This window comes from Podarcis erhardii (assembly GCF_964252035.2).
Source record: "Podarcis erhardii genome assembly, chromosome: 2".
NCBI lineage: Eukaryota > Metazoa > Chordata > Lepidosauria > Squamata > Lacertidae > Podarcis > Podarcis erhardii.
Genome location: NC_138498.1, coordinates 11,880,580 through 11,952,668, shown reverse-complemented (window position 1 = coordinate 11,952,668; position 72,089 = coordinate 11,880,580). Strand labels below are relative to the sequence as shown.

Here is a 72,089-nt window from a genome sequence, read left to right as displayed (position 1 = left end):
GGGCCAGTCACACTTTTCTGACGTCTCTCAGCCCCACTCACTTCACAGAGTGTTTGTTGTGGGGGAGGAAGGGAAAGGAGAATGTTAGCCGCTTTGAGACTCCTTCGGGTAGTGATAAAGCGGGATATCAATTCCAAATTCCTCCTCCTCTTCTTCTTCTTCCTCCTCCTCCTCCATATGTATCAATGGTTCTGTGAATATATGCTCATTTTTAATACAGAAGCAGATCACAACAGGATGCCTTGGTGTATACAAGTCACACGTGTACCCAAAAAAGGGGGGGGTAGTGCCCTTTAACAATCTCCGACATAGTGGGGAATGACATGCTGAGACAGCTCCGTCCTCAGAAAGCTGGCCAACTGAGGTCAACTGTGCAGCTATTTTGACTGCCTTGAACAACAGAAAACTTCATCCAGCTTCTGAATTGTCATTGGACACCTTTAAGGAAGACATGGGCAGAGTTGCACCAGGCACTGAGCCCTTAACATGTGAAATGTTCATGTAGATATTGCCCTGCTTGATATATTTTTCTCCACTATGGACCCCCTCCCCCTTTTTAAAGTGTATTCTTCAAGTCCTTATGGTCACTAGGAGACTTATATTTCAAGGCTGGAAGGATAAACACCCGCCATCTATTACGCAATGGTCTGAGGCCCTCACCACCTTTACTACATTTGAACACATTTCCTACAAACATCAATCTCATGTGGGTACCTGTTTGACATCTGGATGGCTTATATCGACTTGCATGTTTAATTTAAGATGCATGTACTGATATTTCTTGTATCCTTAATGTGAGCTGATAGTGTTATTACCCCCTCCCTTTTCATTCACTTTGTGTTTTTTTTTACTTTGTTTTTCTTTTCCTTTGCTAATTGTTTCTTTTAAAGTACTTTATTCCTCATTGGACAGCACAAATCTTAGTGGTCCCTTGGAAATTTCAATATGGCTTTAGCCCATCCTGGAAACAACTGTTGAAATGGTGCCAAGAATTCCACTTCTCCCACATTATTCAGAATTCCAGCAGGCACAGGAATGATTTCAGATAATAAAAGCAAGCAAACAATCAGAAGCCCAACAGAACATCTCCCTTTTTAAGGGAGATGTTTTGGGACAACTAAATGCTATTAGATTAACAGCCATGCTCAAAGGAGAGAGGTTTAGAGATGTTATTAATGAGTGGAATCTGGTAACACAATACATAAAGGGACAGTTGGGAATTTCAGGACAGGGAAAAGATTCTGTGTATTTATAAAGTTAAACCCTCTCTTTCCCACTTTTTAATAGATAAATGGAATGAGTTTTCATTAAGAAGAAGAAGAAGAGTTAGACACAATTTGGGTTATCCATTCTTTTATTAACTGTTGATATATATTCACCTTTTTTGTAAATAGTAGGATTATATTACAACCTTAGGGGATTCTCTAGTACTGAATTTTTATATGCATGTTATATTTAGTATTAATTGCATAGAATAATAACAACGCTGCTGCTTTAAATAAATGGTTACCCGCCCCCAGTAGTGACACCCAGGGTGGCCCGCCCCGTCATCTTGTCCAAACCCTTGCTGATATCTGAATCTACACATTTGCCTTTAAATATACATTAAAAGGGATGCAGGAGGCACTGTGGGTTAAACCACAGAGCCTAGGGCTTGCCGATCAGAAGATCGGTGGTTCGAATCCCCGCGATGGGGTGAGCTCCCGTTGCTCGGTACCTGCTCCTGCCAACCTAGCAGTTCGAAAGCACGTCAAAGTGCAAGTAGATAAATAGGTACCACTCCAGCGGGAAGGTAAACGGCGTTTCCGTGTGCTGCTCTAGTTCTCCAGAAGCGGCTTAGTCATGCTGGCCACATGCCGGCTCCCTCGGCCAATAAAGCGAGATGAGTGCCGCAACCCCAGAGTCATCCGCAACTGGACCTAATTGTCAGGGGTCCCTTTACCTTTACCTTTATACATTAAAAATGACATTTGGAGGGAGCCTTAGGAAGATAGCAAAAGGATCACAGGATTCTGATTTCTTTTCCTCTTTCCTCTTTCTTTTCTTTTGATTGGCAGTCATGAGAGTGAAGTTTTATAGTACAAGGGGATATCTTTCAGTGAAGTGTACAATAATATTTCTCTCTCTCTCTTTATATGTGTGTGTGTTGTGCTCATCCTGGAAAGTAATAAACAAGAAACATTCTTTGCTAAACTTGGAAAACATCCCTCATAATACAGCCTGGGGTCACTGTCTGGGCTTGTTCTATCAGTGACTTCATGACAAGCTGCCCAGATCTAAAATAAACAGAAAACATTTTCCAGAGTACATAGGAAATACACAGTTTAATGCTGGTTTCCACAGCCAATCTTTCTAAGTTGTAAAAGAAAACATTCTTTTCTAGCTCTGAAACAAAGAGAGCTTTCCCTTATATGTGCTGATCGGCACTTTATCTTGGTGGAAGACAAATTCAAATCCACACCTTCTCGGAACATTGAAATACTTACTTGACCTAGGTTAAATTGGTTTCCTTTCACTTTCCCTGTTTTTTTCCATTGTACTCCTTCTGTTCAATACTATACATCTGGTTTCTAGCTTTAACACCAGTGTTATGTACTGAGTTGAATAGGAATCTTTCAACCAGGCTGGTTTTAATTGTGTGGCAGCATTCATTCATTCCGTGATCAAATGCACTTGCGTTCTACACAGTTGTGCATGAAGTGTTGTGTGAATGGACAGTATTCCCGGTGCCTCGCTTTTACCAACCAGCTGGCTGAGATGTGTCATAAAAATGTATATTTTGATTTATATGTGAAGATGCAAATTTAGGCAGACTTTCAGAAGTTCTTGCTGCCGGGGCTTACTCTTGCCAAAAAGGATTTATTAGGCCCATGACACTGTATGTGGATCTGGACCGTTGCCTCACCTGCAATCGGCTGACAAAATCTGCTACTTATGTACAAATATAAGCTAAGGGAAGTACCTCTGGGCCAATGAACATGGTGAGTGGGTGGGTTCTCAGCAGCACTGCATATTGTGGTGCACCAGTTGCAATGTAAGCAAGGGGGGGCAATTTTAAGTGATAAAGGGAGCGTGAGCATGATCCAGGGCCAGGCTGGAGGGGTTGAGCTGGCAATGCCAGTAATAATAATAATAATAATAATAATAATAATAATAATAATAATAATTTATTATACCCCGCCCATCTGGCTGAGTTTCCCCAGCCACTCTGGGCGGCTCCCAATCAAGTGTTAAAAACAATACAGTTTTAAATATTAAAAACTTTCCTAAACAGGGCTGCCTTCAGATGTCTTTTAAAAATAGGATAGCTGCTTATTTCGTTCACATCTGAAGGGAGGGTGCCACTACCGAGAAGGCCCTCTGTCTGGTTCCCTGTAACCTCACTTCTCGCAATGAGGCAACCGGCAGAATGCCCTTGGCGCTGGATCTCAGTGGGGGTGAACGATGGGGGTGGAGACGCTCCTTCAGGTATACTGGGCCGAGGCCATTTAGGGCTTTAAAGGTCAGCACCAACACTTTAAATTGTGCTCGGAAACGTACTGGGAGCCAATGCAGATCTCTCAGGACCAGTGTTATGTGGTCCCGGCGGCCGCCCCCAGTCACCAGTCTAGCTGCCACATTCTGGATTAATTGCAGTTTCAGGGTCACCTTCAAAGGTAGCCCCACACAGGGCGCATTGCAGTAGTCCAAGTGGGAGATAACTAGAGCATGCACCACTCTGGCAAGACAGTCTGCAGGCAGGTAGGGTCTCAGCCTGCGTACCAGGTGGAGCTGGTAGACAGCCGCCCTGGACACAGAATTAACCTGCGCCTCCATGAACAGCTGTGAGTCCAAAATGACTCCCAGGCTGCGCACCTGGTCCTTCAGGGGCACAGTTACCCCATTCAGGACCAGGGAGTCCCTCACACCCGCCCGCCTCCTGTCCCCCCAAAACAGTACTTCTGTCTTGTCAGGATTCAACCTCAATCTGTTATCCACCATCCATCCTCCAACTGCCTCCAGACACTCACACAGGACCGTCACCGCCTTCACTGGTTCTGATTTAAAAGAGAGGTAGAGCTAAAACTGAAAGATATTCCCAGGATGGTCACAATGGGGCTGCATTGTTTTGCATGACCTGTGAGTTTATCTTGCCAGATTTACCCGCATAAGAGAAGATATTCAGTGCCTGGTTCCAGTTATTACTGTTTTTGTTTTGCCTTTCCCCTTTCCCCTAGACATCCTGGAGGGACTTCAGAGGAGAGGAACCAAAATGATGGAAGGTTTGCAAAACAGGACCTAGGAGAGAGAGGGCGAGAGAGCCAAGCATGTTCAGACTGGAGCAATGATGACATGCGGGAGACATGATTGCAGGCTGCAAATATGTAAAGGGATGCTGTAAAAAGAAGGGACTACGACCAATTACTCTCATTAGTAAATGAGAGGAGAGTGCGGTGCAGGCTTATGCTGCAGCAGGGAAACATTAAAGGGAACATTAGGAGAAACTTTATCACTCTAAGAACAGTTTGGACAATGGAGCAGGCTGCCAACAGAGGTAGGGTGGCTCCCTTGAATGGAGACACTCAAGGCTAGAGACCCATCTGTCAAGGATGGTTTGGTAATAATGAAGTTACACTTGCCATCATCTGAGTCCTGTATAGCAATTCCAGGCAGGTCACTAAGGGGCTGTTGAGCATTCATATTCTCCTCTCTCTCTCTCTCTCTCTCTCTCTCTCTCTCTCACACACACACACACACACACACACCATGGTTCTGTGATTTGTTGTGTTCATGATGGGCAAGGAACAGCTAGCCTGAATGAAAGCCAGAATATCTTCATTTCTTTGCATTCAAAGGAAAAAAGGGAGCGGAGGTCTTTAAGATGCCACAAGCCCAACAGGCTAACATAATCAAAACAAAACAAATTCCTTCCAGTAGCACCTTAAAGACCAACTAAGTCAGTTCTTGGTATGAGCTTTCGTGTGCATGCACACTTCTTCAGATACCACTAAAGATGGTATCCACTAAAGATCACAGTATAACATAATGACCTCTTTAGAAGAGCTTTTTCTTAAAAAACAACAACCACAACCAATATTCTTACAGCTCAATTGCATTCCTTTTACTGCAAAGCAGGAATGAGAGGGCCTCTGGCCTTCTAGATTAGTAATCTTCACCTTTTCTAACCTGGAATCCAACTTTATCCCAAAGAATGCACTTGGGAGACCAATTCCTTATTTTTAAAAACATATATTGGCATGCACATAGGCGCTCTGGCTTGCCCCTGCGATTGAGGGGCACCCCACATGTCATGCACATGTCATGCAGCTTGCACACATGATGCAAGCATGACCTGAGGCATGCATGAGTGATGTCAGCACGCCCCACGGCATGTGTGCACAGCCACCACAGAATTTTTAGGGGGCCCAGGCCTCTCCTTGAAATTTTTTGGAGGGTGCTTGGCCCCCCGGTGCCCCCTAGTTGGCACCCCTCAATGTAGTGCTGCAGTTGTTACCTGCCTTGGATTAGGAGGTAGTGGATTCTAATCCACCAGTTGAAGATTAATGTTCTAGATGTTGCCAGGGCTAAAACTCCCATAATCCCTGACTACTGACCATGCTGGCTTGTACTGCTGGGATTTGGGGTCCAAAAAGATCTGGAGGGCCACAGCTTTCTCCTTACCGCATTACAGAACTGACCAGGTGCGGATTTAGGTTTGATGAGGCCCTAAACTGCTGAAGGTAATGGGGTCCTTTATATAATTGTCACTTTTTGTGTGTTGAATATATGCTATATGGTAATTTATGGACCTAATAGGTATCTAAAGCCATTTGCACATGCAGAATGTAGGCACCCTATATACAGTGGTACCTCGGGTTAAGAACTTAATTCGTTCTGGAGGTCCGTTCTTAATCTGAAACTGTTCTTAACCTGAGGTACCACTTTAGCTAATGGGGCCTCCCGCCACTGCCACGTGATTTCCATTCTTATCCTGAAGCAAAGTTCTTAAGCTGAGGTACTATTTCTGGGTTAGCGGAGTCTGTAACCTGAAGCATCTGTAACCAGAGGTACCACTGTATAGAAATTAGCAAACCAGTGATATTTTAGGGTGCAGGTTAGCAGGCAGGGGCCATTACTTACACGATAGGAGCCTACACAACACAAAACACTGTTGCTGTATGTAGGTTTTATTTTATTTGTTTTTTATCTTATATTTTGGAAATGTACATGCAGTGTTTTTTTCCCTTTAAATATTTTTTGGGGCCCCAGGAGAATGCGGCCTTAAGCTATAGCTTGTTTGGCTTATACGTAAATCCGGCACTGGAACTGACCACCCTTGGAGGAATATAATTACTCACAGAAATACCCTTCTAGCTTCCCCACAACATACAACTTTCTGGAGAACAGAGCAGCCCACATAAATGATGGACCATGCTTTAAGCAGATGTACATGGTCTGAAGCTCAACATCAAAAAAACTAAGATCATGGCCACTGGTCCCATCACCTCCTGGCAAACAGAAGGGGAAGAAATGGAGGCAGTGAGAGATTTTACTTTCTTGGGCTTCATGATCACTGCAGATGGTGATAGCAGCCACGAAATTAAAAAATGCCTGCTTCTTGGGAGAAAAGCAATGACAAACCTAGACAGCATCTTAAAAAGCAGAGACATCACCTTGCCAACAAAGGTCCGTATAGTTAAAGCTATGGTTTTCCCAGTAGTGATGTATGGAAGTGAGAGCTGGACCATAAAGAAGGCTGATCGCCAAAGAATGGATGCTTTTGAATTATGGCGCTGGAGGAGACTCTTGAGAGTCCCATGGACTGCAAGAAGATCAAACCTATCATATTCTGAAGGAAATCAGCCCTGAGTGCTCACTGGAAGGAAAGATCGTGAAGCTGAGGCGCCAATATTTTGGCCACCTCATGAGAAGAGAACACTCCCTGGAAAAGACCCTGATGTTGGGAAAGATTGAGGGCACAAGGAGAAGCGGACGACACAGGATGAGATGGTTGGACAGTGTTTTCAAAGCTACCAGCATGAGTTTGACTAAACTGCGGGAGGCAGTAGAAGACAGGAGTGCCTGGCATGCTCTGGTCCATGGGGTCACGAAGAGTCGGATACGACCAAACGACTAAATGACAACAACACATGGTACATAAGCACTCCAAAAGCACAGATTTCTGTGCTACAAAAAGAAACATGGTGTAGTGATTGGAGGACAAGGGAGACCTGAGTACAACTCCCCACTCAGGTATGACATTCACCGTGTGACCTTGGGCATGTCTCTCTCTCTGACCCTAATTGCTACCTCACAGAGCTACTATTGTGAAGACATAAGTGGCAGGGGAGCTATCTTGGGAAAAGTGGAATATAAGTGACATAAACATCCAAAGGTGGGTTGAAATATTGCTGTTAAAGTGCTCTTGAAACCAAAGCTACCGTAATTCGCTCTACCTCATTTAATCTTGAATATATACAAAGAAATCCTTTGTATATAAACCTTTCCTGTGAATACATGAGTGTATTTGAAATTGTCTTCCTGCCTGTTGAGGGGATTTATCTAGTTTGTTGGACAAGCATCATGCAGGTGGTCACAACAGTGATTTCTAGCATTTCAAAATAAAACAAAACAAAACATGTATGACACCTCCAAAAAGTGCAGGGAGGGAGACGCTAGCTGGGCGAGAAGAAAATTCCCAGACACGTAGAATGTCGATGTGCATTTCAACCTGTTTTTAGCTGATTATTGATTTTATTTTTTGAATGTTTTAATGTGTTCTTTTCTACTGATAATTTTATTGTTTTGTTCTCTTTGTAGCGTGCCAATTTCATTTTCTTTCAATTTCTCATTTTTCCAGTCTTAACATAGGTTCTCCACGTTTCCATATTAGTTTGAGAATTCTTTTGGAAAAGTCCAAAACATTTTTAATATGCACATTTTTATATAATAATAATAATAATAATAATAATAATAATAATAATAATAAAATAATTTATTATTTATACCTCGCCCATCTGGCTGAGTTTCCCCAGCCACTCTGGGCAGCTCCCAATCAAGTGTTAAAAGCAATACAGCATTAAATATTAAAAATTTCCCTGAACAGGGCTGCCTTCAGATGTCTTTTAAAGATATGATAGCTGCTTATTTCCTTCACATCTGAAGGGAGGGTGTTCCACAGGGTGGGCGCCACTACCGAGAAGGCCCTCTGTCTGGCCTTCTGTCTGTGTTGCCTAGTGCACACATTTTTTCCAAGCAATTTCCCCTAGTGTGATACATTGTTTTCTGTTATTTTTACTAATACATGTTCATGTCACCCTACACATTCCTCAAATGGAGGGTGGCATTGCAAAATTCAGAGAAGTGTGAATTTTGAAGGACAGCTGTGTTTGGGTTCTTGCGTCATTTCAAAAAGTGCAGGTTCAGTAAGTTTCTCTTTACCAAGCTGAATCAAATCTCTCTCCCAGCTCAACCATCAGCTGAGCAACATCATGGGATACAACCAATTGTATAAAGCAGTGTCTCCATGTGGGGAGTTATAAAAGCAGCCAATTCCATTTGAACAATCCTTGCAGTCCTTTCCCATAGCTACATAGTGGGAGCAATGTGTAGAGCTCCCATGTAATGGTGTCAGTTGCTTGCACATGAAATACTTCCCTGTAATTCCTAACATGCCCCATGTGCTCCAATAGGCATGACCACATGAGGGATGGCAGGTTAATATATGAACCAGGTACAGTGGTGCCTCACAAGACTAAAAGAATCCGTTCCGCGATTCCCTTCGTCTAGCGGTTTTTTCGTCTTGCGAAAAAAGCCCATTGACGGCTTAGCGGATTAGCGCTATTAGCGGCTTAGCGGCTTTTAGCGGCTTATCAGCTTAGCGGATCAGCTGATAAGCGGCTTAGCGGCTTAGAAAAAGGGGGGGAAGGGAAAAAAACCCGCAGGAACTCGCAAGACATTTTCGTCTTGCGAAGCAAGCCCATAGGGAAATTCGTTTTGCGAAGCGCCTCCAAAACGGAAAACCCTTTCGTCTAGCGGGTTTTCCGTCTTGCGAGGCGTTCGTCTTGCGGGGCACCACTGTATAGGTGACAGGAATCTGAAAGTGTAAAATGGATCCACTGAAAACACTCCATTTCAGAAGGTTACTCTGTAAGCTAGATTGGACAATACAGTGGTACCTCACAAGAGGAATGCCTCGCAAGACGAAAAACGCGCAAGACGAAAGAGTTTTCTGTTTTTTGAGTTGTTCCGCAAGACGAATTTCCCTATGGGCTTGCTTCGCAAGATGAAACGTCTTGCGAGTTCTTGCAATTTTTTTTCCTTTTTCTTAAAGCCGCTAAGCCGCTAATAGCCGCTAAGCAGCTAAGCCGCTAAGCCGTTAATAGCCACTAAGCCGCTAATAGCCGTGCTTCGCAAGACGGAAAAAATGCAAGACGAAGAGACTCGCGGAACGGATTAATTTCGTCTTGCGAGGCACCACTGTACTTGTCCTCAGATCCAGACAACAACAGCATGATCTAAGCTTACCTATGCTAACTTTTATGCATTTAAGCCAGAGCATTCAAACCTTTCTGATTCATCAGCACAGATCCTTACTGACATCACAATGTCAGGTGATTTGGTGCTTTGACGTCCCAAACCTGGGACGTCAAAGCACCTCACAAACAGCAAGACACTGCTTAAACAGACTGAGGGACCTTCAGTTTCCCAGGGTTTGTAATGGATTTAACCCTTTAAAAATATGGGGGGGGGGTCCAAAGTGCCTCAGCCCCTAGGAGCTGGCGCCTATGCTCAGCAGTAGCCAGTTTCAAGAACCACCTTCTGGCAGCTGCCATTTTATTTTCCCAGAATGCTCCCTGGAATGATGCAAACCCCAGAGCATTTTGGGAGAATGATATGGCAGCCTCCAGTAGGTGGTCGCTAACAGTTTTCCCACTGCCATTTCCACTGGCAGCAGCAAAAGAAGGAAGGAAGGAAAATAAAATGCATGTTATTTTAACATAAAGGTAAAGGTACCCCTGCCCATACAGGCCAGTCTTGCCAGACTCTAGGGTTGTGCGCTCATCTCACTCTAGAGGCCGGGAGCCAGCGCTGTCCGCAGACACTTCCGGGTCACATGGCCAGCGTGACAAGCTGCATCTGGCGAGCCAGTGCAGCACATGGAAACGCCGTTTACCTTCCTGCTGGTAAGCGGTCACTATTTATCTACTTGCACCCCGGGGTGCTTTTGAACTGCTAGGTTGGCAGGCGCTGGGACCGAACGACGGGAGCGCACCCCGCCGCGGGGATTCGAACCACCAACCATGTGATCGGCAAGTCCTAGGCGCTGAGGTTTTACCCACAGTGCCACCCTTAACATACATATAATGAAATAACAAACATATAATGAAATAAATTAAGTTTTTAAATAACAGAGACAAATGGAACAATGAAATAGCAGGAAATCTTGGATACCTCTGCTGAATGAGCTTTAAGGCTCATTTGCAATATGCTCACTTTGATCCTGCTAGCGCAACACTTCTGATCAGAAAGATTCAACCCCGCTGTCTAGTGGGCAGGGGGGAACCTTTGCTGCTAGAAGCTATTTCCATTTTTCCTCGCTTTATTTGCTGTGTCTCCAATCTGCTAGTACACTCCGGTGACCATAAGACAGACAACTGGCCGGCCTGAGGCTCATAACATGGGAAGCAAAACAGCGAGGGCTGGGGAGGGAGAGAGAGAGAGAGAGAGAGAGAATGAATGGTGGGGAGACACACGAGTCAATGTGGACCATTAAAACGGTAACTCTATCTAATGCTTGCTCGGCTGTTAATGAGGACAGGAAGGGGTAAGAACATGTTTGTAGGAGCAGAGGAAGGATAAAAATAAAGCACTCAGAACGATGATGTCTCTCGCTCTAATCGCCCCATAAAATGGATTTAAGCAGCTTGTCAGAGACTTTCCAGTGTCTCTTTTTTATTGTTCCTGGCCATATAATTCTTTCCTTAAAGGGCCCATCACCAGATTAATTAAGCATTATGCAAAAAAGGAGGAATGGAGGGGGCAGAAGGGCTTGCTGAATGAATTCCTCCCTCGGGAAGAGTGTTGAGATACAAATTCCAAGGCAAGCAAGAAACGCGAGGTTCAGAGGCAAGAGGCTGGTGGGGATTATCAAGTAAATCTCAAGGAAGGATCACACCCTATTGCCACAGGTCACTCGTGCCTCTGCCACTAGGTGGGTGGGGTGGAGGAACGTGGGCGCAGCTGCAGATAAAGGAGGCAGATCAGGAGGTAGAACTGCTCGGAGGACCCCCTGTCAATCACACAACACCACCATGACACCATGTGACCATTTCCCCCACATACATGGGTCTTGAGCGGTCTTTTGCAAGTGACTGATTGCCAGGTGTTGCCAAGCCCCTTGCTGTGTGCTGTGCAAGAGGCACAACAAGACCTGGCAGTCATCTGAGCACGGCCTGATGTGGTAATTTTATCTAGAACCCCCCACTGGACTCAAAAGAGCACCAAGAAAGCTCGCAGAATACTGTGAAACTGAATGTCTCAAAATCAACAATCAAAAGACCAAGATATTAGCTTTCGGGGGGGAAACCAAAGCTTAGAAGCTGGCCCTAAATTAGAACAAGGCCATGAATTAGAACAAGTCACAAATTATAAGCATCTAGGAAAGGCGGTACCAACACACTTCAGGAACCAACAAACTTCATGTAAACTCCATTGGGAGCTCAGTGGAAAAAATCGCAAACTGTATTCTTTAATTATTTAGAGCATAAGGGGGCTTTTTCGTCCCTGCAGCACCTAAAATTATACAAGGCCAAAACGTTGGCACAGCTCCTTTATGGATCCTTTCTGGGCCCACCTTCCTCTACATCGACCATAACATCCTTCTGGACCGTCTTGAGGGGCTGGGAGCTAGGGGCACTGTCATATAGTGGTTCCGCTCCTTCCTCCTGGGCCGTGTTCAGAGAGTGGTGGTGGGGGATGAGTGTTCAGACCCCTGGGCTCTCACTTGTGGGGTGCCCAGGGGTTCTGTCCTCTCCCCCATGCTTTTCAACATTTACATGCAGCCGCTGGGAGAGATCATCAGGAGGTTTGGGCTGGGTGTTCATCAGTATGCGGATGATACCCAGCTCTACCTCTCTTTTAAATCAGAACCAGTGAAGGTGGTGAAGGTCCTGTGTGAGTGTCTGGAGGCGGTTGGAGGATGGATGGCGGCTAACAGATTGAGGTTGAATCCTGACAAGACAGAAGTGCTGTTTTGGGGGGACAGGAGGCGGGCAGGTGTGGAGGATTCCCTGGTCCTGAATGGGGTAACTGTGCCCCTGAAGAACCAGGTGCGCAGCCTGGGAGTCATTTTGGACTCACAACTGTCCATGGAGGCACAGGTCAAATCTGTGTCCAGGGCAGCTGTTTACCAGCTCCATCTGGTACGTAGGCTGAGACCCTATCTGCCTGCGGACTGTCTTGCCAGAGTGGTGCATGCTCTGGTTATCTCCCGCTTGGACTACTGCAATGCACTCTACGTGGGGCTACCTTTGAAGGTGACTCGGAAACTACAACTAATCCAGAATGCGGCAGCTAGACTGGTGACTGGGGGCGGCCACCGAGACCATATAACACCGGTCTTGAAAGACCTACATTGGCTCCCAGTACGTTTCCGAGCACAATTCAAAGTGTTGGTGCTGACCTTTAAAGCCCTAAACGGCCTCGGTCCAGTATACCTGAAGGAGCGTCTCCACCCCCATCATTCTGCCCGGACGCTGAGGTCCAGTGCCGAGTGCCTTCTGGCGGTTCCCTCATTACGAGAAGTAAAGTTACAGGGAACCAGGCAGAGGGCCTTCTCGGTAGTGGCGCCCTCCCTGTGGAACGCCCTTCCAGCAGATGTCAAAGCGATAAACAACTACCTGACATTCAGAAGACATCTTAAGGCAGCCCTGTTCAGGGAAGTTTTTAACGTGTGATATTTTATTGTATTTTTGCTTTCTATGGAAGCCGCCCAGAGTGGCTGGGGAGGCCCAGCCAGATGGGCGGGGTATAAATAATAAATTATTATTATTATTATTATTATTATTATTATTATTATTATTTTCTTCCCCCTTGAGAGAGTTCAATCCAAACTCCTTAGAGCTCTCATAAAAGTTCCCAGATGCGTTTCAAATGCATGGGTTAGACTAGAAATGGGGATGATGAGAGTGGAGGCTTATATCCACCTAACATCAATCTATAAACGGCTGACATTGAATCTGCTCCCCCGATGAATAGCCCCACTGATCCTCTGCTACCAGTTCCAGTCTTGCTGGCAGACAGGAGTCCTGAACACGGCCGTTTCAGTCATCAGATGACAGAGTCCGCAGATGTGGGGGGTACTTAAGACAATGACAGTGGCAGAAGAGGACAGGTAAAGCAAAAGGCTGGAGCTACCAACCAGTCCATCCCTGAAGGTGTGACAATATTTCACACCCCAAAGGTAAAAAGGTAAAGGTAAAGGGACCCCTGACCATTAGGTCCAGTCGTGACCGACTCTGGGGTTGCAGTGCTCATCTTACTTTATTGGCCGAGGGAGCTGGCGTACAGCTTCCGGGCCATGTGGCCAGCATGACAAAGCTGCTTCTGGCGAAAACAGAGCAGCACACAGAAACGCAGTTTACCTTCCCGCCAGAGCGGTACCTATTTATCTACTTGCACTTGACGTGCTTTCAAACTGCTAGGTTGGCAGGAGCTGGGTCCAAGCAACAGGAGCTCACCCCGTCACAGGGATTCGAACCGCCGAGCTTCTGATCGGCAAGTCCTAGGCTCTGTGGTTTAACCCACAGCGCCACCTGCACACCCCAAAGGACTACAGTGCAATTCATTCATTCATTCATTCATTTATTTGTCTTATATGCTGCCCTTTGCCATAAGATTTCAGGACTGTTTACAAGATACAAATATAAGGTAAAAGCACAAATAAACAGTTAAAATAAAATGAGCAATACAATAACCCCCCACCTCCCACAAACACATTCAAAAGGCTGTAGAATATTAATCAGCCAAGAACTCAGTTGAAGAGAAACGTTTTTGCCTAATGAAGGTGCAAACCGGGTGCCACTGCAAAAAAGGACAGCTCTCATGGAATGCCTCAGGTAAGGGAAGGCTGGTCTAAACTATGGCAATCCACATAGCCATAGGAGCACTGACTGCATAGCCACACGTACCTCCCTCTAGGGTATGGTTTCCAGATTTTTTTCAATAAATCCGGGGACTGACTGACTATCTATCATCTATCTATCTATCTATCTATCTATCTATCTATCTATCTATCTATCTCTCTATATCTATCTATCTATCTATCTATCTATCTATCTATCTATCTATCTATCTATCATCTATTGATTGGAAGCTGAGTAGCAACAGGGAGTCAGTAGTGGGGATGGTGTAGCAAAAGACCCTGGAGCCAAGCACACATGCATATTGTATAAAGGTGCAAAGCCCTTCTTTTGTCCGCTGTGAAACATAAATGCACAGAGTTTTTTAAAAACTGGGCAACAGCTGCCCGCCCGCGACTCCCGAGCCTCCCCCAATCAGTCAAAACAAAGTGGGAAGGGGGAAGGAGATCGCACAAGACACATACTATGCGCACAATACACATCATATGGGGACTTCCGGCGAGGAAAAATGGCAGGCGCCACAGCAGCGAGCAGCTCCTGAAGCCAGCCAGAGCCAACTGCGCTACCAGGCTGGCTCCGGGCTGCTGAGGCTGCCGCTGCCACATTTCCCGGGGACAGATTTGCAAATCTGGGTACATTCTGGGGATGGAATTTGTCGAGGGACAGAATTGCAAATCCGGGGACTGTCCCTGGCAACCGGGGACATCTGGTAACCCTACTCTAGGGGCCAGTCCCTCGGCTACAGGGAACAGGGAGCCTTCTTGGTAGTGGCACCCACCCTGTGGAACATGCTCCCATCAGGTGTCAAGGAGATGAGTAGTTATATAACCTTTAGAAGACATCTGAAGGCAGCCCTGTATAGGGAATCTTTTAAAAGTGTAATGTTTTATTGTGTTTTCATATGTGTTGGAAGATAACAACAACAACAACAACAACAACAACAACAACAACAACAACAACAACAACACTGTCCTCTGGGTTCTCCTGCCATACCACTTCCCTTCCTCCCCATGCAGAGAACTTGCCTTACAGTGGACTAGCTCCATCTTGCTGTCAGCCCCTGGCTTTTACAATCCTGTCCTCATTTTGAAACAGTCACTTTACAGCAAAAGAGGATTTTGTTACATGTGCGGTCTCCCTCTCTCTCTCTCTCTCTCTCTCTCTCTCTCTCTCTCACACACACACACACACACACACACACACACACACACATTCTTCCCACAGCTGAACAACTTCCCTCCAGCTCACAGGGCAATCCATCATCAGCTTGAGCTGACATGCAGAAAGTTTCTGCCCAAGGGGGATTTCCCCTCTCCGCTCAGAGTGAAAAGCATGTGAAAACAGCTGGCCTTCCTCAAACAGTCATCACAAGGAGAGCAGGTTTATGCTTCCATGAATCCCGAAGACCGTAGATTGACAGCCCACACACCTGCCCATGCCTTTCATATTTGCATGTGCCAGAAAGAGAGGGAGAGGGAGAGAGGTTGCACTTTCTCTTCTGTAAACAAGGGCTTTATTATAGTACTGTAGCAAAGAAACCAACCGAATAGGCCACTTCCTAGGCAGAGTTGCATCAAGTGCCAAAGAATTTTGCAAATATTAACTTCAAAGCATGCATTTCCCTATGAGCCAATAATCTCCTTATGCTTACTGAAGACATGTCTGTCCTGATCTCCTTCCTAGGACCTCAGGGTATTTAGCTATTTGTTTGAAGCAGCCATTCTTTACACATTTACCAGGGAGGGACGCGGGTGGCGCTGTGGGTTAAACCACAGAGCCTAGGACTTGCCGATCAGAAGGTTTGCGATTCGAATCCCCGTGACGGGGTGAGCTCCCATTTCTCGGTCCCTGCTCCTGCCAACCTAGCAGTTTGAAAGCACGTCAAAGTGCAAGTAGATAAATAGGTACCGCTCCAGCGGGAAAATAAATGATGTTTCCATGCGCTGCTCTGGTTCACCAGAAGCGGCTTACTCATGCTGGCCACATGACCCGGAAGCTGTACGCCGGCTCCCTCGGCCAATAAAGCGAGATGAGCACCGCAACCCCAGAGTCGGCCACGACTGGACCTAATGGTCAGGGCTCCCTTTACCTTTGCCTAACTCAGTGGAACTGTCTTCAGAGCAGACACACATAGAGTTGCACTCTAAAATGTCTCTATGGCACCCATCGGTTAAAAATCTCACTCTCCCCGTGATCAGTGCTTTGCATTTATCTTGAAATCAAGGTTCTTGTTTCTAACTTTACAATTTTCTAAATTATAAATCAGCAGGTGCAAAGTTTATGCAAACCTGTGACCTCTCAGGGTCCTGGGTGTAGAAGTGCCAGCAAAATGGGACCAAACTCAGAGGCAGGTGTCCGGCAGGAGGTCAAGGCAGGGCTGGGAAGGAGAGCAGGCATACTAAGGAATAGACTACAAAGCTGAGGCATCCAGAAATGAAGCACATGACTTCTCCCAAAGAATCATGGGAACTGGATCCCCCCCCCCTCACAGAGCTGTCATTCCCAGCACCCTTAACAAACTACAATTCCCAGGGAAGTTGTTGCTTTAAATGTATGGTGCATGTATGAAAGACCAAGGTTCCACTTGGCTATGAAATTTGCTTGGTTAATTTAAGGCAGCCATCAGCTCTCCAATTAAACCACTCCACAGGGTTGTTGCAATGATAAAACTAGAATAGGGGAGAGTACAGTGGTACCTCGGGTTACAGACGCTTCAGGTTACAGACGCTTCAGGTTACAGACTCCGCTAACCCAGAAATAGTACCTCGGGTTAAGAACTTTGCTTCAGGATGAGAGCAGAAATCGTGCTCCGGCGGCGCGGGAGGCACCATTAGCTAAAGTGCTGCTTCAGGTTAAGAACAGTTTCAGGTTAAGAACAGACTTCCGGAACGAATTAAGTTCTTAACCCGAGGTACCACTCTATGCTGTCTTGAGCTCCTCGGAGGAAAGGCATGGTATAAATTGAATCAATTAATAAAATTAATAAATAAATGCAGGAAATAAAAGAATTGGATTTAGTACGGCTTCCCTACTGCCAAGAAAACATGCACAGGATTGAGCTGCTTGCCTCTGGTAAAGTGAAAGGTAAAGGACCCCTGGATGGTTAAGTCCAGTCAAATTTAACTATGGGGTATGGCGCTGATCTCCATTTTCAGGCCGAGGGAGCCAGCATTTGTCCACAGGCAGCTTTTCCAGGTCATGTGGCCAGCATGGCTAAACTGCTTCTCGCTCAACGGATCACCGTGATGGAAGCCAGAGCGCATGGAAATGCTGTTTACCTTCCCACTGCAGCGGTACCTATTTATCTACTTGCACTGGTGTGCTGTTGAACTGCTAGGCTGGCAGGAGTTGAGACAGAGCAACAGGAGCTCACCCCGCCACATGGATTCAAACTGCTGACTTTACAATCAGCAAGCCCAATAGGCTCAGTGATTTAGATCACAGCACCACCCACGTCCCTATTTGCCTCTATTCCACTCCCCACATTACAAGTTTCTCCCTTTCGCAGTCCTGACACTCTCATACTTGGAATGCTGCTAGAAAATGCCCATCTAGCTGTGCACTGGCCATACAAGTGGCCAGAGCTCATGCTCAAGGCATCCAGAAGCTCTGTCAGAGGATGCGCATCACACATGCACTACTATCACCACTTGCCTTGGGGAGATCAGCCAAGTTTCTGCATTTCTGAGAAGTTTTCCTTTGCGCCACATCTCTCAGAGCTCTGCCTCTCCGAAAGAGACGAGAATTGCAGATAGGCAAAGCGTTTATGTCGTCTTAGAGTTAGAGCAACTTTAAATAGCATCTATCATTTTAATCTCCGCCGCCTCTTGCTTTAAAGCGGGAAGCTCAATTTGCTGCAGAACGGCATTGAAAGGAAATGACAGAAAGCCTGAGCAATATTTATACTAATACTGTCTCCAGTTAGGCCAATTTCCCCCATACAGAATCGTTTACAACTCACAAGATGGATAAAGCAGGGTGGGGCGGAGAAGAGAAGCCTCATTGCTGGTCTCTTATTGCATTTTCTGGCAGCATCTTTGAAGGCCTCTGTGCCCTGTCCAGGCAATAAGAGCCCAGCGTGTCAAACAAAGCACCATCTTCTTCCTTCTGAAGCATTGGGGGACTGAAAAACCCACCACATGCCTCTTTCTCCACTTGGGCAAATCTCAAATCAGATTGTTCTCAGGCACATGCAGCAGGCAGATGTACCTTAATGGAAATTGAGGTTGGCTGGGGAAAGGGGGAAATGGTTCAGGTACAAAATAGGTTGTATGCAGTTTATAAATCACACCAGGAAATGATTTCTGTCGTTTTGAAGTCGCAAATGGAAGGGTTGCAGCCTTGAAAGACTTGTTGCTTGTCATCAGGTTTGCAGAATAAAGAAAAAAGGTTGAGATAGCATATAATTTAAAAAATATTTTTAGGTAGCTGCGTTGGTTTAGAAGAAAGAGAAAAATTATCTGAAAGTCACAGTTGGGCAGTACAGTACTGTTATTGTTGTTGTTGTTGTTGTTGTTGTTTAGTTGTTTAATCGTGTCTAACTCTTCGTGACCCCATGGACCAGAGCACGCCAGGCACTTCTGTCTTCCACTGCCTCCCGCAGTTTGGTCAAACTCATGCTGGTAGCTTCAAGAACACTGTCCAACCATCTGGTCCTCTGTCTTCCCCTTCTCCTTGTTCCCTCCATCTTTCCCAACATCAGGGTCTTTTCCAGGGAGTCTTCTCTTCTCATGAGGTGGTCAAAATACTGGAGCCTCAGCTTCACGATCTGTCCTTCCATTGAGCACTCAGAGCTGATTTCCTTCAGAATGGATAGGTTTGATCTTCTTGCAGTCCATGGGACTCTCAAGAGTCTCCTCCAGCACCAGAATTCAAAAGCATCAATTCTGTTATTAAGACAAACCAAACCGAAGCAAAATAGTATGTAAGCTTCTGAGTATGCCAAACTTTGAGATGTTACTCAAAGCAGGAGGTGGGTGCATGAAATGGGGGAAAGGTTGTTTCGAAAATAATAATGGGCTGGATCTTGAAGGCTTGAGACCTGCATTTAGACTTGGACTGAAGGTGGAAATACAGACTGAAGGGCCGAGTGCTCCTAACCTGGCCAGGGGACTATCAAAGTGATAGAGTCACTGCTGCATCCGAAGTCCAGAGTGGCTGGGACAATCCACTCAGATTGTGTAAATACAACAACAATTCATAAGCCCTCTCAGCTCCTGCCAGTCAGGACAGACGGTGGGGTGCCAGTTTTCCCAGAGGTTATTGCTGCACCCACTCCAGGTTGACACAGCGTAGGGGACAGGATCAGACTCCTCTAAGCCCCTGTCCCCCGTCCCCCCATGGAGATGGTAGCCTCCCAGTTGCTTCGGTAGAAGCTGGGCTTCTACTGCAGCGGCACTCCCCTCACCAGCAATGCTCCTCTCCACAGGCAGAGGCCAGTGCAGAGGGATCCATCCTTCATCTTAACCACCTACATGCCAGCACCTGGGTTGCAGCCTGAGTCTCTGTTGAGTGCTTACGGGCATCAGATTACAGCTAGAAATCTGGGATGAAGAAGCAATAGCTGTTCCCCATTCTTGTACACATTAAACATGGCTGTTACCCAACTCTGTCTCATCATGACTTAAGTAAATTATGCAAATTCTGAGGGTGTTAATTCACCAGCTTTTCTCTGAATAACCAAATATTTGATTAATATTTTGTGTGTGTGTGTGTCATAACATCTAAAGATGTTTAAGCCTATGTATCTATCAAATGATGTGTGGTGGCCACAAGATTCACCTTGTATATTGTATGTGTAGCATTAAAAGCAACTTGATCTGTTTGGGATCTGCTCTGTGTCTTTTCAGTTCATCTTGTTATTTGAGTCTGAATCAGACATAGGCAAACTCGGCCCTCCAGATGTTTTGAGGCTACAGTTCCCATCATCCCTGACCACTGGTCCTGTTAGCTAGGGGTGATGGGAATTGTCGTCCCAAAACATCTGGAGGGCCGAGTTTGCCTATGCCACTCTGAATCACATCTGTTAATCTGAAGCTCTGTTCACCCAACCCTATTTGATTATAATGGAGAATCTAAAGATAACTGTGGCTTTTTTCCCTTTTCACAGAAGTGAATGAAATTTGCAGGCTAAGAAGCCTCTCCAACTGGATTAAGTTGGCCAGATTTCAGGCAGGAATTTTCATTCAAGGAATCTTCTAAAGTTTATTTTTTCAAAAAGATAAAAAGTATCTAGCTTTCAATTTTATGCTGGAATTGGGTGCAATTTGCAGTTCATTTGCCCATTCCAAGGGGATGAAACCTGCCAACTTTCAGAATAACAAGTGCAGTGGTTCTCTCACTTGGGCAGACCTTACCATTCAGGGATAGGTAAAATAGAAATCACTTAACTTGCCTTAGGTTTTTTTATGGGTGAACAGTCTGTAAACTGGTGGTATGATGGAGGTGGTCCTGAGTAACAGTAATAATTACATAGCTCTCAGTAAGCAATGAAAGTTGGAGCTTACTTCAGGGCCAATCCAGTTTAGCTGAATGTGGGCAAAGGAGCTTTTGAGGGGGGAGGAAGAAAATATGAATACACTGAATGTAGTGAAATTATAGGTACCCCAAAACTGAAGACAGAAAGGTGACATTTTGAACATGCAAACTGAAATTTGGAGGGGGGTGGAATGGAAATGAATAAAAGGCATCAAACAAGCACAAGCAAGTGTTGGTGGAAGGACTGGAAGAGAAGATTGTGAAAAATGAGAGAAACTAAATGGGACAAATAATAATAAACAGAGTAGGCATTGTTGGAAAACAGAAAATAAAAAGGAACAAATCAATCACACAGAAAGCCCTACAAGTGAACTGAGTGGAATTACCTTACATGGAGCTCTCCGGAAAGTTTGTGAATACAACGAAGCTAACATGAACCAGAAAGAAAAGTGTCAGACGAGACAGCGATTCTCCAAACAGCTCTTGTTTATTCACAGGTCAGAACAGAACTGAACTGAAGGGTTCAGCCAGCCTGCTTATATAGAGCTCCAGTACAACGTAACTGTAACAACTTTCTGTAACTATCCAATCACTGAACATCACTTTCAATCCCTTATTTGCATATGTGGACCTGAGTGAAAACTATCTACAGTATCCCCCTGCTGGCCCAGGGTGAGAACTTCAGTACATAACAAAAAGAGTGGGATGAAAACAATTTGAGTGAAGTGTTGGTTTTCTATTGTTTGAAAGGAAACAGAAAATGATTGGGGAGGATTCCATAGGTCCCAGAGCTCTTCCAGGGCTCTTTCTTGTACAGGGGTCACAAAAGAACAACCGCCACTCAAAAAGCAAACACTCTCCTAAATTGCTGTGGTTGGAGTGCCTTCAGAAAATAATTCAATGTGATTAAAACCTGGACCTGTCAGTCAAAATGAAAGATTCTCCAACCTCTCTGCTCTGTTTTGACTTAGGGCTTGTCCACACATATTCTTGCCTGGCCACTTTCCCCTAGGGAAAACCTGCTCTTCACTGCTGAATCGGAGCAACAGTCAATGGGGTTTTCTGCAGACTGATGTTTGCTCAGTTTCAGCAGTAAAGAGCGGATGTTCCTAAGGGAAGTGGCAGGGAAGCAGAAAACCACTAGGAAACAAGCTTTCTAGGGGTGCAGAAGTGTGGACAACCCCTCAAGCACAGAGCATTTTCCTAGTGGCCTTCGTTTTGCTTTGTGGAAAGAAAATGAAACATTCAGAAGTCACCTTATTTTAAATGGCAAATGGGGAGGCACCCCAGCCCACAGAGTGACTTGGAGATTTAGGGAGGTGCTGATCTATCTCAAAGACATCTTGTGAGCAGTGAAATCCAACTCAGGCATGTGAAAACCTCACCCATATCCCTTTATTCACCTCATAATTCAGGTTGCACTCAGAGCCAAAAGCATACGATAAAATCTGTGTCTAGATCTATAGATCTGAAATGGGTTAATCCGCAACTTGAGGTCTTCCACCTTTGCCTCTGGGTAAAGTGAGGTGGCAGGTGGCTCAGGTCTTTCCCACATTGTGCTTTGTAATGTATTCAGAGAGCCTGTAAGGAAAGGAATGAAGCATTTTTTAAAAATGGGTGGGAAAGGGCAGGAAGTATGGGGTCCACCAAGAAAGACCCTGGGCTCAGCCCCCCCAAGTCATCCCACTCACAGCCATCGTCTTCTTGGTACATCAGCTTCTGAGTTCAAAAATACTTCCAATTTCTCACCTCATCCAAATAAGCTCAAATGGCTCCCTTTGGTTTTGCTCCTGCTCAGGTTTCCAGGAGTCTCTAATTTGCAGGTTTATCCATTTCAGATCTTCTACCATAGCAAGGTAGGGGGCCCTCTAGAAAACAACAACAGGGGAGTACCTCAGGGCTGCAGTTATGGGGGTGGGGTATTTTGCCCCAGGTGAAGCCTCCAAGAGGGGTGCCATTAAGGCTCCCAGACTGTGTGTGTGTGCACAGGAGTGTGTGTGTGTGTGTGTGTGTGTACGCACATCCACACCCACACACCCCAAACTGGGTCTTTGACCCAGGTGAAATGAAGATTAGTTTCAGCCCTGGAGTACTTTTACAGAATGCCTGAATGGATCATTAGACAATAGTATTATACAGGTCTATATTCCTGTACTCGCTTACCTGGGAGTAAGGCCTATTGGGCCTATTGAAGTCAATAGGACTTATGAGTAGACATGTACATCATTGTTTTGTTCTAACCTCAGCTTCACGCCTTAGAGTGTGTTGTTTCCCAGACCACTGACAAACAATGCAAATCTTGAAAACAGACCCATATTTATTAAAATCAGACATCTTTTATTTATAATTGGCTCTGTTGCAATTGTCCTTGCCAGCAGAAGATTAGTGGAAGATCAGTAGGTCCTGGGCTTTTTCCATAAGTGTGGCACTTTTCCGAAAAGAAATTGGTTCCGGTGGAGCTGTGGGCCAGGCCAGGCCAATGCAAGTTTTTGAGAAGGGAGAGGAAGACCTTTCTCATTTTCATCTGATGCTTCATGGACTAAAAACAGCATTTTTGCTGCAGTCCTGAACCCACTGAGCTGAAAGTACGCCCCATTTTTGCTCAATTGGACTAATTTCTGATTAGATACATATAATGCTGCGCTGGATATCATATTCAGCTAAAATTGTTTACCTGTATCTTTCTATCATTTGACTAGCTGATTGTTGGTTTTAGTTGTATATTTTACTGACATTTCATTATGGTTTTATTTTAACTCGATTATTTACATAAGCCCCTTTGGGAGTCTGCAGGAAGAAAAACTGGATAGAGGTAAATGGAATAAATACATAAATTTGCATAAAGTTTATTATTGCACACAGTGGAAACTGGGCTTTTTCTTGATGGTTTTTTTTTGGGGGGGGGGATAAATGTTCCATGTTTCTAAAGCTGGAAAAATACTGTGCATACTAACTATAGAATTATTATTGTTATTATTATTATTATTCCCGCATTCTCAGGCCAATGGGCTCTCAGCAGAGCAGTATATAATGGATAATAAAATACAATAAAATTAATAACGATACACATACAATTCACCTTGAATAAAAGTGGGGGGTTAATATATAGAATTTTTTTTTTTTTTAATGCAGCAAATGATTGTTTTAAGTTCTCTTTTTCCCACCCCACCCTTTACTATCTGTTGCATATTTCCACAAGAAATGCAGGAAGGTAACCCTTTCAGTCACTATAAAGCAAGTCCCCCCCCTCCAAAAATGGTCCAGTGAAAGCAAAATTTAAGCCATTGGGGAGGGGAAATCGATGTAGGCTTTGGCTACTTTTTAACATTGCCTCTTCCTATTTTGATTGAAGGAGAAGTGATATAGTGGTTTCTGTTCCCAAATGACTCTTGAGAATGCATGATCTTTGGGGCATCATATGCTTGCAGTGGGTTAAATCCAAAGAGTCCCTTCCTCTGAAAGAAGGATTCCGTCTGAGAAAAAGAACATTTGGATCCAGCCAATTGTTTCCTTGTGCAAAAGGTCTCTGCTTTGCTGACTGAGCCATAACATGCACACAGCTTATATTGGACAGGGCAATGGACTGTTGGAGCCAAGCCTGGTCAAAGAAGAAAACACTCTCAAGTTTTAAACTTCCCATACATCGTTTACTACTCCTGTGGGCTGGCTGACAAGCAGCTGCCTGGTGCAATATCTTGTTAATATTACCCGATATTGAAAAACATCAATTTTCTGAAGCTGGCATGACCTACTCCCACCCTCCTTTTAATAAACATTGCGCTAAATATTTAAATGCATGGCAAAATCTTGTGCAACATACGCACAGGCATATGTCTCAACCTTCCCAGTTTAACAGAGGCAGCTCCTCTTTCAATGTTATGTATGTGCTTACGTTATTTATATTCTAGATAGCAAAGATTGGTACCCAAAGTGGCATATTGTAATGGACTGGCTGGATGCAGAGGCATCAGTTGGGGAAACCCCAAAGGGAACAAGGCTCAGAGCCAAGGAATTGGTGGTGGGATGATGATAAGTGGTCAGATGGAGAAGAGGGAGTGGACTGGGTGGAGGTGGTGTCAAAAGGAGAAGAGGAAACAGGGTTTTGTGAGCAGGGAGAGTCTATGGCAGAGAGCAGTCCAGAATCAGAGGCAGAAGCGGAGGCTGAAGAGGAGGGAGGCCAAGAGGCAGACTGCTGAAGAAGCCAGGGGATCTCCCCTCCTCACTGATCTCCCAGGACCAGAAGAGGTATGAAAAGGGCAGAGCAGAGACAGGCACATCCATGGAGTCTCAGATTGCTTGGGAAGCACCTGGGAAAGGAGGAGGCAATTGTGGGAAGGTGGGGACCTTCAGTCCTCACAACTGCCTCACTGGGGGCAAGATCTGCTAGGAAGAGTTGCTGTGCTCACCAGGCATGGCCTCCTGAGCTGTTTGCTTCTTTGAATAAAAAACTAACTTCACTGATGCCACGTGAGTTATTACTGACCTGTTTGAGGCACCCACCCCTGACACGTGAAAATCCACACAGAAGTAGAACAGAATGAGATGTGTGTGTGTGGTTCAGACAGGGTGGGAGGCTCCTTAGGATATATATAAAACAGCTGATACTCTGCTAAGAATATATGTAAAATGTGGTTCCCCATCATGTACCTTTCCCCTCCCTCCATTCCATGCCTGGCAAATAATAAGTCACATTCCAGTCTGTAAGGGACATATTTTTATTTTTATTTTTTTAGGCTGCAACCCTATTCCCACTTACCTGGAGAAAGGCCACTGATTTCTACAGCAAGGATAAGGAACCTTTTTCAGATGAGGGCCACATACTTAGGGGCCATATTCCAGTGGTGGGAGGAGCCAGAGGCAAAAGTGGGTGGAGCAAAATTTTACCTTTGTGCAGTAGACTAGTTTCTACATACACTCACATACCCCTCCAACCAGACAAGCAAGAGACATCATCAGAATTCAAGGACACATTCCAGCCAGGCAAAAACACTTGGGGGGGGGGGTGGCAATGTCAAAGGTGTACGTCTGGCCTAGAGGAAGAGGGTATAGTTTGGGGAGAGGTCCAAGAACCATAGAATCATAGAACTGTAGCGTTGGAAGGGACCCTGAGGACCATCTAGTCCAACCCGTTGCAATGCAGGAATATGCAGCTGCCCCATATGGGGACTGAACCTGCAACCTTAGCATAAAGAGCACCAACTATCCATGCCAGGTGTAAAGACTGCAATGTATCTCACCTTTCAAGGAATAACCCTCACAAGGCAGGTTACAGCAATAAATAAACAGAAAACACTGAACAGTATAAACATTGCAAGCAAATCAGTGAAGCAACAAGCAAAACTCTTTTAAAAAACAGCAACCCTTCATTTGCATCAGTAGAGGGGGGAAATATTCATGGCGAAGCCTGATAAGCTCTGGGTCTAAGAACAGAGTTATGTCATATTGCCTCCTGTCTTTAGGCAGAAGAATGATGCCACAAGTTGCTTTCTGTGGCTTTAGCCCAATGGCATAATCCAGTGGCTGCATGTGTGTGAGAGCGCAGGTGCGTTGGCAAAAGACAGGCCCATCATCTCTGATTGTATTTGCAGAAGGCAAAAGACCGAAGCACATGTTGACTTATTTTTTGTTGTTGATATATTTGCCACCAGGTCTCTCTCTCTCTCTCTCTCTCTGACATCTATGGCAGGCAATCCAGGTCCCATCTGCATCCAAGTTTCAGCTGACAGGCAATGAGGAAGAAATGCTGCCGAATGAATTAGAGAGGCAGAATTCTGTAAGTATGAATCAAGCTCTCCTCCCTCCCTCCTCACCACCCCATCCCATAATACACAGTTTAGCTCTGCAAGAAATAAACAGATGGGAAACAGGATACCTCACCAACCCAGCTGAGGGGGAGGCAGAATTGAAACCTAATGGATTCCAACAGCAGAAGATTCACCCTCTCCAATAAAATCAATGATAGGATGTGGGGTTTCAGAATTTGATTAGACTTCCTAGTTATAAGGAAACATCTAAAAGTGAGAGCACACTTTAAGAGCTTGGTATGAACTCCTCAAATCTTATTCAAAGACATCAGAAAGGGCCATGTAGAACCAGAGATAAAACTTTTCTAGGATTAAGATATCAAATGTTTGCCAATCTGCTCATTCCCAGTGACTCCAATTTTGCAGGCAGAGGAAGGAAGGCTGAGATGCAACTCAAAGGCAGAGTAGTGATTAGAGTCCACATTTCATCAGCTAAATCTGCCACTGGTTGATACCTGAACATTTTCTACAAATAAGAGGAAGACTATGCTGTATAATAACAATTGGGAAGCTCACACTGGATTCTGGAGAAGGAAAGAGCTCTGGAGTGGAGGCAGACCAATCCATGGGGGTTGGTCCACAGAGAAAGCTCGTTCAGCGAATGGACTTTTCATGTGAAATAGCCACTGTGGAAGCACAGAGCACATGTGTTTACATCACATGGTTTCTCATCACAACTTCCATGGAACCTTCTAGGTAAATCAGTGGTAAATCCTGTCTTTGATGGCACATTCACGGGTCATCAATTTAAGGTACAGTTAAGGAGCAACTAAAACGGACGCATGTGGCACTGTGGGTTAAACCACAGAGCCTAGGACTTGCCGATCAGAAGGTCGGCGGTTCAAATCCCCACGATGGGGGGAGTCCCAGCTCCTGCCAACCTAGCAGTTCGAAAGCACGTCAAAGGGTAAGTAGATAAATAGGTACCGCTCCAGCGGGAAGGTAAACGGCGTTTCCGTGCGCTGCTCTGGTTCCCCAGAAGAGGCTTAGTCATGCTGGCCACATGACCCGGAAGCTGTACGCCGGCTCCCTCGGCCAATAAAGCGAGATGAGCGCTGCAACCCCAGAGTCGGCCACGACTGGACCTAATGGTCAGGGGCCCCTTTACCTTTACCTAAGGAGCAACTAGCATCCTCATGTGAACTAACCCACAGAAGCAATTTCCAGTGCTTTCCCCATGGTGCTCAAATCTTTACAAAGTCAGGATGCATCCTCACAAGAACACTTGGATGACTGCAACTAACCATGACAGAGATTCTGCATCACCTTCAATAAAAATCCCTTTTCACTGGAGGAAGTTCACGTAAGAAACAGTGATGTACTGTGAAACTTTCATTTTTCTTCTTCAGTGGAGGGAGGCTTCTTTAATGAATGGTGGAGCTTTATAGCAGGCTCTGAGATGGGGAAGTTAAACATTTATGTATTCCTGACACTCAAGTGTATTTCTGTGTATAAGAATTCCTTTGAATTGTGAAGTTCTCTGTGGCAAAACTGAAGTCTAGCTCACATGAACAGCACTAGGTTACTTACTTGACGTACTTGTGGCTGACTATGTGAACTGCCTCCCTTAAACAGCACTGTATTTTAGGGGGGATAAAACCTCTGTGCTGTTCCATCTGTGACGGCTTTTAAAGTTTTCACATATGTAGGGTGTCACTTGATATTGCAGTCATCACATGATCAAAGGTGCCACACGCACTCACCACCACATAAGTTTCTCCAGACCTTCCAGCAATTCTTCTCCCATAATCGTGCCAATAAAGAAAAGCTGTACATGAGTTGGTTTTAAGCAAGCGTGCTATCTGTTCATTTAATATTAACAAATTGAAATGAATTATTTTAATGCCAATTAACTTGTAACTGTCCCTTATTAATAGTGATTTAGATGAATACTTCTTGGAAGTAAGAATGGTAGGCTCTAGGAAACGTGCCTGGAATACAGAACACATGGACAGCCAGTTTTTATTTTTAAGAGATGTTATTACTGTTTTATATCAGTTCTATATGGCTCTGCAGCCCAAAGGTTCCTATCTTAATCCAATAACATTATTATATTCAAAATATTGGGGGTGGGCCCTACCTGCTATTGCCCCCATCATTCATCAGATGAATTTAACTGTACATTAGAAGTGGGCATTTAAATATACTTCTCCCATCCCTATCTTCTGTTGCATTTTCTACGCTCCATGGATTCCCTCTCAAAATACAGGCAATCGTTTTTATTTCAATTAGAAATATCCTACCCAATCAACTTACAGGAGAATCTGCCAATGTAAAACCAAAACAACAACAACAACAACAACAACAACAACAACAACACACACACACACACACACGCCTTCCAAGAGACAGGTTGCATTGCGAATGTGTGCCTGGGGGAGGGTTTTTATTTTATTTTACTTTTTTGTAACCTTCATTTGCAATTCTAATAGATCCGGGTGAGTGTTCCCCCCCCCCCCCTTTTTAAATAGATACTCTCAGGCCCTCCACATGCAAGCTTTATTTGCAGAAAAAGTCGTGACGGTGTTTCGCAGTGTCTCCGTCTCCTTCTTCCTCACCCCACTTTCGAGAGATGTCACAAAGTTTGCGTTCCTCTCGCTTACTTCAGCTCCTCCTCGCACCCTACACCCCCACCACGCGCGCACATGCAGGCACAGCTATCCAACCCTACGCATCTATTTTCATTGCAAAAAGTAATTGCAAATTTCATCAGCTAAATTAAGATGAAACGGTGTATTATGGCTGGGTACTTAATGGCACCGAGATTCGCTTTCGGAAGGAGGGAGGGAGTGTGGGGACTTAGAGGGGGGGGGGGAGGAGATGCTCCTTTAGGAGACAACCCGCTCTGAAGATGCAACAGACGGAATAAAAATGGACTCACCTTTAGCTTCCCGGTAGATATTCCAGCAGGATGGGGAGGAGATATGAGTGCGTCCATTTCTCGCAGCCCAGAGAGAGCTCAGTTGCAGAAGCGCCACCACTTCTCTCTCTCTCTCTCTCTCTCTCTCTCTCTCTCTCTCTCTCTCTCTCTCATCCCTCTTGTGTGTTTGCCCAGAGAGAGACTGAAAGTTACAAATTGCTGCCATTAGCTCATCAAACAGTGCCTCCCCCCCCACCCCTTAGTGAACCTTGGCCATTGGCCAAGCGCCCGTCACGTGGCTCTCAATGTATCGAATTTCAGCTGGCTTTCTTGTCTCAGCCAACATTCTCTGCGCCCCCCCCCCGCCCACGCAAATCTCTGCGCGCAGGGCTTGTAGCCCCCCACCCCACCCCCGCCTCCTTGGGAAGTGCGCGGTGAGGGTAGGGAAATGTCCAATTTGACATGGTGAAAGCAGGTCCAAAGGTGGGGGGGGGATGCCGAGCTGGGCGAAAGGGGCAGGGAAGCCCATTAAGGCAGGATGACGGATCGCCCCTTCCTAGAGCTGGTGTGTGGGGCAGGGGGCAGTGGCCACTTCACGGGGACACTCTCTGGAAGGCAGCGACAGCCGGAGAGGCAGCGCTGCTGCTGCTCTGGGGACAGAGGCGAGGAGATGGGGCGGGATCTCCCAGGGGGACCTTCTCCTCCCCACTCCCCAGCCAACCAGCCCCATCACTCCTCTCGCATGCCTCGCCCACCCCACGATTACCTCTGGGCTGGGCCCAGCCCGCCCGACGTAGGTAGATCCGGAGTGACTTCTCCCCATTCCAGCTTCAACTCCCTCGGTGCCCCCTACCCACCTAGCTATGGGGACAGAGACTTCCCCGCCCCTTCTTCTTCTTTTTCCTCCTCTTCCTCGGTGTACCCAGCTTCTTTCCCAGAAGGACATCCCTTCGGGGCTCGGCTGATGGACCCCCAGTACTCAGGTAGCCAAGAGGAAATCATCTTGGCTCAGCCCGTCAGCTCTTGGAGAGCCCAAGGGGAGGGAAGGGGTCCGCCTCGGGAGGTTGGCGGAGAAATGGAAACTTTTGAATGGATGAAAGTTCAGAGGAATCCGCCCCGAAGAAGAACAGGTGAGTTGTTGGCGAGCAGGCCCCGCTCGGATCTAATTGGATGAGTAGCTGGCGCGCGCGCAACATCACCGGATACTCCAGGTACCTCAAATTGGTAATAGAAAGTCATCTATCACGCGCGGAGATGTCTGTATCCATTGGGCGTCTGATTTCTAAGCAGCTCACGTTTGGCGATTGTAATAACTTATTCTCACGGCTAATGCGAAGGCGATTTAGCATTCTCGGAGCATAAGGATTTGAGGCAGAGCCAGAAAGAGAGAGAGAGAGAGCAATCCTTAAATAAAAAATAAACAGCGTTTTGTCGTGATTTTTGTTGTATGTTCGTTTTGGCTTTAAACGGGGGTCTTGGGTCTCTCTTTGAAAGGATAACGCGAGGGGTAATTTCCCTTCAAGTTACCCATTCAGAGAGAATTTTTAACTATTTATTGTTCAGAATGGGTGCCCTCAAGCAAGCATTTGGTTAGGAATCGACTGTCTGGCGATCATGAAAACGCTGGCAATTTATTGTTTCAAAATAGTATTTGTATTTCGGGGTTTTTTTAATGCCCAGTTTTTGTTCTGAATGTGATAGATAGATGTAAAATAAAAAATAAAAAATACATCCACCAAAGTAGAGGCGGAAACTTTGTGACGACCTTTCAAAAGTGCTTTTGCCATTATATCGGATTAAAATCCGATAGCAGCAAACCTGCAGACTGAAGTATCGGCAGCGCACCATGGATACTAACAGGTTTCGACTGCAGCTAAAGTTAAACTTCCTGGTAAACTTTCCCCCACCCCAAAAAAGGAGTTACTCCCAAATAAATATGTTTAAGATATCGGAACGTTAAATGTAGCATAATTTTAACCCTCCTTCCGACACACGAAATCATGGAAGAAGGAACCATTCAGATATTACCAGAAACGATCAATTTCTCTCTCCTAGCCCCCCTCCCCCCCAACTTGCCCCATTTCAATCTGTCAGCGCTTCACCATCCACGCCTGGCGAACTTTAACCACCCCAACACAAATACATTTAAAAATAGGTGAAATTGTCTCTTGACGAGGAGATGCGAGTTCTAGCTTCTTTTGACGCGGCTGTTGCCAGCGGATCTTAACACGCACGTGACCTCTGGATGCGCGTGTGAATTTTGTGCATAGTGCTTGTTTGTTGCCAAATAGCAGGCTCATAGTCCTCATGGATTTCGGGGACGAGGGGAGAAATTTCTGAAAGTCTGCTGAACTTCCAAACAACAGGTTGGGATCCGAAGCAAAATCTTTCATGGTCTATGTTGGATCCGCGCGCCCCTTTCTTTCTGTGGGATCACCAGGGCCTGAAAGTTTCTAAAGTCAAGCAGAGTTACTAAGTGCTGGATGGAGATTTCTTTATTTAATATAGCTGTTGTTCCCAACGGGATTCTGGAGAGCTGAGCGTTCTTGTTGCTGTTTTGTGACTGGGGCTTGTTCGTTCGTTCCTCGACCAGTTTGTCCTTTCTGCGGTTATTTTATCTTTGGGGTGGGTAGGTAATAGAATTTATGCACACACTCTGACATTCCCTCTGGGAGGGAGAAGACAAGAGAAGGATGTCCCCAAAATGAAACAGAGCCACGGTAGCCAGTCTCGTCCTTTCGGAGGAGGTAGACTCGGGAGTAGGGCTCTCCCAGCCCCAAACCGGGATCAGTTGTTAAGCCCTTGAACGGGAAAAGGCTGCAAGATTAAGGAATCATTAACCAAACTGGACAATGTACGACATCCCCCACCCATCAAAGAGGGCGCCCGCCCGCATTCCGACCTGGGAGACCAAACTTCCTCTAACTCCAAATCGGAGAGCAATTGGATACTTTGATAGGCGCGCGTCTTGGCCGTCTCCCTTTCGCCATAAACGGCGCGCGTAAAGGGAGCCCCGGAAGCCAGAAATCGGAGAGAAACGGGTTACAGATTTCAGTGCCCCTGCATCCAGAAAGATTTTGGTGTGCGAACTTCTTAATGATGCATATAATGTACACACACACACACACACACACAGAGAGAGAGAGAGAGAGAGAGAGAGAGAGAGAATGGAACCATTTTCTTTCCCGAACTACTATACTTTCTTTCGTTTCGCCTTGTGAAATTTATTCCGGAGGATTCCTTGTGCTCCTGAATATAATTCGATCCGAAAAGATCCAACTCTTTTTCTCCTTTTTCTCCTCCGGTGGGGCAATAAGATTAAGTTGCTTCGCGATTGGCGGTGGGGTTTACTTGTTTACTTGCTTGTTTTATAGGGTTTTTTTTAATGTTTAAATTAGGAATATTTATTAATTGTTTCCAAAACCATTACGAGGACATACAGACAAAAACCGTCATTTCCTATAGCTGTTTTGGGGGGTAAGGTTTAAAAAAAAAATAGAAGAGAAAGAATACAAAGTAATTCATTGAAAGACATCTGATTTGTGTCGAAATTTTCTAAAGCTCGTTTACATTGTGAAGTCCGAAGTTCCTCCAAGTTTTAGGGAAAGCGGGGGAGGTCGCCACGATCCTTCGCCTTTCCAGATCTGTCAGCCTTCGAGATGCGTTCTCTATTCGGGGCTTCCTATATTCCTGATAGTAGAGAGATCTCGGCGGGGGGAAATATTGTCTTCTTCTGTGGATCTTGGAGTGGGTGGGTAGGAGGAGAATCTCTGTTTCCAAGCAGAGGAGGACTTCTCCACTTTCAAGGAACTGGTGGTCCCCCGTGTCTGTATAATACGCTTTTAATATCATTACACACACACACACACACACACACACACACATATGCATGCACACCAACAAACGCACACCTTTTGTTTGTTGTTGCCTTTAACAATATAAACACTTTCCCCATTGTTTATCATGGAAACGGGGGAAGATAAACAAAGACAATAAAAAGTGTGGCGGGCATATAATTTTTAATATAGGCTGAGACCTGATCCAAAAAACTGGCATATCTTTATGGTGCCAGCGTGTTTATTTGTGTTTAATATGACTCTTAAAAAAAATGATGCATTCGCTTGTTTCCAAGCTCGGGAAAGTAAGTCACGCGAAGGAGATTCTTTTCTTCTTGTTATTTTTCTGTAGGTGGAAAAAACAAATAATAAAAATGGCAGTTTTTGTGTGTGTGTTTAAGCTTATGTTTTGTAAGGATAGGAAAGCCTTGAGAAATGTCTGCGTTGGAAGTGGGGGGAATTAAATACAGGCGCTCGAGATACCAACATATTTGGAAGAAGTCGAATTCGTGTTCCGTCTCTGCAATTTAGAAAGCTGCATAAGACAAAATGGGGCGGGGCGGGGCCAGGGGAAAAGACGTTTTGCTTCATTTCAAAGCGAAGGCCATTTTCTTCTAAAAATAATCCAGATCTTTAAACATTGCCCTCTGCTCTGGCCCGCCACATCTATCAAAACTCTGTCCCCTTTCAAGTGAGTTCGTCCTTTCAAAGCTTGGCTAACGGTTGTGTTGGCTCCTTCGGCCCAAGGCAGCTGAAGTTTAGCTCACATCCATTCCACACCTCCTAACACAAGAGGGAAAGGCAAGTACGGTTTTGTTTCTGTTTTTTTTAAAAAAACAACAACAACAGTCCACCAAGCTGAAGAGACGCTTCCTTGGCTTTAGAACCGGGATGAGTTATGGTTGTGGCACTGAGCGAGTTAATAGCTCCTGTTAGGGCAGCGATCCTGGTGTGTAGGAAGCAAGACAGGTAGCAAACACCGTTCAACTCTTGAGGGGGAGGGATGCCCACACACTATCCTGCCCAATTCCTTCACTCAAGATTCCAAACCTTCCAGATAGTAAAGGTAAAGGGACCCCTGACCACTAGGTCCAGTTGTGGCCGACTCTGGGGTTGCGGTGCTCATCTCGCTTTACTGGCCGAGGGAGCCGGCGTACAGCTTCCGGGTCATGTGGCCAGCATGACTAAGCCACTTCTGGCGAACCAGAGCACCGCACGGAAACGCCGTTTACCTTCCCGCTGGAGCGGTACCTATTTATCTACTTGCACTTTGATGTGGTCAGAGGTTATGGGATGTGTAGTTTGGCAACATCTTGGGGGCACCAAGTTGGGGAAGGCAGCCTTGGAACAGTCCTCCTCCTCTTCCTTCATTACATTTCTATAGCACCCTTCATTTGAGGATCACAGGGTGGTTTACAGTATAAAAGCACAAAAATGCACAACGTAACAACAAATAAAACAACGCCCCCAACACACAGTTTAGGCGGCCATAGGTTGATTAATTAGGCAAAGGCCTGGGAGAAGAGGAATATTTTTGCCTGGTGCCTAAAAATGTATGTACATAATGAAGGTGCCAGGCGAGACACCCTGGGGAGAGCATTCCCCAGATAAGGCCATTCTTGTGTTGCCACCCTCAGGAGCTTTTGAAGAGCACATGAAGAAGGGCTCAGATGATGGTCACAGGCTCCAGGTCAATTAAGATGGGGAGAGCCAACCCTGGAGGTATTGAAGTGTTATGGTATTGAGGTATCCATGTGCTCTAACACAAGATGGTTTTATTTATTTGTTTATTAAAGATATATACCTGCCTCCCATCCAGAAAGATCCTGTTGTGTTCCTCTGAAGATCTGCTTTTCTTGCCACCGTGCATTGGTTGCTTCGCTTTAGAGTGCATCATTTTGGAATCTTCAGTTGAGACTATTCCACTAGAGCTCAGTCTACTCTCATCCAGTCCCCACCTGCCTGCCTGCTTGCCTTCTTACTTACCTCCCTCCTCCTGGCCTTGCAGAATTCAGCAGGGAGGAATTAGTTGAGTTGTCATTGGCTACCTGTCATTGGCTCTGGTCCACTACTGTTGGGCTCCCCACCTTCAATCCCACCAGTCCCAACAGGGACCAGTCAGCACTTTGCCCTAACTCCCTCTCTTTCCCCACAGCATTTAATTCTTTGAGACATTCTCCAGGAAATATAAGACATAGGGGGAAAACTGAGACAGTGTCAACAGGAAGAATGAGAGTGACTTGATGATGAAAGAAGGATGAATGGGGAAGCTTTGGTCCTTCATATGCTCTTGGTCTCCAGCTCCCATCTGCTCCTGCCAGCATGGCTGGTGGCCAGCAGGGGTGCCAACTTGAATAAAATATTGTGGGGGGCCCAGGTAAGCCCTGCCTCGCATAATCGATCACATGAGGCAGTGCACACACATCCCTCAAATATTTCATTGTGGGGGACGGAGCCTCCATGGCCCCTAGGATTTGGCTCCTATGATGGCCAGGGATGATGGGAGTTGGAGTCTAGCAAGCTCCAGAGGACCACAGCTTCCCCACTCCGGTAGAAAACACACACTACATTTTTCTAAGGTGTCTTAAGGGCATCCTGAAATGTGCAAAGTAATATATATGTAAATATGCCACCAATACATGTTGGCAAATGCCTCGGTGAATGCACTGAATGCACTCAGCTGTAGCTTCCAGGTGAATGCGCAGTGGAAAACTTGGGTTTGCTGCTGTGGTTGTGTGTAAAATGGGACACAGAAAGAGGAGAGAGCAGTATCAGAATTGGCAGGGATGGGGAATGGCACTTGAATATCCAAGCCAGCATCCCTTCCTATCCCAGATTTCTGACCTTCTCTGAAGACCTGCGTATACAAGAAGCCTAGACAACACCTGATTTCTAATTTCCTGAACAGATTCTAGTCATTTCCCTGAAATGTGTGGTGTTTGTGGTGATGCGACATATCAATCTGTGCTGCTTGATCAGCAGTGGCTCATTCGCTCATGCAAATTGTTGCTAGATGCATGAAGTGATGGGCATGTGAAGAACGGACTCCAACCAAGGCTTTAGGCCAGGGGGAAAGGCACAGCTGCTTGACCCAGTCCTGATTGGCTGTGGAAGCCTGTGCTATGGATTGCCTGTTGGGAGAGGAGGGTAGGTATGAACCAAACCACATAGCCTGTCTTGGAGGGAAAATGACTGAGCACAGTTTGCATAATGGGTTTTCCTGATTAGCTTTGGAGATGCACCAGGAACATGTGTGAGAGAGTATTGCTTCCGCCACCCCACCCTGCTACTCCTTTGAACACCTCCAGTTCTGACCTCAAGGCACAGCCAGTCCATGCCTGCCCATACAGCAAGTTGCCCCAACAGCCATTGAAAATGTTGCAAGCTTTCTGCACTGCAGATTCTTTAGGTGTTCAGGGCAAAAGCTATTTAAAAACTGGATCTTATCATGCATCCAGACTGATTAGTATCTGGTCAAACTGGCTCTTAAATTTTTTTAATGCCATTTAATTTAGACATATAATTAAGTTACCTTTATCTGTTTTTTTAAAAAGTTCTCTTGATCTTATCTATTCTTAATCATGATGGTTCTATGCACACTTGTGTGTTTATGTTTTTAATGATGCTGGCTTTATGTATATTTGTCTTTCATTAGACTGTGGGTTTTAGCTGTGTTTTCTTTCCAGTTTTATGTGTATGCCACATGGAGAGCTTTTTCATAAAGGGGTTTAGAAATATTCTAAATAAAGGTGGGGAGTCAAGCCATAGTGGGGTTTTTTTGGAGTAGAAAATGGACTGGGGCAAATAATAGCAGCAATAATAAACAAAATGATAATAGGATTATAATAATAATATAATAATAATAATAATAATTTATTATTTATACCCCACCCATCTGGGTTTCCCCAGCCACTCTGGACAGCTCCCAATCAAGTATTAAAAACAATACAGTGTTAAATATTAAAAACTTCCTTAAACAGGGCTGCCTTCAGATGTCTTTTAAAGATAAGATAGCTACTTATTTCCTTCACATCTGAAGGGAGGGTGTTCCACAGGGTGGGCGCCACTACCGAGAAGGCCCTCTGCCTGGTTTCCTGTAACCTTACTTCTCGCAATGAGGGAACCGCCAGAAGGCCCTCGGCGCTGGACCTCAGCGTCCGGGCAGAATGATGGGGGTGGAGACGCTCCTTCAGGTATACAAGACCGAGGCCGTTTAGGGTTTTAAAGGTCAGCACCAACACTTTGAATTGTGCTCGGAAATTACAAACTATTGAAACTAAGTGGTCTATTCCGAGTAAAACTTGGTTGAATACCACTCACAAACGGTACCCTGAGTGATGCTTCCTTCTTTTCATCCTTAGTGAAGTTACATGATACCACAGCAGACGGGACAACTCCCCACTCCTCTCCCAGAACCAACTTCACCACCAAGCAGCTGACAGAGCTGGAGAAGGAATTCTACTTCAACAAATACCTGAGCCGAGCCCGCCGGGTGGAAATTGCCTCGGCCTTATTTCTCAATGAATCCCAAGTGAAGATCTGGTTCCAGAACCGCAGGATGAAGCAGAAGAAGAGAGAGAGAGAAGGCCTCCTGTGGGGAACTGCTGCTGGGCGGGGCTCTTCCTCTTCTGACAAATCAGATCTTGCCTCTCCAGCATCCTCCCCGAGCAGGAGCAATGAGGACACCATCACTCCACCTCTTTGACTGGGAAAGACAAGAAAGAGGCATTCGCTGAGCCTCTTGGCATTGTTGTGCAAGTCCCAAAGTCCCCTTCAAGGGATGTAAGGGATCTTTGCAGAGAAGGATAGGGAAGGACATCAGTGTTCCCCTGTGACCACAAAGATGACAAACAGCACATTGGGCTGTCAGGTGAAATTCAGTAGGGATGTGTGCGTATCAGTCTATTTTTTTCCTGGACCAGCCTGGTGAAAATCCAAAATAATTTATATGCTCTGATGTTCAGATGAACGGAAGCGTTCTTTTGCAGTGAGTTGTGCCCGCATGCAGTTACACAAGAAACCCAGGAAATACATTAACAAGGCATTTTCAGGCACATAAGTTCCGGGCATACACAATCACACACTTCCATCTTTCTTTCTTTCTTTTTAAATCACATTCTCCTCTCAGGTCGTTACCCTCCACATTCCTGTTACCTAGCAGCGCAACCCTACTAATCAGAATAAGTGGGTACCATCTGAGTTTGATGGGACTTAATCCCAGGTCACTTATATGGGACTTACATCTGAGCAGATAGGCATAGGGTTGCACATAGGGTTGCACTAGCACACAAAATGATCTTTTAAGGGAGTGGATTCTTCATTCCCAGCTCTGATTTAGGTACCTAGCTGGCCAGTGTCATCTTGTGTCTTCTGTACAGTTTAGTTTAATATCTAATAGTCTATGCAGTTTGATGATACTTCTTACCAAATTTCTGTTGCTTGCTGGACTCTGAATGGAGGGTAGAATACTCTTCCTTGGAGGGAATTGGAGGCTTGGTCTCCATTAATCTGTTTCCATTAATGTTTAGTAACATATTTATTGATAAATATTCTAGCAGCACACCATGGAATGCTTAGGATACCTCTTTATAGGAACGTCTCCAGTCAGGCGTGCCAACTTGAATAAGATATTCTAGCAGGGGGCATGTAAGCCCCACCCCACATAATTGATTGCCAGGTGTGGTACATGCACACCATTTGAATGGCAATGCCCACCAACTTGGGGGGCGGGCCCCTCAAATATTTTATTCCCCCCCCCCGAAGGGACCTTGGTCCCTGGGAGTTGGCTCCTGTGTCTCCATCAAGTGGATGACACAGGTGTTGACCCTGTTAGCCTTATCGTGTGCATTTTCACTGAGACAAAACTTAAGGGACCAATTGGTGGAGTTTTAGAACAGGGTCCATAAGTCACTTCATGGGATTGGCTCAGAAGCAAAACACTTTGGGGGGACTTTTCTTGTTGTGATATTGGCTTACTGAAGGTAACTCAGACAGACCCATCCCAAGACCTCTCTGAGCCACCAGTATGCCCCCCCCGGTCCTTTACATTTTTTTACCTATCCCCCCCCTCCACATTTGTGAATCACCAAGATAGACCTACCTTTAAGCACGAGGGTATTCAATAGATAAACAACAAAGTCCCTTGCATGTGGTTCCTTTCATAAGGCAGTGTCAACTGGTTGACATCAAAGCTGTTTGCCCATACCAGGGCAAGAATTTCTCCCAATTTGCTGAGTATAAAACAACTTCCTCATTAAACAGAGCGGAAGAGAAACATTCACAGACTCTTTGCAAAAATACGACAGGGATGGTAATTGTGCTATAAATAGTGCTGGCAGAACCAGTCATTGCCTTAGGAATGAGGAGTGTGTAGCGGCAAAGATTTTGAAAAGATAGTTTCGCAAGTGAGCTCTGGCTTAATTTGCCTTAATATGGAATATCATTCAGGCTGCAATCCCAGCATGGCATGTATGAGTGGAAGTGAGTTTCATGGAAAGGCCTTGCACTGCCACGATCTTCCTTACAGTACGCAACCCTTGGCTGAGAGGACATCTGTCCTCCTTCACTATCAAGCAGCCAGCAAATTTGCAGAGGCACAGGATAAGATGGTGTTGCTTTTGGAGTCCACATTTTTTTAATTCTTTGTTTCAGCCGTAAATGGTTAACAGCCTCCAACAGCATAACAACGATCAAATAGCAGATATCACAACTCTCGCAAACATGCTCTCAGAGGCCATTCCTGTACTGGGGAACAATGGCCATTTCATTAGCTTAAAGTAAGGATTGGATTCGGAAGAAAGGAAAGAAGCAAGATGTTCTTCAGGGTCAGCGGGGAAGGAAAAGGGATGGGTATATTCTGATCATCGCACACAATCCATGCTGCTCTTCAGAGCAATCGTCTTCAATATTTTCCAAGTCTGGGACCCAGCTTTAACCCAAACATGCACTTGGGAATCTATTTCTTTTGGCTTTTTTGCCACATCTTTCTATGTTGGCACTGCTGCTCTTGCAACTCAGCTTAGATCGGTCCACATGCCACATTAGTGGGTATGGACCCACCACTAGACCAATGCTCTAGAGTAAGGTTAGCCTGTGTGGACTATAAGTCCCCTCAGCCCTGGTCATTGGCCATGCTTGCTGATGCTGATGAGAGCTTTCCTATGCTCAGAACAAAATCTGGGCCTTATCCCTACAATCTCAGAGCAGAAAAACACAGGTTGTCCACTGAGAAGGGCGGTGTGTGTGTGGAGCTCTGCATTTTCATAAGTTTATAGAAGTTAATAAAGCGATTACAAAATATCTACCTCTAAATTTGCCTGGACTATCAGAAGGATGACACAGGTTTATTATGTATTTATTATTTGTGTGCACTGTTGGCGTTGGCGTTTGATTCATGAGGGGGAGATACCAGATGGAGAAATTAAAATCTTGCTTTGATCAGTACTCTGCATGCTTGGCTTATTACACTTTTTCTCCACATTTCCTCTGAGGAGTTCAGAGCTGCTTATGAACAGTTCCTAGGTGGGTTTTACAGGGTATGGAAGACAGTTGCTTAGCCTTAGCAGGAGAACTGCATCATGCGACTTCAGAACATTAAAATTCAGACGGGAACGGAGGCTGTGCACATACTAGCACATGCTATATATTTAAAGCACATTTGAAGCACCATCTTTCTCTCAAAGAATTATGGGCACCAGGGCCGGCCCACCCATGAGGCAGGCTGCGGCAACTGCTTTGGGTGGTGGAACCCCGGAGGGAAAATCTAGAAATATGGCAACCCATATCAGAAGTCTAGTTTCTTGCCAGTGGCGTAGCATGGGGGGTGCAGGGGGGCCGGGCGTACCGGGCACAACATCTGGGGTGGGCGCTCGCCGCCTCCGGAGTCGCCGAAGAGCCTCGGGCGCAGGCTGTAGCAGAGCCCCATGTCTCGCGGAACCGACGAGCTGTGCGCGCGTCCGGGCCGAAGGCGTCCGGCAGGCAGCGGCTCTCAGCGCTCGCCGCGGAGGGCGCGCCAGGCAGCCCCTCCTCACAGCCCCGCCGCCGCTGCTGCTGCTGCAGCTGCTGGACCATGTTGCATTTTCCTCGCCTCTCTGCCCTCCTCCTCCGGGCAAGCGGCGTCGTTTGGGCGGCAGCGCCAGTGGCAACTCGCCTCAGATCACCTGACACGGACCCACCGCTGCCGCCGTGGCTACCTTACCGTAAATACCCCAGTCCAGGCAGCAGCAAGAAGCTGGCAGCGGCGGCAGGTTAGGGGTTAGGGGCGCAAATTACTTGCCTTGCCTCGGGTTAGGGGGCACAAATTACTTGCCTTGCCCCGGGTGCTGACAACCCACGCTACGCCGCTGTTTCTGGCTAATTTCAGCTCAACTGCAAGTTTCACTTTTTGAAATATGGCAACCCTAGCCGCCACACACCTGGGCAGGAGTGGCTTCAGCAGTGGGGCAAGGCCTTCCCATTCTGCCTCAGGTGATACAGGACAGGACACCCCTGCTTGACACTGTAGTTTACCATTGCAGAGTTACAATGCTCAACAACCCTTATCAAACTACAGCGGCCAGAATTCTTTGAGGGTAGGGAGACATGTGCTTTAAAAGTGTGCGCGCAGCTGAGAAGATAAACATTGGATGTTGATATTGTTTGGTAGGCCAACTGCGCTAGGAGGAATATGATCATGGAAACTGTAATCCATAAAACATTCACTCATTAAAAACTCCCTTGATGTCAAGAAAAGTATTCAAGAGAAAGTGATTTGTGAGTTGCAGCCTTTATAAGTGGTGTTGTTGTTCTGCTGATACCAGTGAACGAGGCAGCAATAGTTTTTTGGGGGGGAAACCTTCTATTTATCTATTTCATACTCTCAAAAAACAAGTCATCATTTGAGGAAAGATTGACAGAGCTGTTCAAATTTTATTGGTCTTGTCAGCAACAGAAAACAAACAAGGAACCAAGGGAAACAAACAGAACGCCACCCCATGCCTGAATCTGAAATGAATATTGCAGATGAAATCATGTTGCTGAATGTTTGTTTACCTTGTTCCAGGGTTCAGACTTTCAGAGAATTTGGATCTGGGGAGTGGAGACCACTGGGTATTAGGGATCGAGGAGAAAATCACTTCTGTTCACATTTTACTTAGAAACCATCCAAGGTGCATTTCTCAAAACAATGAGTAAATCGAAACACAGCTATTCCTGGAAACTGGTACGTCTCTGAATTTCACAATGCAGTTCTCCAACCATTGTGTACAAAAATGTGCATGTTAGGGAAAACTTTGCCTCAAAATGCATAGAAAATAGAACATAAAATGCAGTATATTAGGGGAAATCAGCTTTATTAAGCAAAATTTCATTTAAAAATGTGTGTGTCAGAAGAAAAATGCACTAAAATGTCAAACAATTCTTGTGAGGACCTTCTTTAAAAAGAAAATGACAGGCTGTAAATGTGAAGAACTGGCGTTAGGACTGAAAAAATGAGAAACTAGGAAGAATCAAAATTGGCAGTTTCACCCATCACTATTGGCTAAGATCCCCAAGTGATTTAGAACACTGAATCATCCGGGTTCTAAAGTACAGGAGGAATCTCTATCAGTAGAGGAGAGCACACACACACACAGAGAGAGGGGGGGGGTTCAGATAAAGGAAAGGTGATGTTCCAGAAGGAGGCTGGCTTGTCAGCATGTTCTCGCCCTTCCTTGTTCACCTGAGCGAACACCTGAAGAGGGCTCCTGTTGTTCTTGCACAGAGGATCATCGGAGACATCGGTTGACGGTGGTGGTGATGAGGGTGATATTCCATTTCATGTAGCACTGAAGCCTACACCCTTGCTTCATATTCCTCAACAAACCTAACAACCTGTATGACAGGTCAGTGTTATCTCCCTTACATTACACATGGAGGGGGCAGGGATGAAGCTAAGAGGAGAGTGGCTGGGCTAAGACCACCTTGCGAGTTCCTAACTTAGCTGAGATTTGAACTGGCAGCATCTGAGCCATGGTGCCACATCAACTTTCACCTAAAGTTGTTGCGATGCTGCATACCCTCTAACATTTCTCTGATGAAAATAGGAATGTCCTATTCAACAACAACAACAACAACAACAACAACAACAACAACAACAACAACTTTATTATTTATACCCCGCCCATCTGACTGGGTTGCCCCAGCTACTCTGGGTGGTTTACAACCTATATAAAAACATAAAAAAACATGAAACATAAAAAACTTCCCTATACTGGGCTGCCTTCAGATGTCTTCTAAAGGTGGTATAGATAGTTATCTCCTTGGCTTGGGGGGGCGGGGTCATATAAATCTATACCAGGCATAGGCAAACTCGGCCATCCAGATGTTTTGGGACCACAATTCCCAACATCCCTGACCACTGGTCCTGTTAGCTAGGGATAATGGGAGTTGTAGTCCCAAAACATCTGGAGGGCCGAGTTTGCTTGTGCCCGCTCTATACCCTCCAAAATTTCTCCAATGAAAGTAGGGATATCCTAAGGAAAAGTGGGACACTCTGGGATCAAATCAGAAACCGGGACAGCTTATATAAATCAAGGACTGTCCCTGTAAAATAGGGACACTTGGAGGGTCTGATGGTACATGCTTGCATATGCATGTGTTGTTGTTGTTTAGTCGTTTAGTCATGTCCGACTCTTTGTGACCCCATGGACCAGAGCACGCCAGGCCCTCCTGTCTTCCACTGCCTCCCGCAGTTTGGTCAAACTCATGCTGGTAACTTCGAGAACACTATCCAACCATCTCCTCCTCTGTCGTCCCCTTCTCCTTGTGCCCTCCATCTTTCCCAACATCAGGGTCTTTTCCAGGGAGTCTTCTCTTCTCATGAGGTGGCCAAAGTATTGGAGTCTCAGCTTCAGGATCTGTCCTTCCAATGAGCACTCAGGGCTGATTTCCTTAAGAATGGATAGGTTTTATCTTCTTGCAGTCCATGGGACTCTCAAGAGTCTCCTCCAGCACCAGAATTCAAAAGCATCAATTCTTTGGCAATCAGCCTTCTTTATGGTCCAGCTCTCACTTCAGTACATCACTACTGGGAAAACCATAGCTTTAACTATGTCTCTGCTTTTAAAGATGCTGTCTAGGTTTATCATTGCTTTTCTCCCAAGAAGCAGGCGTCTGTTAATTTCGTGGCTGCTGTCACCATCTGCAGTGATCATGGAGCCCAAGAAAGTAAAATATCTCACTGCCTTCATTTCTTCCCCTTCTATTTGCCAGGAGGTGATGGGCCCAGTGGCCATGATTTTCGTTTTTTTGATGTTGAGCTTCAAACCATATTTTGCGCTCTCCTCTTTCACCCTCATTAAAAGGTTCTTTAATTCCTCCTCACTTTCTGCCATCAAGGTTGTGTCATCTGCATATCTGAGTTTGTTGATATTTCTTCCGGCATATGCATGAGCACACACACAAACTATAAGTACTCATATAGCTTAGAGCAAGGGCCAGTGGCGTAGCGTGGGTTGTCAGCACCCGGGGCAAGGCAAGTAATTTGCGCCCCCTAACCCGTGGATTTGCGCCCCCTAACCCGTGGATTTGCGCCCCCTAACCCGTGGATTTGCCCTAACCCCAGATGTTGCGCCCGGTGCGGCCGGCCCCCCCTGCACCCCCCACGCTACGCCACTGGCAAGGGCTGTAAGTTCAAAGAAAAACAATAGCGCCATGACCAAGCTGTTTCTTTTGCAGTTCAAGATGAACTTTAGCAAGTGGACAGAGGGCTAATGCAACCTGGAATGAGCAGCAAAAGACTACAGTGTGTACCACTGTGTTGTGACATGTTTGTTAAAAAAAAAGTCACAGCACCCATTTTCAGTGGAAGATTTCCCTGCTTCCTGATATCATTTAGACAGGCCTTCTTACAAAATCGCAACTGCCTTACAGAAAATCCATACAGGCCCACTCTTCCTTTCACCTCTGACCTTTTGACCTCCGTCTTGCCTCGGGGCAGCGGTGACCCGGTCACTGCCTAACCCTGAGTCAATAAGTCTACCTTCATTAGCATAAAACATGAATCTAGTGGCAGCTTGACAAATTATAACTTCAAGCTAAAGATCTGCCAACTGGCTAACTCCTGTAACGACTATTTATCATTGGAAATGGTAAATCATAGGAATTCAGATGACTTAATTATTCAGATAAAAAAGGGAGAGAGAGCAAATGCAAGAAAGAGAAAGGGAGGGTGGGAGAATCCCTCCACTCCTGCAGGATATCTAAGAATGAAAGCCCCTTGAGGGGGAGAAACCACCCTCCTCTGTCCCCTCGGATCTCATTCCCTGCTCCTTTGTCTGCTCTTTCTTTTTATCCCCACTTCTCTCATTTTTCTTTTCCTTTGTCATTCTTTCTCCCAATCTCTTGCTCTTTTTTGTGTCCTTCTTTCTTAACCTTCATCTTTGTGTCTCATTCTCTCGCTGTCCCGTTCCCCCTCCTCTATTTATCATTTCAGCTTTTCTGTTCTTTTTCCTGCCTCCCATTCCCCCCCCTCTCTCTCTCCTCTTACTATTTCCACATTTAGTTCTTCTTCCTCTTCCTCTTCCTCTCCTTCCATTCTTCCCCACAGCATTACTTTGTGGGCCCTTCCATACTGGTGCACTCTGCAACATGTCATGGACACAATAATAGTGCAATAGACCAGGTCCAGATTTAGGTTTGATGAGGCCCTAAGCTACTGAAGGTAATGGGGCCCTTTATATGTCCAGCTGTCTTTTGTCAACAAGAAATTGTCACCGCTTTTTGTGTTGAATATGTGCTATATGGTAATTTATCGACCTAATAGGTATCTAAAGCCATTTGCACATGTTGGCATGCAACCAGTCCATGCAGATTGTAGGCATCCTATATATAGAAATGAGTGAACCAGTGATATTTTAGGGAGCAGGCGGGGCCCATTACTTACATCATAGGAGCCTACAAAGCAAAAAACACTGTTGCTGTATGCAGGTTTTATTTTATTTGTTTTTTATCTTATATTTTGGAAATGTGCATCCAGGTTTTTTTCCTTTAAATTTTTTTAGGGTCCCCAAGAGAGTGGGGCCCTAAGCTATAGCTTGTTTAGCTTATATGTAAATCCAGCATGGCAATAGACTTTGACACAGGTGAGCAGTACATAGTAATACATACCCTCCAACACTTCTCCGATGGAAATAGGGACACCCTATTTAATAATTACGGACGCGGGTGGCGCTGTGGGTAAAAGCCTCAGCGCCTAGGACTTGCTGATCGAAAGGTCAGCGGTTCGAATCCCCGCGGCGGGGTGCGCCCCCGTCGCTCGGTTCCAGTGCCTGCCAACCTAGCAGTTCGAAAGCACCCCCGGGTGCAAGTAGATAAATAGGGACCGCTTACTAGCGGGAAGGTAAACGGCGTTCCGTGTGCTGTGCTGGCTCGCCAGATGCAGCTTGTCACACTGGCCACGTGACTCGGAAGTGTCTGCGGACAGCGCTAGCTCCCGGCCTATAGAGTGAGATGAGCGCACAACCCTAGAGTCTGGCAAGACTGGCCCGTACGGGCAGGGGTACCTTTACCTTTATTTAATAATTATAATTATAATTATAATTATAATTAGACCTAGAATACTTTTATAATTTATACCCCACACATCTTATTGGGTTGCCCCAGCCACTCTGGGAAGCTTCCATCATATATAAAAACATAATAAAACATTAATAAAGCCTTTCCTATACAGGATTGCCTTCAGATGGCTCGGGAGCGCAGAGCCCCATACCCGCAACATTTCTCCAGTGAAAATCGGGATGTCCTAAGGAAAAGCAGGACATGGTGCTTCAATTCCAGGATCAAATCAGAAACCGGATGGCTACTCTAAATCAGGGACATCCTTGGGAAATAGGGACACTTGGAGGGTCTGCAGGTGGGTGTGTTTTGGGGGGAAGCAGCCTTGCTGACAAATGGGAAACAGTACAGTACCAGGTCGAATTTGACCCACACGTTCCCAAACGTTGCTTTTGAACACTCAAGAGACAATTGGGAAGGGCAGTTCCAGATTTACATATAAGCTAAACAAGCTATAGCTTATTTATTTAAAAAAATTTAAAGGGGAAAAAACTGGATATACATTTCCAAAATATAAGATAAAAAATAAATAAAATAAAACCTACATACAGCATCAGTGTTTTGTGTTGTGTAGGCTCCTATTTGTTATGTGCAAATGGCTATGATACCTATTAGGTCCATAAATTACCATATGGCATATATTCAACAAAAAAACAGTGACAATTTGTTGTTGACAAAGGACAACTGGACATATAAAGGGCCCCATTCCCTTCAGTAGGTTAGAACCTCATCAAACCTATATCCGGCCCTGGCGCCAGGGCTTGTGGTGCTGTTGTATTTCTCCAAGGTTATCTGCAAGAAGGCATTGCCCAATACGATTTCTGTACAACCGTTCTTCAAACACGTATTCCAGGAATGGAGAACCTTTGGCTGCCCAAGGGCCTCATTTCATTCTGGACAATCCTTCCCGGGGCCACACATTTCAGTGGCAGATGAGGTTCAATGATAACATGGGCAGAGCAACAGAAGTGACACTTTGTACAGTATGTTATACAGTATTCCAGCCAAGCAAAAGTCAAACGTTTCTACAAACACACACCACACAACTCTCTATCCTCCTTTTAGGCAAGCAATAAGCTTTCATACCCTCCAACGAAAAAAGGGACTTCCAGTGCTATTTTTCTAGAAAAAGAGGTGCAGGAACTCACTATGAACATCATCCTTGTTCTCTTTTAATGCAATGGCACCCACCTGAGAGGTGCTGGAACTGAGTTCTGGTGAGTTCCAGATGAAAAAAAAACCTTGGGGACATCCTATTCCATACCCTCCAATATTTCTCCTATGAAAATAGGGACTCCTAAGGAAAAGCGGGGCATTCCAGGATCAAATCAGAAACTAGGACGGCTTCTGTAAATCTGAGACTGTCCCTGGGAAATAGGGGCACTTGGAGAGTCTGAGCTTTCTCACAGTTCAAGGACACATTCCAGACAGGTGAAAGCATTCAATGATGGTGTGGCCAAGGTAGAGTGGGTATGCCTTGGCAGCAGGTCTGGGGGACAAGTAGAAAGACCCATTTGGGCTCCAAACTCAGGTTCTTCACTCCTCACTTAGGTTTCTGCTCACTTCTCTACATCTCATTTTCCTCTTCTTATTTCTGCATTCACTTTTGAAGCCTATAAAGCACATTACCTCATTAAAACAAGCCAACACCAAATTGCTCTCATTTTCTCCACCTTAATTGAAGTAAAATGAACTCCTCTCCCAATGAACTCCCAATTCTCTTTGCCTCCAAAGCCGTCCACCCACCCTATTTCATGCTCCTTGTTTTCTTACACACCCCAGTAGGATGGTCTCTTCCTACTTGCTTTACTCTCGCTGCTTCCTCTCCCTCAGTGAATGGCGCAGCAGTGTGTACAAAAGACAGACCGGCAGCCATGTTCAAAGCAGAGAACTGAGGTGCCTCTCCCAGAGGAGATAGCTTCTCCTTTATTGAACTCCACCTTTCCTTTCTATTGAAATATCTCCTCTTCTCCGAAGTTTTCATCCCCAGGCCCAACATCCTGGGATGACTGACCAGACACTGTCTCCCCAACAGGGCTCAACAATGTTGGGACGTGGGTGGTGCTGTGGTCTAAACCACTGAGCCTCTTGGGCTTGCTGATCAGAAGGTTGGCGGTTTGAATCTCCGCGAAGGGGTGAGCTCCCGTTGCTCTGTCCCGGCTCCTGCCAACCTAGCAGTTTCAAAGCACACCAGTACGAGTAGATAAATAGGTGCCGCTGCAGCGGGAAGGTAAACGGCGTTTCCGTGCGCTCTGGTTTCCGTCACGGTGTCCCGTTGCACCAGAAGCAGTTTAGTCATGCAGGCCACATGACCTGGAAAGCTGTCTGTGGACAAACGCCGGCTCCCTTGGCCTGAAAGCGAGATGAGCAGAACTCCATAGTCTTCTTTGACTGGACTTAACTGTCCAGGGGTCCTTTACCGTTACCTTCAACAATGTTTACTGGGCTGAGTGCTGCACATTCCTCCACTTAGTAGCAGACTCACCTGACCTCCCAACTGCTGTGGAGGGAGGTGACTGGGGTTGTTGCAGTGCAGATGCACTGGTGGAGCCAGTGGCGTAGCGTGGGGGGTGCAGGGGGGGCCGGCCGCACCGGGCGCAACATCTGGGGGTTAGGGAAATCCACGGGTTAGGGGGCGCAAATCCATGGGTTAGGGGGCGCAAATTACTTGCCTTGCCCCGGGTGCTGATAACCCACGCTACGCCACTGGGTGGAGCCAATCTGGCACAGCTGCCGATATATTTACAGTGGTACCTTGGATAACAGACGCTTCAGGTTACAGACTCTATTAACCCAGAAATAGTACCTTGGGTTAAGAAGAAGAAGAGTTTGGATCTGATATCCCACTTTATCACTACCCAAATGAGTCTCAAAGCGGCTAACATTCTCCTTTCCTTTCCTCCCCCACAACAAACACTCTGTGAGGTGAGTGGGGCTGAGAGACTTCAGAGAAGTGTGACTGGCCCAAGGTCACCCAGCAGCTGCATGTGGAGGAGTGGGGAAGCAAACCCGGTTCACCAGATTACGAGTCCACCACTCTTAACCACTACACCACACTTTGCTTCAGGATAAGAACAGAAATCGTGTGGCGGCGGGGCGGCGGAAGTGGGAGGCCCCTTTAGCTAAAGTGGTGCTTCAGATTAAGAACAGTTTCAGGTTAAGAACAGGCCTGCAGAATGAATTAAGTTCTTAACCCGAGGTGCCACAGTACATTGCATTGACCTCCCTACCGCCTCTTCTCTCTCCTCTTCCCAGTAAGCAGCAGCGATGCAGCTGTCAGAGGTCAGGAGGAAAAGCCCACCCCAGCCCACCAGCTGCAACTGCCTCCAGATTTGGGCTCACCCGACTGAAGTAGCAGGCAGCTGCAAGTCATCAGCCATTTTAAATTTCCCACAATGCCCTGTAGTGGTGCTACACTGGGCATTGAATCATAGAATCATAGAATCATAGAATCATAGGGTTGGAAGAGACCACAAGGGCCATCGAGTCCAACCCCCTGCCAAGCAGGAAACACCATCAGAGCACTCCTGACATATGGTTGTCAAGCCTCTGCTTAAAGACCTCCAAAGAAGGAGACTCCACCACACTCCTTGGCAGCAAATTCCACTGTCGAACAGCTCTTACTGTCAGGAAGTTCTTCCTAATGTTTAGGTGGAATCTTTTTTCTTGTAGTTTGGAACCATTGCTCCGTGTCCATTGTGGGTATTGGAAGTAGAGGCAAGCCACAGATCACAGCAGTGCCTGACAATGCCACTGGTATTCCTACTGGGTTAGAGGAGACAATACGGTGAGGGCCATTAAAGAGCACTTTGCCAGAGGTCCTCTGAAACTTGGAGCCATGCCTGGTCATCCCCAAGCAAAACAAAGGCCACTGCTGCATCTTAAGTCTTACAGACATTTAGTTTGTAAACTACTTGTGGCAGAAACCTTCTTTAAAAAACTTCCCGTTCCCTCTTGTTTTGTTGTTGCTTACATTATTCCATAAAGCACCAACAGCACCGATGTAAGGATATTAATAGATAAATGTCTGTTTGTTTCTATAAAGCAGGCCCGTTTTATGTTCAGCAGAGTGAACGCAGCAAGCTACGCTGCTGTTTGAGCTTTTCGTCAGTCACCCCCAGAACCCCCCCCCCCCACCACACACACAAAAATCACTCAACATTTCATAAGCGAGGGATTTCAGGTCCTGATTATATTTTATTGCTTCCAACACTAAGGGGAAGGTGGAAGAAAAGTTTACACTGAGGGAGGCTCCAGCACACGTTGAAAAACATATATTGCCATAAGATTTATGGCGGAGGGTTCTTCCTATAAATCAGTTTGCACTCCCCCTCCCTTTTGGGGGGCTGTGTAGAAATTTAAACACGTGCATCTGATTATCTTTACTTTTAGAAGAGGGGTAAAAAAAAAAGGGCTGGCACTCTTAAGACAAAGAGGCTATGAAATGTAATTGTATTGTGAATATGTGTGTGTGTGTGTGAGAGAGAGAGTGTGTGTTGTAGTAGCCACTAACTGGAACACATTAATAGTCATTACCACTGCTGCCCATACAAAACTGAAAGCTAATCTTTATCTTTATCTCAGTAGCCATCCATCATCCACCTACCTATCCACCTACCTGCCCCTCTATTTGCATACATATATGCAAGGTACCTGGGATTCTGCACAAATAATCCCAAAATTCTGAGACTGGAATCTATTATAAACAGGCTTGTGTGCCCATTTTGTTATATATTTGGAGGGCACTATCTTCTTTTGTTTGGTAGAAGTTGGCTTCTCGTACAGATTTTTTTAGTTCTCTTTTTAGGCTTGAGCAATAAGCTCAGAGTCTCCCCAAATATTGAGGGATAAAAGCAGAAGTGGAGCGTGAAGTAGGGATGGCAAGAACTGTAGCGAGGCTATGAATTAAATTTCACAATTTTTCAGGTTTTCTCTTGATTCATGAGGACTAGAAACCTCCCCCCCCCCGTCTATTAAAGCCTAGAATTCAAGACTCCTGGTTTGTGGTGGGATGTGGGGTACGGGGAGGGAGGAAGTTTTATCCTGATTTTGCCTCCGAGGATATTGGAGGTTATGGCAATGGTATCAACTGGGGTCAAACCATCACCTCCTTTGAAGCAAGGCCATGTGTGCTTTTGGGATACAGTCATTCCTGTGCAGAATTGAGGAGCTGGGCAGAAATACAGGTGCTCTCAAGGAATGCTCCCTCATATGACTTGAAGTACAAACCAGGCAGGAGGGTGGGAAATGGCAGTCAGTTGCTTGTACCATCCCTAAATGACAACACTGCAACTAACGGAAGGCCTTACTATGGACAAGGCACTAGATCAGGGTTTCCCAAACTTGGGTATCCAGCTATTTTGGGACTACAATTCCCATCGTCCCTGACCACCAGTCCTGCTAGCTCAGGATGATGGGAGTTGTAGTCCACAAACAGCTGGAGACCCACTATCTTCATCCTCCAGTCTATCCTTTGAGTTTCCATACTCTGTTGCTATCTTATTTTGTTTAACAGAATTTATATACCACTTAGTCACTCAACAGAAGGGACGCAGGTGGTGCTGTGGGTTAAACCACAGAGCCTAGGACTTGTCAATCAGAAGGTCGGCGGTTCGAATCCTAGCGATGGGGTGAGTTCCCGTTGCTCGGTCGAAAGCATGTCAAAGTGCAGGTAGATAAATAGGTACCTCTCCGGCGGGAAGGTAAACACCTTTTCCGTGCGCTGCTCTGGTGAACCAGAAGTGGCTTAGTCCTGCTGGCCACATGACCCAGAAGCTGTACGCCGGCTCCCTTGGCCAATAAAGCAAGATGAGCACCGCAACCCCAGAGTCGGCCACGGCTGGACCTAATGGCCAGGGGTCCCTTTACCTTAGCCACTCAACTATGATGCCAACAGGCCATTATCTCTCTGTCTACCTCACAGGGTTGTTGCAAGGCTGAGTTGCATGTGTGACTATATTTCTCATTCTGAGCAACCTGGGATAAAATTGTAGTGAATAAACCCTCTTGATAAAACTGAAGTGAATAAACAAACCTACCTACATAAAGCCAAGGGTTGCAATGAGTGCTGTGCAAACTCTGGCTATCCGAAAATCACCTTGAGTCTCCAAAGTCCTTGATTTCTTTAACGAGCACAGCATTGTTATTATTAATCATTTATATAGCACTTTAACATGCAAATGGCTTTGCAATTATTGTTATATCGTTCTCTTCACACAGGTGACCTTAGGAAAGTGGGCCAGGTTTGTATACTTGAGTTTGGGCAAGCTCTGGAGTCTTTGTTAAGGGAGGAGAGAATAGAGTAAGGATTTGTGTGTTATGTAGTCATCTAAATAGATTAGGAGCGTAGCGTTTCACTGGGTATATGTCTATCACCACTACCAGCTAACCCATGGGATCTAAGCAGATCCAGCTGCAGCTTGATTGCATGCCAATTCTCAGGGCAAATCTAGACCAGGGATCTTCAACCTTTTCAGACCCAGGATGCACTTTTTACTCAAGCGTGCATTTAGGGACCTATTTCTGAATTGTTTACCACATATTTGCATGGTGGTAGTGTTCCGGTTGCGACCCACCTTGGATCAGGCCACAGTCCATTAGTGGGTCTCAACCCACCAGTTGAAGATCAGTGATCTAGGGAGTGGGTGGTTTGTGCTCTTCACATGCTCTGGAATAGTGTCAGCAGCAGCACAGAGATTCGGTCTAGTCAAACGGTTCATCATATAGTAAAGCTAGACTGTACTCTAATTTCAGGATTTAGAGTGCAAGGATTCTATAAGGGTTACAGAATACTTGTTTCATATGTATACTAAACACCCAGTGTTGGATAGACCCTTAATTCAGCAATGCTGAGTTTTGGGATAGTGCAATTTGTGGGTACTTGTGCCACCTCTGCTGGTGTGTATATATATTCCTGTCTAGCAAACCTCCATGGAACCCAGAGCTGGTATTTTTAAATAGCTCGATTCTTTTCTCCCTCTTTTTAATACTAAGGAGCTGGAGCAACTCTTTGGAGCAGTTCTATTATTCATGTGCATTATGAGCAGGGGAAAGGATCTATAAATAGTACATTACAATCCCCCACTGAGGTCAGGCACATGGTCTCCATCAGAATTTCAAGGTGAAGAAGAACAAGGTTCTGCTCTTTCAGACAAACAAACAAAAGCTATCTCTCTGGAACGAGTTCCATGAAAAAGGCGAGTGGTCAGCTCTCGGACCAACGAATTCAAATATTCTCATCTCAGCCACAAAAACCACAATTGTGGGCTCTGGGAAGCTACTGCTCTCCCAGCCTTGGGTCCATAATGCCCTAGCAGGTAATAATACTGGCCTACCTCACACGGCTGTTGTGAGGATTGCAGCAATTGTACATGGGTAGAGCTTTGAAATATAAAAAATGAGAGAAAATAATTGGTACTGTTGTGAGGCATTAAGAAGCAGAGAGTGGGCAAACTGCTTTTGTTGTTTAGTCGTTTAGTCGTGTCTGACTTTTCGTGATCCCATGGACCAGAGCATGCCAGGCAATCCTGTCTTCAACTGACTCCCGCAGTTTGGTCCAATATTTTTCTTTACAGCACTGGACTTTCCTTTCGCTTCCAGGCATATCCGCAACTGAGCGACCTTTCGGCTTTGGCCCAGCCACTTCATTAGCTCTGAATCTACTTATACTTGTCCTCCGCTCTTCCTCAGTAGCATGTTGGACGCCTTCCAACCTGAGGGGCTCATCTTCCAGCGTCATAACTTTTATATGCCTGTTGTCTTTGTCCATGGAGTTTTGTATTAAAAGAACCAATAAAAACAATTAAAAACAAATCAACCTTTCCATATCTTGTCTTTCATTTGTTTCCCTGACCTCCTCACACCTCCCTTTTTTGTATTCTAGTTCAATTAGTTATTTCAGCAAATCCTTTCCATTTTTACTTTTATCTTAATAATTTATCTTAATATATTATAACTTTACATTCTCACCTATTAACAATCCATTTTTACATACCCCTTTGTAACATTACTGCTAAAGCCACATAACTTCATTCCAGCAATCTTCTAACTTTCCTTAATTTTACAATGTTTCTGTAGATAGTCTTTAAATTTCTTCCAATCTTCTTCTACCAACTCTTCTCCCAGGTCTCGGATTCTGCCAGTCATTTCCGCCAGTTCCATGTACTCCATCACCTTCATCTGCCATTCTTCCCAGGTGGGTAGATCTTGTGTCTTCCAATACTTTGTGATGAGTATTCTTGCTGCTGTTGTGGCATACATAAAAAAAGTTCTATCCTTCTTTGACACCAATTGGCCGACCAAGCCCAGGAGAAAGGCCTCTGGTTTCTTCAGAAAGGTGTATTTAATTACCTTTTTCATTTCATTATAAATCATCTCCCAGAACTGAGGGGCTCATCTTCCAGTGTCATAACTTTTATATGCCTGTTGTCTTTGTTCATGGAGTTTTGTATTAAAAGAACCAAGAGCTCCAAGGTGGGCAAGGAGACAAACACAGCGTTCTTCAGCTCACTTCTCTCTCATATTGCTAATGCAGAGGCTGGGGGAGGCATTTGCAGGAGTAAGCTGGTGGATGAGGGAACACACTTGCTGTCCGATTCTTCCTCTGCTTGCTTATTTTGCTTTGCAAACACCCCTCTCTTTCCAGGCCATTTTCCAACTGCTTTTCCTTAGCAATGCTCTGAGCTCAGATGTAAATCCAGCTTACCCGATGCCGGATCCCACACCATACCACAGGACTGGTGGTATGAGGTGTGATGGGAAGCCCTGGGTCCCTCAGAGCAAAGGTGTCCATGAGGGTCCTCCTGGCTCTTGCCCTACAGTTATGGAAGGTTCTTCTGGGGATGCATGTTCCTCAGTTATTTCCTGAGCTCCAGCAGCAAGTTCAGAGCTCTGCATTGTGTCCGGCACCTTAGCTGGAAACTCTTGGTCACTGATGGGCTTGGGGTCATCGTGACACAGATGAACATGGCATGGGCAAAATGGCCTCGTGGTCCAAATGGGAAGCCCTGAAAGGTCTCATTAGCCCTGGTGAGCTGGAGGTTCCCCAACCCTGCTAGAGAGGAGCTGCTTGTTCCAAAGCTAAGCTTCCAAGCAACAGGGTGCCCTTTGCCTCACACACACATGTAGATGAAGATGGATCTGGGCTACCTAGGTGGTCTCCCATTTGATATTTACTGGAATCAAACCACTTGTCCACCCACATTGCATCTCCATACTCAGCTGGCGAACAGCTCGGATTTGATAAAGATTTATATGACGTGGTCTAATTTCCAGTTCCTTTCTTCTGCCTTGGGACGGATGGTTTGGAATGTCAAAGTCTCTCGCTAAGAGCATCTTTTTAAAAGGAAAAGGAAATGTGTCAGGGTCAGATTTTTACGGCATGTTCTTTTGCTGTTGCAAATAACATCACGGCTCCGGTACATCGTGAAAGAGAGTTGGCCTGCATATTCATTGGGGGGGGGGGGTTAGGGGGGTAGTATATGTGTGTGTGTGCTTGTTTGGAGAGAGAAAAAGAAAAGTGCTTCGGTTCAGCAGATTGCAAGGTGGGGATCAATAGAAGGAGACAGTTGGAGACATGCTTCTATCACCCCCATAATGCAAGCTCAGCACTCTCTGCACTCTTCTTGCTGGGCTGGTGGGGAAAGCGGGCCACATCCAGCAGCTTCTCGCAGTTTACTAATTCAAACAGGTCTCTAATCCATCTGAGGGAGGGTAAACAGCCCCTGAGTCACGCCAAGGATTAACCACACAAATATCTCTAATGTATTCAAATGCACTTCCCGATACCACAGGAATAACCAGGGGGTTACTCATTAGTGGTGGTGATGCCACTGAGAATAGTAATGGGTTCGTTTTAAGAATATTTTTTTTTAAAAAAAAGAAGAAAGCTTGGCCTCCATTTTCTCTCTCTCTCTCTCTCTCTCTCTCTCTCTCTCTCTTTCTTTCTTTCTTTCTTTCTTTCCTTCCAGAAAGGCAACATTCACAGCTTAGAAGCAGCTCACCCAAACGAGAAAGCTGGAAAAAGAGGGGAGCAGGGAGAGGGAGAGAGAAAGAGCGATTTTTATTGTAAAAGATGACTTTATTGCCTCTTGTATTGCGAGATTTCCCTTTTTTATTACCTGCTACCAGCCTTATTTTAGCAAGCAACAGAAGCAAAATTATTTTTCAAAGACGTCTCCTTTCTCTCGCCCCCTCCGTTCTCCTCCACGCATCCCCATCTCCTCTTTAAACACTCTATTAGAAAAATATTGCCTCAGCAGCTGGGATGCAAACACCGGTGGTGGTGTGGGGGGGGGGCTTGCGGTGGGGGAAGCAATGAGCAGGATGGTGTGGGAGGCGTGCAATAAAGGAGAGAAGGAACCAATAAAGATTAATTATCTAATTAACAGAGATGTAAAAAATAGAGGGAGAAATAAATGCCTTGCCAACATTTGCTGGGGAGGTTTTATTCCCCCGTTTTTTTTTCATATATATCTCATTTGGTAAGTCTGTCGAGAGCATACATCTCTTTTGCCCTTTTTCACCGCGGCAAAGACACACGGTGGAAATGCTCCCAAAGGTCAGCACTTTAGACTTCCATTGATTTTAGCGATAGATATTTAAGAATGGGCAGATTCACCATCACAACAACCCCTACCCCAGGGAATAATGTGGAATAACTGGGTCTGTTTCTCATATATCCTCTCTTATGCGTCCCAAAACCTAATCCGGACTAGAGACTGAATCCAGATTGGGCTTTTAGGCCCTGACACTTAGTGGGTGACCCAAACTTCCCAGAGTCGCATTGTGTCAGAAGTGCAGCCCTCCTGGCTGTCCCCACCCCCCACTGCTAATAAAATGAACTAGAAGAGACCCACTGGGAGATCTCTCACAGGTAAGTTGTTCTTCCTCATTCCAATACCTGGAGGCTTTAAAGCAGAGGTGGGGAAACAACTATCCCCCCCCCCACATTATAAGGTCTATTGTTATTGATATTTATCAAAAGATATACAGTGGTACCTCTGATAAAGAACTTAATTCGTTCCAGAGGTCTGTACTTAACCTGAAACTGTTCTTAACCGGAAGCACCACTTTAGCTAATGGGGCCTCCTGCTGCTGCCGTGCTGCCAGAGCCCGATTTCTGTTCTTATTCTGAAACAAAGTTCTTAACCTGAAGCACTATTTCTAGCTTATTGGAGTGTGTAGCCTGAAGTGTATGTAACCTGAAGTGTATGCATCCCGAAGTACCACTGTACAGAAGTTCATGCTCAACTCAAAGTACAGTCATACCTCGGGTTAAATATGCTTCAGTTTGAGCATTTTCAGGTTGCATTCTGTGGCGACCCGGAAGTAACGGAACGGGTTACTTCCGGGTTTCACTGCTCACGCATGTGCAGACGCTCAAAATGACGTCACACGCATGCGCGGAAGCAGCGAATCGTGACCCACGCACGCGCAGACGCAGGTTGCGTTCTGCTCAGGATGCGAACAGGGCTCTGGAATGTATCCAGAAGTACTGGATCCAGAGGTACCACTGTACTCTAACTCTTATCAGCCCAGGGCAGCATGGCCAAAAACAGGAATCATGGGAGCTGTAGTTCAGCAACATTGGGAGGACCCCAGGTTCCCCATCCTGCATGCATTTCTGATCAAACCTGGGGACCAGACAGCCTAAAGGCCAGCCTGAAATGGCAGTGCCAATGGGAGACTCTTCAAATCCGGAGACTAAATCTAGGTTAGGCACATCTACATAATGCTAAGCAAATGCCTAGCTCACCCGCTGAAAACAGGGAGACTTTAAACTGCTTTAAACTGGGGCTGAATTGTGTCCATTGTAAAAGTTTTGATCTGGAGTTTTGAGTTTCCTTACGCAGGTTTCAACAGAAAGTCCACTTTGTGAATGGGCCGTTCACAACCGATTGCATTTACAGTAAATCAAGAGTTTATTACAGATGCCGGCTTTTATTCCAATTTCAATTATGGAATCGTAAATCTAACAATATCAATAAAGGACCATAAACGGAAGGGACTAGCAATTCATCAAGTTCAATGCCTCCTTCCAAGGCGAGCTCATCTACCCACCAGCCGCTTTCCACATGCTTCCATTAACCCATATAAGGAGTGAGGTAGACAGGCTACATTACAGCAGTAAACATATCATGTGTACAGTTCGCAGTCAAAATGGGAGACAAATGCGAGTTTTGTATTGCTCCAACATCAATAACCCTTAAGCCTCGAAAAACATTTGTTTTATATTTATCACATTTGTATGTTAACCTTCCTCCAAGCAGCCCAGGGCTATCTACGTGGCTTACATCTTCACAACATCCCTGTGAGGGAGGGAGGGAGGGAGGGAGGGAGGGAGGGAGAGAGAGAGAGAGAGAGAGAGCATGCAGTAATAGTTGCTGGGCTGAATATTTCACATTGCAAGGGGAGGGTTGGCGCTGTGTACACATAGTGTCTAGAGACCCAGGCCAGCAAGTGAATTTCATTGAATTGAACCCAGGCTTCCCTTAAGTCCAACACTCTGTCAATGACACCTCCCCACACTGATATAATTTTAGCCTACTTAAACTTGCCACAGCTTTCCTTTGAAATTGTTCCGTTTAAATCAGGAAATGTGAAATAGGCTTATCTTCTCCTGTCTCTAGGTGCTCCCAGGGACGGGTGTTTATCGTAGGATGGGTGCTCCTCAATCATACAGGGCTGTTGCCACATGATGTCATTGGCATCAAGATGCCAGCCCATACCACCACCACCCCAAATTAAATCCAGACTTCCCATTTCTGTGGGAAATTAATATGTTTTAAGAAAGTTGCCAGTGACCCATTTTCAATATTAAGCACCCGCAATGGATTCGCCCTCTGACAATCATATTAAATGTTTGCTGAATATGTTAATATTGCATAACAAATATAGCTGTGAAAGGACCACAGGACCTCCAAGTTTCTCCATCATACTTAAAAAATAGAATTGCTTTATGCTTCTTATGCATGGATGATTTGCACATCTTCCTACAGGGGAGGGTGTGAAATTACATTTTTTATATATAACCTTCAGGTTTGAGGAGGCTCTGGCTTGTAGGCTAACCTGGTGCTTGTGTTCATTTTTAATTTCCTACCATGCTCCCCACGGTAGCATCACTCCAAGACATTGGGGAAAATTTAAATTCATAGACCCAAGGCAGGAATCAGCCCTGACAGAGGGACTGGGCCATTGCAACTGCCCCCGGAGGCCAGCTTCTGATGCCAAGCCTGCTCAGATATTATGGAAAAGGTTAAGGTAAAGGTAAAGGTAAAGGTAAAGGGACCCCTGACCATTAGGTCCAGTCGTGACTGACTCTGGGGTTGCGATGCTCATCTCTCTTTATTGGCCGAGGGAGCCGGCGTACAGCTTCCGGGTCATGTGGCCAGCATGAGTAAGCCGCTTCTGGCGAACCAGAGCAGCGCACTGAAACACCATTTATTTTCCCGCTGGAGCGGTACCTATTTATCTACTTGCACTTTGACGTGCTTTTGAACTGCTAGGTTGGCAGAAGCAGGGACAGAGCAAAGGGAGCTCACCCCGTCATGGGGATTCAAACCGCCAACCTTCTGATCAGCAAGTCCTAGGCTCTGTGGTTTAACCCACAGCACCACCCGTGTCCCAAGTGCCAAACGCATCCCCAAAACCATGCAAGTCTGAAAATGATACAAGTTATCTAAACAGGGGATAATTTTTGTTTCAGGTGGATGTTGTACAGGGCAGATGCAATATCTTTAGCTACCTAAACAGAGCAGCAAATGGCATCTCACCCCAGAAGGATGCCCATGTGCCCAATTTTACAGAGGGTGGTTTTTTATGTGAAGAGTGGTACTCTGTTTGATAGCATCCTCTGTTGTGTTTGAAGGGCTGTCTAGTCCCAGACCCATTTCAAGACAAAGAGTGCAATTCAGCTGAGTTTTACACAGAGCAGACCCACTGAAATTAATGAAAGTGACTAAGTTGGGTCCATTCCCGTCAGTGGGCAGAGTTCAACGTCTCACTATGCCAAATGATAGTCTGTGCAAGGATTTCGTTTTGACAGAAAGAACAATCCCCTCTCTTCTCCCCCTGTGTGTTGCTATGGGGTTCTCCTGGTCCCCAAAAGCCGATTTCAGGGGGGTGGGCAGAAGGGGGAAGCCCCTTTGCACAAGTGGAATGTGTTGGTGGGACTCATTAGTAGAATACCACCCAAACAGCCATAGGAAGGAAGAATAAGAGGAGGCCCTGAATTTGCCCATCGACAGCACCAGGACAGCAGAGTGAACAGGCACACAGGTCATGTGATCACAGTCTTCTCACCATGGTGTATTGTGTTTCTATTTCAATTACAGTAATTGTCTCTAAAAATTGAATTTATACATATGACAAGCATAATCAGTTATGCGGGGCAGCTGCCTCACTCTGTCTAATAGTAACCCCTAACCCGGGGCCTGTTCGTTGGTGGCACCACAGATGTGCATTTGTCTTCCCAGAGCTCACGTTCTCATATGTACATATGCATTTTAAACTACATTTTCTGACAAACCAGCACTTGAAATGTCCCATAAGCATGAATGGTTTTTTTCCTTGCTGCCTGAAAATAATAATAATAATAATAAGTGTTCTTAAAGCTGAAATGTTTGCTGTTTTATGCAATGCTTTATACTGTGTTTGAATAGCTTGTAGTGGTTTCGTTTGCATGTGTTTTTAATTTCTACCACTCTAAGAAAAGGCAGCTGATATATTTTGTAAAGAAATAAATTGGTGAGTAAGTAAACAAGCCCTTTATTTGGCTTTGGGAAGCTCCAGATGTTGAGACTGTCATGGGATGATATTCCCAATGCTGAAATTGTAATAAAATTGTAGCAGCTACATGCTCCACTGTGTCAGCTACGAACTACTACTTTTTTAAAAGGAAAGTGGAGATCAGCAGCTGGCCCTAAATCTGCCCCCTTAAGCTTTCTTCCAATCACTTTCTCATGCAAAAGGATTGACTCTTAATGAGCAATGATATGCCTGCTAAAACCTTGCTTGTATGCCTGGACATTAGCCTCCCCTTTCTTCTTCAAAACCCACATACATGACACCTTCCACCTGTCACCACCAAAGAGACCACATCAAAACCTTCCCAGGGCTGCCTCACTTTCTTCTAAAACCCAGTGCTAAATTATTCCTTCCCACCACGTAATCAATCCCACCCTGCTCATACGACATCTGGCACCCTCCCCCCCCCCAACCCTAAAACACAGAGCCTGGAATTGATGGGTATTCCGCACATCTCTCCCGCCATTTGAAAGCAATGGGCCCTTTTTAATCTGTTGCTTCAATAAGGAAATGGGATCATTAAAAGCAGTTGTGCGCTGTGTTATCTTCTCTGCATATTCCTCCAGCCAGATGTTCTGCAGTTGTGGATTTATTTATTTATTTTTTTTAAGCCATTCCGTCCTGTTTGACTTGCCTGTATTAAATCATTGACACATTTTCAAACACCAGCCCTAGCTTAAAGCCTTTGCAAATTTCCACACCCGGGGCCCTCAAATTGCAATACTAGAGTCTCAATTGACTTAACTCTTCATCACAGCATCATAAAAGCATCCTCTGCTCGCTCGGTTCCCTAGGGAGAGGAGCTGCACTGACAACCTGCTCTAGAACAAATTAGGGGCCTTCATAATAGCGGGAGGGTATGTCTATCTATACTGGATGGCAGCAATCTTCTTCTGCTATGACGCTATGTTTGGCTCAGAGCCAGTTGACAAGACCCAAGTGGTGTGTTTTGTACATGGGTCAAGCGGATTTGTGCAGAATTTGACATGCTGTGACCATAAGCCATAAGAAAAGGTAGCCAAGCCTACCTTTTCTGTGAAACCCTTGCTTAACAAGGATGCAGCTTAATCAAAGTGAAGGCTGATCTAGGGGTGCAGGAGGGCGACTAACCTTGCTCCCTTTTTTTGGCAACTGGCATGAGGGGTAAACTTCTTCTGCTCAGCTACATGATGTGATAAGAAAGGGACAGCTTTGTCTGTGAGTTAGCTCTAACAAACCACTTCGAAAAGTCAATCCTGTCTCACCCAGCTCTTAACATTGTTAGAACTGGCCTGTAAACAGACAAAAGGAGAGGGAGATGCAGAGGGGAGGGGGTATTTGATTATAATTACTCCAAGCTCCTGTTTTAGGCAATAATACAGGTTAGATTTTTTTTTTAATTAAAAAAATTAGTTGATAGAATTTGGGGATTTGCAATTTGGGGCTGTGTTATCAGTTTAAAAGACTGCTTAAACTTTCTTCATTTCCAGCTCATATTTTTGTTATCTGTTTGCTTAGTGCTGTGGTAAAGTTATGTTTAACATGTATTAAATGCAATGTTTGTATGCACTGAAGTTAAAACTTATGTAAAAGTTTGCATTTGCAAAGCACATAGGTTTGCATTAAGCAAGAAGTTTCACTCTAGGTGAATGCGGAACATTGGTGTGTTTTTTTCCATTTCAGTGTGTTAGGCTACCTGATGACTCATTGCTGGAAACCCGAGCTGCAGATCTCTCACAGGAGGAAGTTGAGACTTGAGAAGTCCGCATGCGCTTCATCAGCAATGCCTAGTGGTAGCAACAGCAGTAGCAGCAGCAGAGAAGGTCTGCAATGATGAACAAGCTTAGGATCTCTCTCTGGGACCAGAGAGAGGAGAGTTTACTGAACTGCATAAAGGACTAAACCACATTGCCTGCTATTTCAGAGCAATGTGTTACTTTGTGTTTTCCTCTTACAGTATTAATATGTAAGTAGTTTTAAGTCTGTATCCAATAAAGGTGTGAAACACAATTCTTGTGGTAGAGAGAATTATTTTCAACACAAGGTCCAGATCAGGGATTCCTTTTTTCTTTTCTTTTTGAATTTTATTTATTTATTAAAGTTCTTATGTTACATTGGTAAACATTATCATATTACATCACAAGGCTTATTATACTATAATTTTCAACATGTATACAAAGTTTATCTACTAAAAGGGAATCTGTTATTATCAATCTGTTATTATCAGGACTTCTTCTTCCTTCCACCCCTTTGCCACCAAAGTACAAGCTGCAACCATTGCATATAAAAATACCTCCCTAAAGGCATTCGGGATGTCCCTGGTCTAGATCAGGGATTCCATTGCAACAACTCTAACATGCAAAGTGTGTCTTCTGCAGTGAGCTTGCCTCCTGGTCAGACTCTACACTGAGTGCAGCAACAACTCGCTGCTCCAAAGGAATAGGCTTGTATCAGATTTAATCAAGTGGTAATAGACCTCCTAAAGGACGCAGGCACTGGGACGCAGGTGGTGCTGTGGGTTAAACCACAGAGCCTAAGACTTGCTGATCAGAAGGTCAGCAGTTCGAATCCCTGTGATGGGGTGAGCTCCCGTTGCTTGGTCCCTGCTCCTGCCAACCTAGCAGTTTGATAGCACATCAAAAGTCCAAGTAGATAAATAAATAGGTACCGCTCCGGCGGGAAGGTAAACGGTGTTTCCGTGCACTGCTCTGGTTTGCCAGAAGCGGCTTAGTCATGCTGGCCACATGACCTGGAAGCTGTATGCTGGCTCCCTCGGCCCATAGAGCGAGATGAGCGCCGCAACCCCAGAGTCGGCCACGACTGGACCTAGTGGTCAGGGGTCCCTTTACCTTTTTAATAGACCTCCTAATCAACAGTGCCTAGGCAGGCTACCCAGAGTCAACATCACCTTACCACTCGTAATAGGCCTGGGAGCCCCACTGTCTCCATCATGGCCCAGCACAGCATCTTGTTGAGCTGTTTTAACAATAGGCATTATGTGTATTTTATGTGTATTTTAATGAACTGAATAGAGAGAAAGACTGTGAATCATGGGGGCATGGACAGTGTGTGAATGAACTTAACAGTGCTGATCTTATCTTTAAAGTTGCAATTTTGTTAATGTTAATATTGTCTTATAGGTTATAAATACTGTATTGATTTGTTAATCAAATAATATGACTTTTGTTTTACATGTGATATATGGCTTATTTTTTAATTACTATTTTGTTAATAGTGTTTTGTGATTGTAATTGTTTTATTGATGATTCGTTAATTGTTTCATATGATTTATGAGATGTTTGCAGTGTTTTATTATGTTATTGTTATTTATTGTTTGCAAGCGGCTTTGAGATTCATTTGAATGAGAAGCAGCATAGAAATACAATAAATCAAATCAGTGAGGAAAACAAAAGGCCCCTGTTGACCTGGGTGCAGATGTCCATAGCCTGGATAGCCTAGTTGGTTAGAGCATGGTGCTAATAACACGAAGGTTGCGGGTTCGATCCCCATAAGGGACAGCTGCATATTCCTGTATCGGCAGAGGTTGGACTAGATGATCCTCAGGGTCCCTTCCAACTACATGATTCTATGAAATGAAATGAAATGAAATGAAATGAAATGAAATGAAATGAAATGAAATGAAATGAAATGTGTGTGTGTGTAAGCTGGAGATCATAGACGAAGTGTTGCTTGGAACCAGTGTATTGTTTCACAGCCTTTATGGAGCAAGGGCTTGCCTGGCCATTCCCTTGGCTCTTAAGGAAAATCTTTATGAAGGTACCTTTTACCACATGTGGTGGAACTGTAATGAAACTAAAAAATTATGGGAAATGATATATAATGAAATGAAAAAATGTTTAAAATTTGTTGTTGTTGTTTAGTCATTTAGTCGTGTCCGACTCTTCGTGACCCCATGGTTATTAAAAAACCAGAAGCTTTTTCATTAGGAATTATAGGTACTGAGATTCCAAAAGACCAGAGGATGCTACATGTATGTATGCTACAATGGCTGCCCGGATGCTATTAGACCAGAGATAGAAGGATGAGACAGCTCCGATCAGAGAAGAATGGCAAACCAAGTTAATGGACTATGCTGAAATGGCAAAATTAACTGGGAAGCTCAGAAATCAAGAAGACAAGAAATTTTAAAAAGAACGGGAAATGTTTATAATGTACATACAAAATCATTGTAAACAGGACAAAGCACTGGCAGGATTTTAAATACACTTGTAATGTAATTGATTATGTAGATAATTTAGGACGATGGAAACTTGAAGAAGTATTGATATGCAGTTGAAATTAGAAAGGACCCATGGATGGGATGGGGGGAAGTCAAGAGATTCAGAGTAATCTCATTATTATTATTATTATATTATAATAATTTATTATTTATACCCTGCTCATCTGGCTGGGTTTCCCCTGCCACTCTGGGTGACTTCCAGCAGAATATTAAAATGCAATGATTCATTCAGTATTAAAAGCTTCTCTAAACAGGGCTGCCTTCAGGTGTCTTCTAAAAGTCAGATAGTTTCTTTGACATCTGATGGGAGGGTGTTCCACAGGGTGGGAGCCACTACTGAGAAGGCCCTCTGCCTGGTTCCCTGTAACCTCACTTCTCGCAGGGAGGGGACTGCTAGAAGGCCCTTGGAGCTGGACCTCAGTGTCCGGGCTGAACGATGGGGGTGGAGACACTCCTTGAAATATTTGGATTGAGTACTGCTTTGTTTTTTGTTGCTATTGTTGTATGTTGACTTTTCTATTTTTCGTTTTTCTGTTTGTTTTAATTATTTCTATTTTCTTTGAAAATCAAATAAAAATATATTTTTTGATAAAAGGGAAATCTTTCTGGCCCATTGAGAAAATCAAGGCAACTGTTTGGAAAACAACGTCGATCCTGCAAGAACAGCTTGGAGGATGGATGAACCAGCAACTCTCTGCACCAAAGGCTGCAAGCAATGCAGATTCAAGAACAGCACTGGGGCGGGGGAAAGAGAACGAGAATTAAACATTACAATATTATTCCTGCTAACCCCTGTGCTTGGCCAACTTCCGGCCTAGTAATTACCTTCAGCTTGAAAATTACTTGCAGTTAATTGGCTGGCAGTTCCTCTCAGTTCCCCATAATTTATTGTTGAACACTGTGCAAACATTGCTTTATACTTTTCTCCTTGAGAGGCATAGCGGGTGGATATTTTGCTTTGTCACTAGAATATATGTTAACCTTTTCTTTCCATGGCACTTTGGAGTCAAATACCTTTCTGGTGTCAACCAACTGATTTCTGTTGGAAGGGCTGAAGCGCAGTAGTAGAGCACATGTTTGGCATGCAAAAAGTCTCACGTTTAATCACTTTATTCTGCAAACCACCCTGAGACCTGCTGGTATAAGGTGGTATACAAATTCTAATACAGTCATACCTCAGGTTACGAACGCTGCCGGTTGCACATTTTCGGGTTGCGGACCACACCAAACCAGGAACTACTGGAACGAGTTACAGTACTTCTGGATTTCGGCACTCACGCATGCGCAGAAGCACAAAACGACATCACGCGCATGCACAGACGTGCCGAATCACATCACACACATGTGCAGATGCGGCGCTTCAGGCTGTGAACGCTGTAGGTTGCAAACGTGCCTCCCGCACATATCACGTTCACAACCCGAGGTATGACTGCAATAATAATAATAATAATAATAATAATAATAATAATAATAATAGCTTGTAGGAAAGACTCCTGCCTGAAACTGGTTGCTGCTGGTTGATGTGTGCAGAAACAAATACTGAGCTAGAAGGATCAGTAGGGATGGACAAATCTAATCATTTCAGTTTCTCATTTCTCCTCCCCCCCCCCCCCAGTTTCTCGTTTTTCCAATCTTAAATTCAGTTTTCCACATTTGCACTTCAGTTTGAAATTTTTAAAGAAGTGCTGGTTTCTCCTAATGTACAACATTTTTGCAAAGCAACATTGCCTGGTAATACACTTTTGCAAAGTGGTTCCTCCTAATATCATGTCTTTATTTATTTGTAATTTCATTGGTTTTTCAATGATAGACATACTATATACAAAAAACCCACCTTTCCCCGCCCCTACGAGACTACAGATAAATTCATTTTTATGTATAGTCACTGTTGCCTATTTCATCCTTTTTCTGTGTTATCCTTGCTGGGACTTTACAGAGTATATTGTCAGGATAATGTCAATATTTCCATTGGCCAGAAAATGTGTTTATCATTTAGGTGTGTTGTTCTCACAAATATATATATATCTATGCCTGCTTTTTTTGCACACATTACTTGGAAGGAAAACTGCATTGCAAAATTTAAAGAACTGTTTGCTGAACACACCAGCTGTTGCAGGGACAGAAAGATGAACTCTTCATATAAAATATTTAACCTGGATTAACAAGGCTCCCAAATCGAATGATTTAAGGCCAGAACGAACAATATTCTCTAATAACTTTAGATAGATAGTGGCAGAGATAGATAGTGTGTTTCCTAAATGCTCCCAAATTGAAATGTTATATTTAAAAGACTTGGAATATGAAAGAAATATTTCAAATTCTATGAGCTTCCACTGATCTCTTAGTTCTAAAAGTCTGAATCACGACGCATTGAATATAGGTTGACGAATGATTCTTGTGAATCTAGAAAACTTTGATTTGAGAAAACATAGACAAGATTGTCAAAAACCAACCATTTAGATTAGCACTCTCAACGAGTGACTGAATTAAACAGCGTGGATCAAGGGCAGGCAGCCAAAAGGGGCACATGCCCCAGGTGCCAGGTTGGGTAACGAGGTGTGGCAAACAGCATCCTGACCCAACAAGGAAGCAGCATAAGCGAGAGAGGAGAGTTGTGTTGTCACCACAGTACCCACTTGGTGACAACCCGATTTTGCATCCCCCAGCCGCTTTCACTCATTGTCAGTCACCAGTGCCGAATTTAGGTAAAGGTAAAGGGACCCCTGACCATTAGGTCCAGTTGTGACCAACTCTGGGGTTGCGGCGCTCATCTCACTTTATTGGCCGAGGGAGCCGGCGTACAGATTCCAGGTCATGTGGCCAGCATGACTAAGCCGCTTCTGGCGAACCAGAGCAGCGCACGGAAATGCCGTTTACCTTCCCACCAGAGTGGTACCTATTTATCTACTTGCACTTTGACGTGCTTTCGAACTGCTAGGTTGGCAGGAGCAGGGACCGAGCAACGGGAGCTCAACCCGTCATGGGGATTTGAACCGCCGACCTTCTGATCGGCAAGTCCTAGGCTCCGTGGTTTAACCCACAGCACCACCCGCGTCCCAGTGCCAAATTTAAGTATAAGCTAAAGAAACTATAGCTTAGGACCCCACTCTCTTGCAACCCCCCCAAAAATGTAAAGGGGAAATATCCCTGGATGTACATTTCCAAAATATAAGATAAAAAACAAACAAAATAAAACCGACATACAGCAACAGTGTTTTGTGTTGTGTAGGCTCCTATGATGTAAGTAATGGGCCCCGCCTACTATCCTACTCCCTAAAATATCGCTGGTTTGCTCATTTCTACCGTATATATAGGGTGCCTACATTCTGCATGTGCAAATGGCTTTAGATACCTATTAGGTCCATAAATTACCATACAGCATATATTCAACAAAAAAAACAGTGACAGTTTGTTGTTGACAAAGGACAGCTGGACATATAAAGGGCCGCATTACCTTCAGTAGCTTAGGGCCTCATCAAACCTAAATCCAGCCCTGTCAGTCACCCAAAAGACTTTCTACGGCCATCGACCTCTACTAATAAGCAGAAGCTAGGTGGGGCATAAAGGAAGAGTCGCTGAGTGGGTGCCTTCATCCTCTCTCCCTCCCAGGCAGTGGCGTAGCATGGGGGGTGCAGGGGGGGGGGCCGGCCGCACCGGGCGCAACATCTGGGGGTTAGGGTTAGGGGGCGCAAATCCACGGGTTAGGGGGCGCAAATCCACGGGTTAGGGGGCGCAAATCCATGGGTTAGGGGGCGCAAATTACTTGCCTTGCCCCGGGTGCTGACAACCCACGCTACGCCACTGCTCCCAGGTCACATTGGCACCAGGGCTTTACTCCTCCTATATTCTGGCCAGGTTCAATTTGTGAGAAGAGGTGGGTGGACCATAGCCAGCCGTACCTATTTGCCTGCCCCAGGAAGAGAAAGCTGAGAAGCTGTGCCAGCCCCCAGGCTTTCTCCTTTCTTTGCAGGACCACACATTGGCTGGTGATGGAGGCCAGAGAGCAACACAGGAAATCAGCCTTTCTGCCCCCCACCCCACCCTGCACAGCTCGCTCCTTCCTCCCAGCATGCCCTATTCCTACACTCCCCCTGTTGTTGCCAGCTCCCACCAATGGTGTGGGGCGGGAGAATGAGGGGAGAAATATTTTGTCCTACTCCCCTCCACCACCAATAAAAGTTGTTTTCCTCTTTGTGTTGCTTGCCATTAAGAGAAGGAAGTCTACCTGGGACATGACGCCGGCACTGCTGTGGGGAGCACAAGCCTGCAGGAGAGGGGGGCAATAATAATAATAATAATAATAATAATAATAATAATAATAATAATAATTTATTATTTATACCCCTCCCATCTGGCTGAGTCTCCCCAGCCACTCTGGGCGGCTCCCAATCAAGTGTTAAAAGCAATACAGCATTAAATATTAAAAACTTCCCTAAACAGGGCTGCCTTCAGATGTCTTTTAAAGATAGGATAGCTGCTTATTTCCTTCACATCTGAAAGGAGGGTGTTCCACAGGGTGGGTGCCACTACCAAGAAGGCCCTCTGTCTGGTTCCCTGTAACCTCACTTTTTGCAATGAGGGAACAGCCAGAAGGCCCTCGGTGCTGGATCTCAGTGTCTGGGCTGAACGGTTGGGGTGGAGATGCTCCTTCAGGTATATAGGACTGAGGCCGTTTAGGGCTTTAAAGGTCAGCACCAACACTTTGAATTGTGCTCGGAAACGTACTGGGAGCCAATGTCGGTCTTTCAAGACCGGTGTTATTTGGTCCCAGCGGCCACTCCCAGTAACCAGTCTAGCTGCCGCATTCTGGATTAATTGCAGTTTCCGGGTCACCTTCAAAGCCCCACGTAGAGCGCATTGCAGTAGTCCAAGCGGGAGATAACTAGAGCATGCACCACTCTGGCGAGACAGTCTACGGACAGGTAGGGTCTTAGCCTGCGTACCAGATGGAGCTGGTAGACAGCTGCCCTGGACACAGAATTAACCTGCACCTCCATGGACAGCTGTGAGTCCAAAATGACTCCCAGGCTGCGCACCTGGTCCTTCAGGGGCACAGTTATCCCATTCAGGACCAGGGAATCCCCCACACCCACCCGCCCCTGTCCCCCCAAAACAGTACTTGTCTTGTCAGGATTCAACCTCAATCTGTTAGCCGCCATCCATCCTCCAACCGCAATAGTGCAAACTTTTGTCCCCTATAAAAATAGGTATAGATCTGGCACTGGAATTAAAGAGGAGCCATTACCTTGCCTTATACGCCGTGATGCCAGCATCTGAGTTCAAGATCCCTCCCACATTCCTCAGCCACACGAGTATCAGTTTTCTACCACACTAATACTTTTTGGCATGGTAGATAAAAGGCTGAAATATATTTTGCATAGCTCAAATATTATGCTAATGGAAACTATAAAGATTTCATCAACAGACAGGCAAATATGCAGATTATTATATATGAAAACGACATTAAAAGACTCTTATTTAGGCTGCAAAGCCAAGTACTCAGGAGTCATGAAATGTCAGATTTACAGCTGCCTGTGCAATCTTAATGCAGTGCTGCCATGTAGCAAACAAGACAGAGGTCCCATTGAGAGAAATTAATATGCAATCACAGTGCCAACAAGGGACCCGAGTCTGGAGGGATGGCAATGCCCTACTGGTTTCCTCGAGTTTCTCCTTACAGCAGGTTCCTTGGGTGATGCCATTTATAAACTGGTTCATTGGTTTGTAGATCAGAACAGATTTCTCTCATTTCTGACAGAAAGGGGGGGAAGGTATGCAAACAGAAAACAAACCCGTAGGAGTTAGTTAACAGATCTGAAATTATTTATTATTTCTGGTGTTCTGTGCTTGACTAGTGTTCTGTTATTGTATTAGTTTATTGCATAAAAACTATTGTAAATCTCTCTGGATTTTTAGCACTGCAAAAAAAAGCAACACCCCCCTCCCCAAAATCCCCCTCTGTGTGTAGTTTCATCTCACCTCTAACTGGCGAATCAACAGACACACCAAATTTAAAGTCAAAGAAGCAAACTTAGTACAAGAATACCAATGAGATTTCACACTGCCGGTGTGTATCAGGTACAGTGGTGCCCCGCAAGACGAATGCCTCGCAAGACGAAAAACCCACTAGACGAAAGGGTTTTCCGTTTTTCGAGGCGCTTCGCAAGACGAATTTCTCTATGGGCTTGCTTCGCAAGACAAAAACGTCTTATGAGTCTTGCGATTTTTTTCACTCCCCCCCCTTTTTCTAAGCCGCTAAGCCACTAATAGCTGCTTAGCCACTTTGCCGCTAAGCTGCTAATAGCCGCTAAGCCGCTAATAGCGCTAATCCGCTAATCCGCTAAGCCGCTAATAGGGTTGCTTCGCAAGACGAAAAAACCTCAAGACGAAGAG

The 72,089-nt window shown here is 45.3% G+C and overlaps 1 protein-coding gene and 2 long non-coding RNA genes across 4 annotated transcripts; 1 reads left to right on the top strand and 2 right to left on the bottom strand.

Annotated features, from left to right (window-relative positions):
• Positions 1 to 25,299: 25,299 nt before the first annotated feature.
• On the bottom strand, positions 25,300 to 30,264 carry LOC309334614. The gene is made up of 3 exons (XR_014153189.1): positions 30,122 to 30,264; positions 29,286 to 29,466; positions 25,300 to 26,343 (listed from the first exon to the last, which is right to left on the bottom strand). It is a non-coding gene; the product is annotated as an uncharacterized lncRNA (long non-coding RNA).
• On the top strand, positions 29,645 to 40,543 carry LOC309334587 (uncharacterized protein). Of its 2 annotated transcripts, none has more exons than XM_081849047.1 (2): positions 29,645 to 30,394; positions 37,462 to 40,543. In XM_081849047.1, exons 1-2 carry the CDS (start codon positions 29,803 to 29,805, stop codon positions 37,803 to 37,805), a joined length of 936 nt encoding a protein of 311 aa, XP_081705173.1. In that variant the 5' UTR covers positions 29,645 to 29,802; the 3' UTR covers positions 37,806 to 40,543. The 2 variants fall into 2 exon arrangements, 1 of the variants encoding a protein (XP_081705173.1); XR_014153184.1 differs by lacking the exon at positions 29,645 to 30,394 and adding an exon at positions 35,341 to 35,477 and having other exon boundaries at positions 37,462 to 37,595.
• LOC309334618 lies at positions 31,745 to 35,099 on the bottom strand. Its single transcript, XR_014153194.1, has 2 exons — positions 34,905 to 35,099; positions 31,745 to 32,081 (listed from the first exon to the last, which is right to left on the bottom strand). It is a non-coding gene; the product is annotated as an uncharacterized lncRNA (long non-coding RNA).
• Positions 40,544 to 72,089: the final 31,546 nt, after the last annotated feature.

Bases quoted from the DNA above. Each gene is read 5' to 3' on its own strand.
- LOC309334587 (XM_081849047.1), top strand. From the start codon at position 29,803: ATGACGGATCGCCCCTTCCTAGAGCTGGTGTGTGGGGCAGGGGGCAGT. The intron at 30,395-37,461 runs GTGAGTTGTTGG...TTTCATCCTTAG, and splicing joins TCCGCCCCGAAGAAGAACAG to TGAAGTTACATGATACCACA.